Below are 72,089 nucleotides of genomic sequence, written 5' to 3'. Positions count from 1 at the left end.
TAGACTAATGCAGAATTGAATTGACCTACATTTCATCTTAGTGCTTACCCATGACTTTCTTCATAGACTTAAGTTGTCCAGTCACATTCACAGCTAATAAATAGGAGCAGAAGTTTCCATTTTTAATTTCGAACAAACTAAAATTAATAAAAACATCCAAAGCTTGGGGTACAGTTGTTTCATGATTATGACTTCCATGTATGTTGCTGAAAAAGTGGTGTTTCACATTTGATATCTGTATGTGATTGATGCTGCTATATCTGTTTCTGGATATAAGAGGTCTGACATTTGCCCTTGGCCATCTGAGGATCACTCCTTCTTGGAGTTTACTGTCCCTCCCCATACATTGACATAGACCATTGTTTGATTTAGGGATCTCCTAAACTTCATGGTGGAATGATGACTGGCAGGCTGTGTGTGATAGAGTTTTGGGTTTTCTCTGCAGAATATACACCTTTTGGTAGAGAAAGGTCCTCACTCCCATTTTTCCAACAACACCTGCTTCTGGAGTGGGACAAGTAAATAAGCACCATCTAGCTACAACTTAAGCACAAACTACTAAGGCTATTAAAACAGGGAGAGGGTGTATGGCTTTTTTTTTTTTAGTAGGGATGTACAGAAACACAGTTCCGACTGACTTGGTGTCAGAGGATGTGGCCTAATATGCAAATGAGTTCCTGCTGGGCCTTTTCTACCCCCAAAGCCCTACGTGTACATGTACAAACACACACACACACACTCCCTCTAAAACAGACACAGAAATAACATGAAAAGTAGTGTACATTACAATAGTTAAAAATAGCAAACATTTTATTGGGATGTCTTGCCAGATGTCTGGGAAAACAAAACTGTTTACATCTGGTGCCAAAATGTTTTAAGCTAGAAATGCCATAAGCAGTGTGCCATGACAGAAAAGCTACTATCTCTGATAAGCCCCTAGCGAAATTCTGAAGGTGAACACTTAAGGAGCAACTTGTTATCTCAGACACAGTTAGGTTCATATAGGTTGAAGATAATAATATATGGTACTTTCCCCCAAAATTGCATTCTGTATTTCTTTCAAGGATCTCAGATCCATTCCATTTTACTCTCACCACAATCCTGCAAAGTAAGTTGGGTTGAAAGACAATGACTTGTCCAATGCTGCTGCCTGAACTCATAGATGTAGAATTTGATGTCAGTCTTGACAGTCCAAATCCAACATTCAAGACTCTCAAGCTGTTTATTTACTTCATTAATTTTCTCACCGAGACTCAAGCACCTTTCAAGTACAGATCTGCACAACAGTAAATTTTCTCTCCTACAGGGAGAGTGGCCATACAAACAATAGTCCCTATATGAATTAGGAATCTGTGCTGCAAAAATGAATTCAGCAATATTTGGCAAAATTGCTTACAAAAATCTTTATTCTAATCAAGCTTGCACACACATAACCCCATGGAGGTCATAGGAGCAGTTCTGTTGAAAGAAGACTATCTATTGCTTTGCACTGTTGAATAGATTTTCCATCTCTTTCTGACAAGAAGTTCATATCCTTGAATCAGAAAGAGAACTACTTCAGGCTCATAAATCAGCATTACAAAAGTGTATTGAAAGATCTGAAACACTTTTACTGCAAATATTAGTGATAATATGGGCCTCAGGTTTGCACTGGAATATGGATGAGCACAAACCATTTAGGAACAAATATTCTTGCTGATAACTGACAGCCAGACAAAAGCAGGCCCTGATAAAGATGAATAACCTGTACTCAGGGAAATTTTTTGCATCATTAAACCTGGTGAGCATATTAGTTAGCAGGGGGTGGAGCTGAATCCCTAAAGAGATAAATCTAAATTATGTGCACTGCAGTGATCATAACAGTAATGCACCATCTTGGCTAACTAGCTGACATCAACGGAGAAGGGAATTTCTGATTTAAATGAACCAAACTAAAGAGCATACAGATTAATTGGAACACATTTGTGAACTTTTTAGCCTTGGTCTGTCTTTTATTTCACTTGGTGCCAAATTCAAGGAGCTTAGAATTTCCTGTCAGTCCTTCTGCCCTCCTTTCCCCGCTCTTTAATATGCAGGTTGATTAATGACTCTTCAATTTGCTTTCTATTAATCACCTTCCACCACAGCTGAATCAGTCCTTGCTGAAAAAGTTGTGTGGGTGAGAGTAACATGAAATTCTCCAGAGATAATGGAATTTTTTAAGAACAAATTTAATGTCCTAATTGCTCCTTGCTTATTCCATATAGGTATTAACCTTTGGGGACAGAAGCAGCTGTATTCTGTTAGTGGTACCAAACAATGGTTAAACTAAAATATTAATATTGCTTGAATATAGCCATGCAGTATTATTATTGACAGTAACAAGAACAGCAGTGTTTCTGCTTGTAAATGATGATGGGGTTCTTTGTCTAGTTGGAGCAATATGTTCTCAACCTTTACCCTTGTGAAGACAGAAGGCAAAAGAAGAAGGGGATGGCAAAAGTTGAGATGGCTGGACAGCATTACTGATGTAACTAACATGAATTTGAACAGACTTCGGAGGTTAGTGGAAGACAGTAGGGCCTGGCGTGACTTGGTCCATGGGGACGCAAAGAGACGGACTTGAACAACTGAACAACAACAAATTGGTTAGTATAGCAAAGTTGCATGGTCAGGAAAGTGTGGAATCTTGTGTAGTAAACTCTGTTTGAGTCAGCATATTTGAACAGACTACAATTTTTTCTTTTATTCAGGCTTGTTTGCGTTCACATGATTTTATAGTAGAAGTCACATTCATAAGCACCTTGCAGTAGAGGAAATGGAAGCCTATTTTATTTATTTATTGGATTTATATCCTACCCTCCCCACCAAAACAGGCTCAGGGAGGCTCACAATACATAGCTTACAATAAAAAAAAATTACATTAAAAGCTTTAAACAGTTTAAAAATAATTTGGTACTAGTTTCGATACAGATTTAAGATGGCGCTCAATGATCTTAAGCATCCATTGGATCTAGCGTCTTGGTGGTGGTGGTCAGCATTTCAGTTAAATGCTAACTGAAACAGTATCATCTTACAAGCCTTGTGGAGCTGGGAAAGGTCCTGCAAGGCTCTGACCTCCTCAGGCAGTTGGTCCCATCCATTTTAAATAATACTATTCCCTGATAAATGTGGCCACCAGCTAATCCAGCTGCACATGTATGCAACTATATGCTCATGGGTGTAGTTCCTTGCTCGCTTGCACAAGAGAGATCTGTAGAAGCCTCTTGCTTCTTATAAGGCAAGGAGAAGAGAGAGGAAAAAAAGAGAGAAGGAGGAGTCAGGGCGATTTCCCACACAGCTTACCGAGGAGCGAAGTCCCTCCTCACCGCGCAGCGTCTGCTCGGATTTCCCACCAACTGCTCCGCGGATTCAGGAAGTGCCGCACCTTTTGCATCTCAAATGGAAATTGCTAAAACCCTAGTTTACGTTAGCAACGCAAAAGGTGCGGCACTTCCTGAATCCGTGGAGCAGTTGGTGGGAAATCCGAGCAGACGCTGCGCAGTGAGGAGGGACTTCGCTCCTCGGTAAGCTGTGTGGGAAATCTCTCAGACTCCAGCAGAAGCATTCTCTTCGGGTCTTTTTCTACATCTCCTTTGAATATAACCAGAACTTTATTTGTAGACAAAGCCCAGCAGGCACTCATTTGTATATTAGGCCAGACCCTCTGATATCACCATCATTTCACACAGGGCTTTTTTTGTTGAAAAAGCCTAGCAGGAACATATTTGCATATTAGGCCAGACCCCCAATGTCAAGCCAGCTGGAACTGCATTCCTGTGTGTTCCTGCTCAAAAAAAGTCCTGAATACAACTGTTGAAGCAGCTGCTGCATTCTTTATCCTCTTCTATAGATGTTGTCTGTGGAACTTTTAAAAATGAAAACTCAGGACAAGTTTGCATTGAGCCTTGAGGTTCATCTGGTACCAGCCTTTTAGGTGCCAGGCCAAAGTATAACTTTTAACTCAGGCTTTAAATGAAAGGTTCTTTATCTTTAAATCTGTTTTAATGTTATTCTTCTAGAACAGTTTTATGACTATCATTTTCAACTGTTGTTTTATAGTTTTATTATTTTGGCTTGTTTTTATGGTCCCTTTTTACTGGGTAATTCTGATACTATTTTTGTGATTTTGGGAGGGAGGGTATTGCTTTTATTTTGCAAGCCACCTTAGGCAGATCTCAGGAGAGGCAGAATATAAATTTTCTACATAAATATTGGTCACATTTTTATCCCACCCTTTCCCCATGTAGCACACATAACTTTACCCCACTCCATTTTGACTGAATGCTCCGGCTCTCTCCTTTCCAGTCCTTATCCTTGACAGCAGCAAGGACGCTTTAGTGGGAGAGGAGATTAAGATGACTCCAGTTTTCTCCCAAGCCTCCTCTTGGCCTGTTACAGATACCCCTTCTTCTTTTCTGTTGTCATATAGACCAAGTACTCGGTTGAATCCAGTGGAGGATTTCGATGGACAAAAGAATTTTCACCAATTCCTTCTCCTGCATCAGACATCCAGATGTTGATTCTAGGGGTCCTCTGACCCCCAGAAATACTGTTTTGGGATACATTGAGAGGATGGAGGTGAAAAGTCATGCTCCATGGAAAGTTCTGGTGGATCCAAGTCATTGGGTTTGGAGTGGGGTGTCCAGGAACTCACTGGAGTAACTAGAGCAGGCATCTGTTTTTCAGCATAATCTATTTCACAGGGTTGCTTTTGATGATAAATCAGAGAATTGTAAAGTACTTCAGATGCTGTGAAGCACTATAGACATGGTAACTCAATAAAGCACCCCCTCTGTTCTGAGCATTATTATTGAACATGCCTTTGGTGGAAAGAGTTCCTGAGTAATTCAATATTCCCATAAACATCAGCATGAAGAAAGAGACCCTCCATGCAGTCTCCACTTCCTCAACCAAGAACACAGCCATTTGGTTACACAGACATCCTGTTTACAAAGGGAGATAAACTGTTTTCACAGAAAGGGAAATCCTCTCCTTTCAAGCATTTTGTAGGGATGAATGACTAAATAGAATGAAGAGCTACATTTGGTCCCGTTGACTTTAAATCGTTTTCTTTGTGCAGAAAGGAGACTATCAAATGTGACTTGGGGATCGTTTCTTGTAAAATAAACATTCAGCTCAGTAGGGAAAGCATGCTTTGTTTTTTTCACTTTGATTTATTTGCTTGCCCTCTCAGTAGCTGGTATACTTGATAAAGGAAGAACAAAACCTGCACAGTATGGGTGGCCAGTTTGAAGCACTAATGGCAACAGTTTGTGCATGTGTGCATGTGTGTGTTTGCAACATGACACCCTTGTAGAGGAACAGGAGGGGCTGTGGTATAAGCACTTCTGTTTGCTTTTCCTATTCTCTCTTTCCCGAGACACCAGCATCCTACCTCAGTATGTTATGTAGTTTTATCATTTGGATTTGTAACATACTTATTTAACCGACACTGCTGTGCATTTTTAGAAGTGTCTGGATTCATATCAAAAAAGAAAGAAACTGTATACATTCTATAGCATATTCTGAGTGGTCATCATTCTCTTTTAAATTTAAGTTAATGGAAAGATATTTTCAAGAATTTGACTGCCTGCAAAATTTGGCTTCTATGCCTTTTGGATCAGTACTAAACCATTACAGTATCTGACAGGTGCTTTAGCATGCAAAAGAAACTCTCTTGTGGACATTGACTGCCTGTTTAGGTATTTCACTGGATGCAGAAGATCAGTGTAGGCAAAGATTTCACACATAGATCCTGCTCCATTGATATGAATGAGGTAGCTTTGCCCACAATTTAAATCTATTAGAAAAAGGAGACCAGCACAAACTTATGGGGTGGTGGTCTCATCCTTTCCATTTGCCCTCCTCCCAGCATTATCTCACCTTTTCTGCTTGGTCCACTTTCCCCTCCCTTGCAGATGCTGCAGCTCATCCCATTTTCCTGTTTCCTTCTTTCCCGCCCACACACTTTTCTCAATCCCCCCATCTGCCATTTTCTCTCCAGTCCTTCCTAGGGATGGGCATGAACTAGAAAAATGTGGTTCAGTTCATGGTTTGTGATGTGCTCAGTTCACAAATCATAGACAGTCATGAATTTTTAGCTGCCTTACAAACCAGTTTAGTTTGTGAGGTGGTAGAATCAGTGTGCTAGAGACAGCAAACTCACAGAGGATCTCAAGCTGACTCTTCTCCACTGTCCTCCAAGTTTGGTAAGAATTGGATTTATGGGATCTGAGTTACTCCTCTCTCAAGAAGGTACCCCCAGGAAAGGGCCTGTCATTTCCCCAGAAAGCACTCTGCTGAAGGCACCTTCTTTGAGGGCTGGGATATAACTCAGACCCTGTAAACCCAATCCTCATAAAACTTGCAGGGCAATTCGAGTAGTATCCGGGGGTGGGGGGGGGAGGTCTGCTGTCAGTTTAATATCTCTAGCTTACACAGATTCATTCTATACACTCTTGAATCTCCTGAACCCGGGCCTGTCAAAATGACCAAGATTCAGGAGCACATAGAATGGATTGCCCCCCGAGTCAGACACAAATCATTGGAATAAATATGGGCCACTTTATTTAAATTTTAATAATAAACAGCAAGGGCCAACATGAACTGTGACAAGGTCAGGGCCAGGGGTCTCAACAGACACCTCCCCTGCCATTCAACGGGCGAGCAACTCACCCCCTGCGCAGAGCTGCACACCGCAGCTCCCACCAGGCCAGCGTATCAAGCAGGCAAACCCAGAAGGTAGGTTCATCCACCAGACGCACACATCAGTGGAAGGAACCCTCCCGGTAGGCCCCCTAGGACAGTCTGCAATCTCCCACCTTAGGTCATCCCATCCCAAGGTTGATCCTGCCAGACCCCTAGGCCACAAGAGGGGATGCTTTTTGTTGTTCCCTGGCCACATATGAACATCAAAACCCAGGAAAACCTGCCACAACTGGGGCCAAGCCTCTGCTTAGGCCTCAGCACCCACTGGGAGGCCCAAGGTCACCCACAGCCCTTGCCATAGATCTCTCAAGAAGATAGTTACCCTTCTCCAAGAGATTCACCTTATCACCTCTGTAAAGGTAGGGACACTTAAGAGAGATATTGGGGTGGGGCAGATAGTGGCCAAAACCCCCTTCCAAGACCTTCCAAATTTCCTTATTGGCCTTGTAACGGACCCTATCAATGCCTGTGAGGTCCCCACCAAACAAGGCGAGGAATCATGGCTGACCAAATTGTCAAGGTCTCGGGCCATCTCTCTTTAATTGCCAGAAAATCATCCATGGCCTGCCAAACCAAAGCTTTTCCCTTAACCATCCCAAGATCATTACCTCCCAGGTGGATAACTAAGACCTGGGGAAGAGGGCCCATATTCCCATGAAATGATAATGGCATCAGGCCAGGCCAATGAAGACCCCGGCACCCATGCCACCCAATAGTAACATATTGGCTGAGTCCCAGCTGAGAGCCGACCAAAGTTCTCCAAGCCTGATGTGCAGCCCAAAACACATAACTGTGTCCACAGATGAGAAAGTCACAGGGGACCTCCCGTGAATGCTCTTCTACATGCTGTCCAAGTTGTTGCTTTGAAATTTGGTAAACATTTTGACTGAGCAGAGACAGTTTCTGGGAATGTATCTGCTCACAAATTGACATGAACCTTCACAAACAATGTCAGAATTCATGAAAAGTTCATGCCAGTCACCCTTTCACAAACATAATCTCACAAAGCATGAACTGGCCAAACTTAATCATGACCTTTATTTTGTGCTGTCCCTAATCCTTCCTTCCTAGTCTCAGCTTTCCCCCTTTCCCTGCTTCCTTCCCTTCTCCATCCAGCTCTTCTTTACCCTTCTTTTGCTACATTTTTCTTTTGTTCTTTTCTGTAGTCTAATTTTGTTTCTCTTTCATCTTCCCTTTTGTCTTTCCTGCCTGACCATTAATTCCTTCTCCCTAAACCTACCTTAAGTTTTTTTGGGAAAGTGCAGCGGCCATTTTAGATTAACTAAGCAATTGTAGACTATTGTCTGTAATTGCCCAGGAGATATCATGAAATCACAGCATTTAAAAGCATTGTTTCATTTTAGCTCATCCCATTTTTCTGCAAACTTGGGTATTTACTTATTTATTTATATTTATATGTCATCTTTCCCGCAAATGGGCTCAGTGAGTCACATCAATATATTAAAATAATAAAAACAATTGCAATAAACATCAGATAATAAAACAGTTAAAAAAATTAAATTAATAATATTCCAATAATGGGTTGTCATGTGCTGGTTGTAACTTGTAGTATTAATGCCTGGTCTGGGTATGGTTGGACCATAACCGAGCAATGTAATGTTTGGTAGTATCCTAGCATCCAGGGCTGCAACAGGGAGGTCAACTAATAGATGCCCACCACCTCAATCATAGGCAGGCCTGTAGCCACAAGGGGCCTGTGGGGGCACTGCCCCCTGACTTCCAGGTGGGGTCCCCTGACTTTCAGGGGGCCCTCCAGGCCACTTACAGAGCCTCCAGCTTTTGCCCCTTTCCTAGAAAGCTTTTGAAAAGTGGCAAGCCCCACAGTGGATGGGAAAGGGTGCCCCCAACTTTTTAAAAGCCCCCCACCTTTAAAAATCCGGGCTATGGTCCTGATCATAGGCCTGGTGGAACAGCTTCATTTTGCAAGCCCTGAGGAACTGTAACACATCCTGCAGGACCTGATGTCAGCCTGAAGCATGTTCCACCAGGCTGGGGCCAGGGCAGAGAAAGCCCTGATCCTGGTTGAGGCTAAGTGAACATCCAAGCAGTAGGAGATGGTTTGCAGAGAACAAGGCTCTCTGGGGCACATACATTCTGAAAGGTTTAGAGAAATTTCTCCTTTCTGTACCTGGCCCCATCATGCAGGTTTTTGTTCAGCATTGTGGATCCATCTTCAAAATTAGATATACATAGCAGAGTTCTAATAACAGAATTCCTACATCTAAACTCTGGAGTTTTCCTCAAAATACTTGCTTAATTAAAAGAAAGAAAAAGGTTTTTGAAAACAGGTACCAAACAAAGTACAGTAGTGTATAAATTTATTGAAATACTTTTATATTAGCATCTGTCTCTGGTCAGACAACATTTGCGGTAAAATGTATTTACCCTTTTAAACTTCTTGTCCATGAAGTTGAACCATATTATTTGACATTTTTGCTCCTTCCATTAGTGCCTTGTGGAGAAGCTTTATGGTAATAGATGAAGTTCACAGTGTGATAAAATTCTGGTCATACAATTGCATGGAAACTGACACCTTTCCATCATCTTTGTTCTACATCTTAAATAACCTTCTGTAGATCTTAATAAATCACATTGACCTTTAAGGTCCATTGATAGCTAGAAATAAGCACATGCAGATTAACCATCTTGTTGCTTTTGCTGCTGCAGTATGCAAACAATTATACGCCAGGTCATTACAGGGCAGGATTGATATTGCTTGCCAACCAATTTATTAATGAGACCTCTGAACCCTGATTTATGTGTAGCTTCACAGGAAAGCCCCATAAGAAAACCTTATTTACTATCAGTAGCAAATTAGTCTGGCTATATCCCACCATCCCCCACCATATCCATTGGCTTTCTGTGGATCTTTCATTAAACAGTGGTGAAAAGAAATCTGATATTAGTTTCCATTTTAAATCAATTCAGATACTGATTTACATTAAATGATGTGTTAAACAAATATACATATTAAGCAAAGAAAACCTGAATGTGCATCTAGCCATTATGGACAATTTTTAGGACTCTGAAGGTTCGAGTGGTAGAATGAACTATAAGCCAAAATGCCCTCAAAACGAGGTTGGGGAATTGTCAGGTGGGCACCTGGCTCACTCAGGATCTTTTTACCTGCGTATACAGGATTCCACGTCCAGAAAAGTAATGCTTAAAATATTAGGGACTCTAATTAAGTAAAACAATGATAATTTATTAAGAAAAATATAGGCTTCCATACAAGATAAAATACTCATAAATTATTCATACAGTCCTAGGAAATATAGATAGATAGGGGAACACATGGGTAGACAAACAGGGCAATATTTACCTATCATAGTCTTTGAGGAAGGCTCCAATGGCGACGAGCGAGGAAGTGAGAGAATGGACCCGAAACTGATCAGGAATCGGGGATGGATCTATGCAGCAGAAGTTGAGATACTGCTAGAAGCACACCTGTGGGTAGCTAGTCCACAGATTATAAGGACTTTCTTGAGCCCTTAGGGGATAGGAGGTACGGGGGAGGAGGAAGGTGGTAAGCTGGTGCGTGACCTCATGAAAAGGGGAGGTTTCGCAGTGACCATAAGGGCTGGACTACTGCGACAACCAATAGAAAGTTCATTGGTGGCACCTAACGGGGTGCTTGCTCTTGACCAATGGACTTGCTTGGATCCTGGATACCTGAGTGAACTTTCAGGTTGAAATGAACCAAGGAGAGGCTCCAAAATGACAGTCGGGGAGAAGAACAGAGAGATTACTTGGGTGGAGAGATGCTTAGGACTATTAGATTTATCTAAAAGGGTGACAATAGAGAGTCAAATCATGGCCTAGGTAACACCCAGTTTGTACAAAGGAACTTGGCTCTGGCTGAAGATGGTCTTCCTCTTCTTCTGTCTTCTTTTTAGCACTAGTCTTTGTCTTGAGTTCCGTCAAACAAAGAAAGTGGCGGTTGGACGATTAACCATTCCTGGGGTGGGTAGGTTGCTTGCAGGCATAGGTGACATCTGGTTTGTACGTGAGCCATCCGCTTCGCTGGAATGGAGTCAAGCCTGTACGAAGATGGCTGTGTGTGGTGTTAGCCCTCCACAGTGGATTCCATGGTCAGAACTTCAAAACCGTTCACCTGGATAGCTCCTGGCGGTGCAGTTTCCTCCGCTTCATGGCTGGGATGGATGTCATACAGAACGACGTGAAACCATCCATTCTCCTGGCAGGCACTCTTGTACTGGTTTAGAGTGCCTTTGTAGCATTGTGGCTGCTTGTACTGCATAAGTCCCTCTTGCCCCTGGATAGGTTTACTCACATTCTCTGGCCAGATGTGTGCGAGTCACTTCTCCAGGTGCTCTGGCAACCAAGCTGGTGATCACAATGTTCTGTAAGGGGGTTTTTCCTCACAGAACCGGAAGTCAAAAGCAGAGTGAAGGAGCATTCCAAAGGCTGAAGCCAGAAGTCAAAAGATGAAACTTTTCAAGACTGGATTCCAGGAGGCAAGGTCACATGAGAAACAAGAACCAGTTAGAAGTATGAACAGAGAAGAAGAGTGCCTGGACCAGCAGTAAAGACTGCTGTCCTTACAAGGGCTCCCAGATTTCTTGCAGCTTTATAACTGATTCTTGCTCTAGGCAGGGCCAGCTTGCCCACTAGGCAAACTAGGTGGTTGCCTAGGGCACCAGGAAGGGGGGTGCTGAATTGGGCTCCCCCGCTCCTGGTGCCCAAGACAACTGCCTAGTTTGCCTCTCTCTCTCTCCCCGCCGCCACTGCCAGCCCTCTTCCTTCCTGTCCGCCACATCCTCCATGCCTCCCTTTCAGTCTGCCATGCTCCACCCCCACCACTCACCATGATGAGGCTGACCCTACTGGCTTTGAGGCAGCCAGCAGGGCCGCATTTTGAGAAGAGAAAGCTGGGGAAGGCTTTGCTTCCAGCTTTCTTTTTTCAGTCTCTTCCAGCTTTCTCTTTTCAAAACACAGCTCTGCCGGTAAAGCCAGCCTCGTCGTGGCGAGTGTTGGAGGGGGGACAGGCAGAGCACAGCAAACTGGAAGGGAGGAGCAGCGGATGTGGAGAACCGGAAGGGAGGCATGGCGGACAGGAAGAAAGGTGGCAGTGGGGAGAGAGAGGCAAATTAAGCAACCTCTTTGTGGCAAACAGGGGGGCGCGATGGAGCATGGCAGAAGGGAGGATGCTGCTGGTGGGGGGCTAGTGGGGGGGTGGGACCATGTTGGGGAGCCTGCCTGGGGCACCATGCACCCTAGAGCTGGTGCTGGCTCTCGGCAGCCCATAGTTCAGTCCATGATGAGGATTCCCTAGAGGCTCAGATCTTCCTATAAGTCCTGGAACTGGCATACCTCGAGTTTGTTTGGAGGTTCTAGCAGGGGAGAGCAGCTATCGTATACCCTTGACCAAAGAACGGTATGCGCCTTCTATCGGGGATGGTTATCCTCTTCCACCAAGCACACGGCTTTGGAAGGGATGTACTTGGAGTAGTGAGAGAGGTAGGGGGCACCCGCCTAGCTAGCCAGATCAGCTGAATCAACCCTAGCAATCTGTGTGGTGACAGATGTTGCAGCCAGAAATCCCTCACATCCAAAACTGGCATACCTTGCCTCCACGGCTCACCACATGGAGCAACAGAGCATCAAAATGCAAGGCTGACAGATCAAATCCATACACCGCCCATAGACTCTGCTGACTCTAAAATATGCTCCTTCCTGTTCTCAAGGATTTCTTGTCTTGTATATTCAATACTATTTCAACTTGTAGGCAATGCTATAAACCTTGGGAAATGTGTCCTATCACAGTGTGCATAGGAATGGTCACAATATAAGTGTTGTAGGACAGGTTGATTTCAGATATTCCACTGTATGATGTTCCCAAAAGGATAATCTGGAAGAAGACGTCATGGCACATATTCCTAATTTTGTGGTTATTATTATATATATGTCATAGTAAGGTCAGATACAGATGGGGGAGGGGAGAGAGATAGCTCTAACTCACCAGCAATTTTTTCCAATCTCCTCTGATTCTTGGCTATCAAAAAGGAGAGGCAGAATGTGCATGCAAACATGCACAATGACCACATGCACTCTGGTTGCTTCCAGTAATTTATGCCCCTGCAACCAGAAAGCCAAGCTACATGTTTTGAATTTTGAGTTGGATCTGTGTTCCCCAGGCCCAACTTTCTTTGTCTGCAATCATACTGCAGCTGCAGGAATTTTTAAAATGCATATCAGCATGATTCATTTTGGGATCACAGTGCAGGGGGGAAAGCATGCTACTTCTCTCCCCCCTGCACTGAATTCCCAAGCCAAAATGGCCCATGGGAGGAGTAATCCCCTCCCACACCTTTAGAGTGGCATGTGCACAAAATACTATGTGGGTGCAAAACTGTTCAACAGCTGTTTCAAGTAGACATGTTAACAAATTGGATGTTTAGCTCACAGGTGATCAACGTCAGGGGAAAAGGTGCATTGAACTATTGAATGTCTTCACTGTGAAATGTGTGGCATCTTTAGTGGAAGCAGTTAAAGTGAGCACAGTCAGGCTGGCTGATATTCAGAGACCACATCCTGACCTGGGTTTATATTTTATACGAACCACAAAGGATAGCTTGGTCCATGTAGAGTTTGAGCTTTCATGGCATCTGAATTTGTAAACACAAGAGAGCAGTTGCAGGCTAAAAGACAAATGAGATAATGGTTACTCCCCGCTCCCCTCAAATTGTGCTTTCCTCACATCTTTCTGGTCAAGATGGTTCTGCTGGATTTCCAAGTCCTATGGTTTCTGCCAACATGTAGATCAACCATCAGGGATACTTAATGTTTTTAGTGGGACCAGGGCTTTTTTTGGCCAGGAATGCACAGGAATGCAGTTCTGGCATCAGGGGATGTGGCCAAATAGGCAAATAAGTTCCTGCTTGGCTTTTTCTACAAAAAAAGCCTTGTGTGAAACAATGGTGACATCAGGGGTGTGTGGCCTGATATGTGAATGAGTCCCTGCTGGGCTTTTTCTAAAAAAAAAAAGCCCTGATTGTGACAATGGAACAGCTGGTATTCAAGTTTGGACCATTGATTCCCCACTGTCAACTAGCCAAAGTGTTGCCACTGGAACACTGTTCTACTTGCCACTCCACAAGCTTTAATGCTGAAGCATTTGCAGTGAAACAAAAATAACAGAAAAGGTGTTTCTTCCTTATGACTTATTGATACCAAGTACAGAGGAAGAAAAAACAACTTTAACTAGAAACCAGACAGCATAAATCATGGTAAAATTTAATCTAACATGCTTTAAAACCAATTATATTTTTAATGTACTCCATCCTCAGCAGGCCTCAAGAGGAATATGCATATTGCTGGTGCTTTCGTTAGGATTCAATAAGTGACTTTAAATCTTTCAGCAGCAAAATATTTCTAATCATTTGTAAATTTAATTAGCAAGAACCAACTTTTATTAGCATATTTTGAATTGTACACTAGAAAGGGTATGTCAGCCATTTGCCAGATATATTCTACACTCTTTTTAGTTTTCAACGAAGCTTGGCTATGATTTTCCGTGTGGTTATGAAGCACTGTACAAACAGGTTGATGTATGAATTTTAAAGGTGTATTTGTCCTATTTGTCTGTTCTTCTGTATTTCTTTGTTAAACGGGATGAATAATTCTTTATGAATGTAACCAATAAAATTTCAAACCCTACATTAAACCTGTATTTCAAATCCTAAAATAAATCCTACACTAAACATGTCTCATGTCTATTAAACATGAGACTCAAGAGCTTTATCCGGTCCTTTGGATCATGTGAAGTATTGGTTTCACACACACACAAATAACATAAGTTCTCAATTGGGGTTATCATCCCAGTGCTAGCAAACTCTGGGAGATCCAGTGGGGGTGCAGGAGAGCAAACTCCTTAACATCAGAGTTGTGCTAACTCTGTGACACCATTTCTGGTATGAATCTGGAAGTGATGACACAGTGTCAGAGTGACACTCCAGAATTTACTCAAAATCTATGCTCTTATCATAGATTTTTACCATAGCGTTTTGAGTGAATCCTACAATATTACCCTTGCATAGTGATGTCACTTCCAGCTTTGCAGAAGAAAATAGGGTTGCCAGGACTCCCATTATGGTGATCATCTCCACTGCTGCTGATCATCCCCACTGCTGGCCTCTGCACAGATTGTACCTGGAAGTGACAATGGGTAACTCTAGGAATCACTAACATTGTTACATCCTGGTTGTACCATTATGCTCTCACTTCCAAGTTCTATTAAGCTTTTGTCAGGCTGATATTGATAGGAGCATAAATAGAACTTGAGAGTGAGGGCATGATGGCAACTAAGGGCCATGTGCGGTAACTAAGGGGCTGAGAGAGGCAAGGATTACTGGAAAGGGAACACACATTATAAAAGTATATATGCCAGTTCTAGAAGACTGAGGCAAGATGGGGGAGCTAGAGTACTTGGTGTTCAGTGAAAATTTAGATACAGTAGGTATCTCAGAAACAGGGTGGAGTGGGGGAAATCTATGTGATACAGTCTGTGAAGCAAAGCACCTCCCCCCCCTGCCCCGCCCCAAGAGTTAACATAAATGATGATGGGCCTGATCTGACCTGCACATCTTGCTAATTGCCTCTCTGGCCTGCAGGAAAATGGGAGATGATTAATTGGTTTCTCATGAGAACCTGTGATAGGTGATGGGAGGGGGGAGACAAAGAGAGGTGATGTAATCTTCCAGAGCTTTCTCTTGGAGACACATTCTGATTGGATATCATCATTGCCTGACAAGTTGGACCAGAAACTATAGTTTAGTTTCAGCACTAAAGAGCTACATGGGATTTTAATAGACTGTACGCTGACCTGCAATTGCTAGAAATGTAGACAGTGATGATTTGTGGCCTTCCTATCAAAATTAAGGTTTATGCTACTTGACTCAATGCTGAACAGTGTTAGGCAGCTGAAGCTATGTAAGGAAAAGCCCTCTACTTTTCATACATATGGACATCATGATTACCAGTATGGTTGCCAAGGTGCCTGGAGTTTTGACTCGCACACATCTGCTTTAAGAAGTGGACTTTGCCCACAGTTTCTAAGGCTTATGTGGATACTATAAGCCTCAGCTTTGCAGCAGCATTCTACATCTCTGGATGGGTGTTAGCCAGAACTATAGATGAGCTTTCAGCTGCTTCTTGTGTGCCCAGTCTTGGCTGCTGCAGTGGAAGAAGCCATGCCACCATGTTTCCAGCCTGTTTCCATGAACCAAAGGCTAACACCACCAGAATCCATCTTGTTTTCCTGATTCCATATCCAACAGCTGCTTCAATTTCTGCATAAGGCAATCAAGCTTATCCAGGCATGGATCCTGCCAGACCACTCAAGCCTTTGTCTAACGAAACCCAAGACAAAGACTGGTGCCAGGAAGAAGACTAAGGAAGAGGAAGACCATCTTTAGCCAAAAGCCAAGTTCCATTGTAAACCGGGTGTTACCTAGGCCAACATTTGATTCTCTATTGTCACCTTTTTAGATAAATCCATTTAATCTTAAGTGTTCCCCACCCAGCAATCACTTCTATTCTTCTTCCCAACTGTCACTTTGGAGCCTCCCCCTGGTCCGTTTCAATCTGAAAGTTCTCTCAGGTATCCAGGATCCAGGCAAATCCATTAGTCAAGAGCAAGCACCCAATTAGGTGTCACCAATGAACTTTCTTCTGGCTACTGCAGAAGTCCAGCCTTATGGTCACTGCAGAGCCTCCCCTTTCTCCTCCCCTATACCTCCCAGCCCCTGAGGGTCTAAGGTAGTCTATTTAACCTCTGACCCAACTCCACTCGTGTGTGCATCTAGTAGTACCCCAGTTCCACTGTCTAGATCCATCCCCAATTCTGGCCACAGTTTTGAGTCCATTTCCCCTGTCCTCTTACGTCGCCATTGGAGCCTTCTTGAAGACTACGATAGGTAAATATCACCCTGTTTGTCTACCCATGTGTTCCTCTATATCGCTCTCTATATTTCCTAGGACTGTATGTATGACTGTATGAGTATTCTATCTTGTATGTATGCCTATATTTTCTAGAATAAATTGTAATTGTTTTACTAAATTAGAGTCCCCATTATTTAAGCATTACTCTCTGGTTGGTTAATCTTGTATACATTGGGAAAACGATCCCTAGTGAGCCAGGTGCCCACCTGACTAATTCCCCAACCTCGTTTTGAGGGCATTTTGGCTTACAGCTAGCTGTTCTGTTCTGTATGATCTTAGAAGAATGCATTGGCAATAATTTATTCTTATTGATAGCTTTTAAAATAAACAATGGTCTGGTTCTTGTGCGCACTTGCCCTGGGAACCCACAGAGTTAGCCTCAGTCTTCCATGATATGGTGGCAACTTAAGGGGTCAATACACGTGTATTTGGGAGCCAACATATTCTCTGGGTTTACAGAGTGTTTGTTATTTTGTGAGTAGGGTGGAAGAGACTGGCCAGGTGGCAGCAATGGAGTTACCAGGCACTTTGGAGAGTGTTGCAGAAATGGAAATTACTCTGGTGCAGGAGTTGAGACTGCACAGTGGAGTTGTAGTGAGACAGTGTGAGGCTGAGCAACATGCTGACACCTCCAATGGACCAGAAGGTTAGGAGGGCTCAGAATATTTATCAGTCACCGAAGAGGGCTGGCAGACTTCAGCCTCCAGACATTCCAGAGGTCAGTGTGTAGTCCTGAATGAACAAGCAGTGGAAGCAAACATGTACCAACTTGGGGCTCCAATGAGGGTCCATGGCTGGGAAACTCAAGCGGGGTCCAACATAGAGGCCTGCAGGAGGCGAGAACTGGGTGCAGCAAGTAGCATGGGAGATGCTGCTGCTGTTGGAGAAGTTCAGCCTGGAGACCTGTGAGACTTGATCAAAGCTTGTATGGATTTACAAACTCAACAGATAAATTTAATGACTTGTGACTCGCAGTGGAGGGTGGTAAGCAATAGGGTACCACAGAACTCAGTACTAGGTCTAGTGCTTTTTAACTTTTTCATTAATGATTTGGAGTTGGGAGTAAGCAATGAAGTGGCTAAGTTTGCAGATGGCACTAAATTGTTCAGGGTGCTGAGAACTAGAGAATATTGTGAGGCACTCCAAAGGGATCTGTCGAGGCTGGGAGAGTGGGCGTCAACATGGCAAATGAGGTTCAACGTGACAAAGTGCAAAATAATGCATGTTGTGGCCAATGATCCTAACTATAAATACAAGTTGATGGAGTGTGAACTGGTGGAGACTGACCAAGAGAGAGATCTTGGGGTGGTGGTAGATAACTCACTGAAAATGTCAAGACAGTGTGCGATGGCAATAAAAAAGGCCAACACCATGCTGGGAATTATTAGGAAGGGAATTGAAAACAAATCAGCCAGTTTCATAATGCCACTGTATAAATCGATGCTGCGGCCTCATTTGGTATACTGTGTACAATTCTGTTCACCACACCTCAAAAAAGATATAGAATTGGAAAAAGTGCAGAAAAGGGCAACTAGAATGATTAATGGGTTGGAACACTTCCCTATGAAGAAAGGTTAAAATGCTTGGGGCTCTTTAGCATGGAGAAACACCAGAGTAATTTCCATTTCTGCAACACTGTCCAAAGTGCCTGGTAACTCCATTGCTGCCACCTGGCCAGTCTCTTCCACCCTACTCACAAAATAACAAACACTCTGTAAACCCAGAGAATATGTTGACTGAGGGGTGACATGATAGAGGTTTACAAGATTATGCATGGGATAGAAAAGGTGGAGAAAGAAGTATTTTTCTCCCTTTCCCACAATACAAAAGCTTGTGGACATTCAATGAAATTGCTGAGCAGCCAGGTTAGAACTCATAAAAGGAAGTACTTCTTCACCCAAAGGGTGATTAACACATGAAATTCACTGCCACAGGAGGTGGTAGCAGCTGCAAGCATAGACAGCTTCAAGAAGGGATTGGATAAACATATGTAGCAGAGGTCCATCAGTGGTTATTAGCTGCAGAGTATTGTTGGAACTCTGTCTGGGGCAGTGATGATCTGTATTCTTGGTGCTTGGGAGGGCACAGTGGGAGGGCTTCTAGTGTCCTGGCCCCAGAGATGGACCTTCTGATGGTGCCTGGGTTTTTTGGCCACTGTGTGACACAGAGTGTTGGACCGGATGGGCTATTGGTCTGATCCAACATGGCTCTCTTATGTTCTTATGTGACCAGCGTCAGACTTGGGAGAAAAAGAAATGTCCTGTAGTGACATTGTAGCATGAGTGTGATGTTGATCTCCCCCCACTTTTGCTTTCGTGTCCTACTGAACAGCAGTGCAAATGGTAAGGCCAAGATTTTTCCCACTATAGCAGCCACCCTATTCTCAACTGACTTTATGGGGTAGCAAAATAAGATTCTACAAGTTATAACTAGCAAGCAACAACTTCTAACACACAACCAGGTATAGAAGTGCAGAGAATCAGAAAGTGTTCCTTAAGGGTAAAAAAAGGTAAAGGTACCCCCCTGTGCAAGCACCAGTCGTTTCCTACTCTGGGGTGATGTTGCTTTCACGTTTTCATGGCAGACGTTTTGTTATGGGGTGGTTTGCCATTGCCTTCCCCAGTCATCTACACTTTTCCCCCAGCAAGCTGGGTACTCATTTTGATCTTGGAAGGATGGAAGGCTGAGTCAACCTCGAGCTGGCTACCTGAACCCAGCTTCCACCGGGATCAAACTCAGGTTGTGAGCAGAGCTTAGGACTGCAGTACTACAGCTTTACCACTCTGCGCCATGGGGCTCTTAAGGGTACCTTAAGGGTACCGTAATGCTATTTACCTAACTGTTCCATAAAAGTCCCACCAAAATTAACTTTCTGAAGAGGTGTGTGTGATTTGGGGGATGCATTAGTAATGACAATAGTCATTTTAACAGCCATTTTGAATTATTACATTTTCTTGATTCTGTTCTGGTATTGTTACCTGAATTTGCACATCACTGTGTTCTACTCTCCCTTGCTTTTGATTCAATTCCTCTCTCTCTATATATATATATACGATTCAAAAACTGGCACATGCAGTTTACTACTGCTTCCATAGCCTTCTGAGTATCATTGTATTTTCCCTTTCAATAAATATCATGCACGTTAATAAACATGTAACCACATGAATAGTCACATGCGCATATAAGCAGATAAGTACATAAGTGCAGCAAAATTACCTTTCATATGTGGTTTGATCAGTATATGTGCACTGATTAAATCAAAGTGCATTTTTTTCCTAGTATGATCTTGTTGAATCACATCAAGCATTGCTTTTTACACTGATTATATCCATATTTTGTTGCAGTGGTACACATCAGTAATTTGTAAGGGAAAAGAAAATGAGAAGCTGGCAAGCTGTTCATGTGCTGGTTCTGGAAGGCAGACCAAGCAAAATGAAGAGGAAAACACTCCATGGAACAATAACCAAATGGAATGAGGAATCTTCAGTGTCTGGAGAGTACAGGGCTGTGGAATGCAGTGCAATGGGTTGGATATTTGGATGACAGGGGTATTTAGCCTGTTAGGACTGATGGGGCATTAGTTTTGGTGAGAAGGGCTTGGAGGAAAAGCAACAGCTTATAGCAGGAGTGCTTAGAAAGTGGAGATCTGGGGGATAAAGAAGATGCTGAAGTCTGTAACAGGGAACTGGGAATTAGAGATGCTGGTGAGGCTAATGAAGGAAAATGCCTTTTAGCAAGGCTTTTTTGTAGCAGGAACTCCTTAGCATATTAGGTCACACACCCCTGATGTAGCCAATCCTCCTGGAGCTTACAGTAGGCCCTGTACTAAGAGCCCTATAAGCTCTTGGAGGATTGGCTACGTCAGAGGTGTGTGGCCTAATATGCAAAGGAGTTCCTGCTACAAAAAAGCCCCACCCTTTAGCATCTAGAGGTCCCTCTCCACTGAAATGGAGTCCTTTGTAGATATAGGCACTGGAGCACTGATCACTACCACACAGGTGAGTCAAACTGGAATGAGCTGGAGAGCCAACTGCCACTTCCAAGGATGCACAGATGGTCATAGCCAAAATGTTTTGCCAGAACCAATTTTTCCATATAACTCTCATTGCCGCCTACAGGTTTTTGTTCCATTGATTGTGAATGGGAAATCCCACTTGAGAAGGAGGATGTTTACGTAAACACCTAAACACTGATGTACCTGAAAATGTAGATCAGTCTCACTGATGTAATTTATCATTGTTCTTAAATTCTTATTGCATATTGTTAGATCAAAAGGGGTGGAGTGTTAAACTGGATAGGTACAAATAATTTGTTAGGTGATTTGAGATGAGTCTAAAGATATATAAATTTAAAAGATAATATGATTTGACAAACCTCGAAGAATGAAAAGCACCACCAAATGTAGGTTGCATAAAAGTTCACAATTCTGTATGTTCAATATTCATCAACATTCCTTTCTAGATTAATATTCTAAAATGAAGAGAAAGACTGAGGTCCAGAAAGTGCTAATGTTCACCTCCGATGAACCAGTAATAGCTAAAACACTTGAGTATAAGATGAGTCTGGTGTGCTGGGAATGAATAATAGTTTTCTGGTTTTAGCTGCATTGGCAGCTAATATAGATAAACTCGTGGGTGTAGATTTCAAATTATGTTTACTATTTTTGAATTAATCTTGTATTATTCTTAATGAGAACGTGCAAAGATTTCCCAAACTGAATGTTTTATAATAATAATAATAATAACAACAACAATCCCTTTTTAAACACAGAAGTGAAGATTATTATTGCTTTAATGGGTCTAGTAATTGGTGTGGTGTTATGTACCCATGAGGGCTGAACGAGTGATTCTCAAAGTTAGCATTGCCATTGGTTCCAAAGGGAAAAGAGAAGAACCTTTCATTTTGGTATAGTTTCTCATCAACTGCCTATTCACAGAACTGGAAAGAGTCACTCTTGCTTTAATTTTTTTTAATTGGATCTAGTAAAAGGAACAAATATGAATGAGAAATTATAATGAAACAGCTGCTATGTTTAGTAGCTGGGTGAAGTTCTTTTGGTTTTACAAGCATTTTTGTATCAGTAGAAACATCATAAGGGAGCCAGCACTCACAAGCCTTTTGTATAACAGGGATATTGGGGAGGGGGTGGGGAGGGCGTGGGAGAATTGCTTAGGCACAGTGATCTACTGTTTTGGCAGATCTGAATACCTCTTTTGTTTGTTTGTTTACAAACAACCTCCTGGGCAATTGATAGGCTTGCATGCCTCATGGAGCATCAAGAAGAGTACAACCTGCAGAAAAAGAAGATACTGCTGAACACATGATTGGCAGTAGCTCTCCAGGAATTCAAGTGAAGGCTTCTTGTCATCCATTACCTGATCATTTTAACTGATGATAACTGGGAATGAACCTGGGACCTTCTGCACTATATCATTTTTAAACCATTCCATGATTATACAACTTGAAATAATTAGACAAATTTGTGCAGGAATGGACCTGTCAACTACAATTACCTACGGCAACTAAACTCCTGGTCCCAAAGACCAAGGAGCAACAACAGGGGAATGACAAGGAGAATAATCACAAGACAAAGGGTGGAATCACACTGGGAATTTGGCTCGGCAGTATCTCAGCTTTGAAAAAGCCTGTGCTCTCTGATGCATGCCGCGGCAATTATACAGCCCCCACCCTGCTGATGGGAGAGGCACGGGCTGCACACATGCAAGAGGAGCATTCAGACTGCTCCCGCACATGCAGGGTGGGTGCATCTCATGCCCTGGCCCTTCAGATAGCTGGGACACATGCCTTGCATGTGTTTTAGAGATTTGTTCTTGGAAAGTTCCTGGTAAATATTTAATTCTGTTCCAGCCCATCCTAAAATGAGGTAAGAACAGGCAGTGTGAGCCAGAACCCCCTATTTTATGTATATGTGAACATTGTGGTTGCCAGGACACCTGGACTTTTAACTCGCATACATCTACCCTGAAGCATGGGCCTATGCTGCCCATAGCAGGCCTATATGATAATATGGATCCCAGTTGCCAGGGCTGCTCGTTCCCAGATGAGTTTCAGCCCGGCGAAGAAGACTCCCAGCCACCATCATGCACAAATCCCAGTTGTGCAAGGAAAGAGATCGTGTCACTGCCATGAGCTGTCCAAATGTATGGTCTTCAGTTCTTCTGAAGGAAGCCATTACACAAGTTGTCTACAGCAGCGGTCATCTTCCTGTATCTTCAGAAGCAATAAGGACGAGGCAGGAGTCCCAAGTAGCCACCGTTCCCCTGGGACATTTATATAAGGCAATCACGCTTATCTTAGGCATGGATCATGCCAGACAATCCAAGCCTATTGTCAGTGGAACATCTCACAAAAGACTGTGCCAGCCTAAAGAGGAAGAAGAAGAAGACCAAGCTCAACCCAGAACCCAGCACTATTGTGTAAATGGGATGTCACCTTAGATATCAATTTGGCCCTCTATTGTCACTCTGGATAAGTTTGTGTAGTATAGTTAATCCCTTCAGACCTCCCTCCCCCTAAAGACACAAGGCAGGCCTTAAAAGATCTGACCCAATGATCCCCAGGTGTACCCCTTCCTTGCTGTCTAGATACACCCCCAAAGCCTGATCAGTTTAGGGTCCTCAGAGATTCGCCGGATGACTCTCAACCCCCCCATCCCTTTTTCATTGCTATTGGAGCCTTCCTTGAAGACTACGATAGGTAATTGTATCGCCCTGTTTGTCTACCCCTGTCTTACCGCTATCAATTTCCTACTATTTTGCTTAGGACTGTATGTGTGCTGAATGATTTTATCTCTTTGTATGCTTGCCTTATTTTCATAATAAATACTATTGATTTTAGACAGCATCTCCTCGTTATTGGGTAAAACTCCTGGGAGACATCTCCTGTATATATAGGTCATGGATCTCGCTGAAGTCTTTATTGCCCACCAAACTAATTTCCTACACCTCTCTTGAGGGCAATTTGACTTACAGCAGGACTGGGGGGGGGGGGGCAGATGTGTGTGTATGATCACACACATTAAATCTAGAGGGGAGGCTTGGCTAGGTCAGGCCAAATCTCTTGTGTGATCTCATCCAGTAAGACAAAGTATAAAGTGCTTGAAGTTAAAACTACCAGTTCAGCCATGACTGTTATGCGGAATCTGCATGATCTGTGATGTTCTCAAGTCATTTTTTTTTTAAAAAATATGGTTATTCTGCAACCTATTATTAAACAAAATGTTCGCATACTCATTTGGTAATTTTCTTGAGATGCAGTAGGTTGTTTATTGGATGGTGACAGTGGCCCATGCCATGGCTTGGGTCCTGTGGTATAGCTATCTTAGTCGAAAGCATTTACGTTAGCTGAATAAGGCTTCCTTAGCGTCCTCTTTCTGCTGCATCTCCTAATGACCTGAAATGTTCTGCTGCATAATTCAGGCATGTCTCACAATTGTCCCAAGAGCCTTTGCAACATTGCAGTGATTCTTTCTTGCCCCTTGACACAATGACACTATTGAAGTTAAGAAGCTTCCTCCAGTGTAATTGTAATTGGAGGTAGAAGACTGACAACTGGAGTAAAAATGGATATGACTGAGAAAGGGAAGTAGTAGAAGAGTTTGTTTTTATACCCAACTTTTCTCTACCCTAAGGAGTCTCAAAGTGGCTTACAACTGGCCTTCCCTTCCTCTCCCCACGTTAGGCACTTCTGAGGTAGGTATGGCTGAGAGAGTTCTAAGAGTACTGTGACTGACCCAAGGTCACCCGACAGGCTTCATGTGGAGAAGTGAAGAACTCAGTTCTTCAGATCAGAGTCCACCACTCTAAACCACTACACCATGGTGGCTTTCAGTGATCTGCAATGTGGAGGAGACATAGGGTGAGTTCACACTACACTAAATGCATTTTGCAACTGGATTTTTACTGTGTAGGAATAACAAAAATCCAGTTGCAAAACGCATTATTTAGAGTAGTGTGAATGCATACATAGTGGCCACAATGGGCAGAATAAAAACTATATTAGAAGAAGAAGAATTGCAGATTTATACCCCACCCTTCTCTCTGATTCAGAGCAGTTTACAATCTCCTATATCTTCTCCCCCCACAACAGACACCCTGTGAGGTGGGTGGGGCTGAGAGGGCTCTCACAGCAGCTGTCCTTTCAAGGACAAGCTCTGCCAGAGCTATGGCTAACCCAAGGCCATTCCAGCAGGTGCAACTGGAGGAGTGGGGAATCAAACCTGATTCTCCCAGATAAGAGTCCACGCACTTAACCACTACACCAAACTGGCTCTCAGAGGGAACTAAGGACCTATAAAATATTTATCCAACCTGGTTTAAATATTTGAAGAAATTATATGAAAAATGCGTCAGTGAATGGATGATTCCATGCCTCCCTTTGACTCCACCTCCTTCTTTATCAGGGTAATACATTCCTCTGCTTGAAAGGGATATATGCCTTCTTTTGCAGCAACTCTATTTTTAATGAATTCTACTTCTGTTCATCAGCTTTGAGAAGTACAAAGAATCTGGTTTGTGCTTTTGCACTTCCAGTGTCACTCAGGACTTCTTTAATTTCATCATCAAGAATGGCAGGGTGATTAATGCTGTCTGGTCTACTAGTTTAGAGTTTTGTACTTCCCTGAGATTAACTCCCAAGCAGATGGTCTTTTTTTTTTGCAAAACAAGATGAGAGGCTCCTGAACGGCTTGCCCAATAGACTGATGTCACCTTCAAATTTATTACCGGGTTGCTCCCAACTTTATTATACCTTTATAATTAAAGCAAGTAATGGTAGACACATCAAAAGTACAAAAGAGAGCATTCTGTCTTTGGTAATTGACAAGTCTTCGGCTGTTCTTACTGCAAAATAGTTCATACAATAATCATTTCTTTTAACAGCTGTTTCCCCTTATTTTGCTCATGTAATCCTGAAAACCACAAGATCATACAATTTGAAGAGTAATGAAAATTTTGTAGTCGGCATGGATTGTATTTGAAGATAATTCCCCACTATTCTTTGGACTATTCAATTCTGGGTTGTTTTTTATGTTTTGTTTTTTTAAAGTGGCCTGTAATGTGATATTTAATAGACATATTAAAATTATTTGAAAAAAGATAGTCATCACCATAACTTATGTAATACTTTTGCATATATTCCTGGAAAGAGTATAGTAAACTGTATGACTTTGACCTATTCTGCATTTTACAACTTGGTATGCTAGTCATTTTCAATTTCCTTTTTTTTATAGCTTCTGTAGTCTAGGAGGGAGATGAAGAATGGTCTATTCATGTAACAGAACAATGAAAAGGTGAAAACATATAGTTAGATGAACAAGAAGCACAGACTCTAAGAAAGGTGGTTGCACTGAATTCTTCTGAAAAATGACTTAAAAAAATGGCAGTAAAGCCCATTACACTCAATGTTTCACTATGTTGTACATCAGATCTCCCCCCCCCCAAAAAAAAACCCCACCACATTAAAACCTCTAGGCACAGTTTAGCAATGGCAACCACTTTTAAAGTTCCATTCATTTTAATGAGAGACTTAAGTAGATACCTACAAGTGAAATCAACAGGACTTTAAATGTTTAATGACTAGATTGTGGGATATATATTCTCAACTGTTGTACTAAGCTTAGGTTTTCTCTTTCTGGGTGAATGCCAGTTTGGTGTAGTAGTTAAAAGCAGTGGACTCTAAGCTGGAGAACTGGGTTTTATTCCCCCACTCCTCCACATGAAGCCAGCTGGGTGACCTTGGGACAGTTGCTGTTATCTCAGAACTCACTTAGCTCCACCTACCTCACATGGTGTCTGTTATGGGAGCAGAAGGGAAGGAGATTGTAAGCCATTCTGAGACTCCTTCGAGTAGTGAAGGGCAGGATATAAAACCAACTCCTTATCCTCCTCCTCCTCCTTCTCGTAATAATTACAGGGTGGAAGCAGTCTCACTACTGAGAATGGGCTTTGGGTCATTGAAGATGCATTGATTTGGTTTGATATGAGAGCTGTAGTCTTTCAATTGCCTCAAAAATCCTGTATTTTTGAAAACTCTGTCATTAAGAAAGAACAGCATGATCCATTCAACATTAAGAATTTTTAATTTACATTGGTTTCAATGAGAGATTTAAGTGCAACCATAATGCTAGCTACTGGTGGCAGAAACTGAAAATAGAAAATAATAATGCTGTTAACAGGGAATAATTTGTTTTTCCCAATTGGGGCAAAAACAGTTTTTAATGTCCTTCTACCAGTTTCAGCTTTTGTCTGCTTATGGCAGCCACTTTTATTTTGTTGCCTGTCACAGTATATTCCTGCTTATTTTAAAATAGCCAGCATTTAAAATGGATCATGTAAACCACATTTCAGTTGGCAAGGTTGCAATTTTGCTTCAACTGTGTCCAGCGGTTCAAGTGCATCTTTTAATTCAATTCCCAGTGATTTGCTGGGGACAAAGTGAATGGGGCTCATATTAATATTTTGATTGATATATGATATCACTTGGCTGTTGAATTAATGTACTCATGTTTTCATGCACATCCCATGTGTTAAATGACCTTCCATGTCTATGGGTTTTGCCCTCAAATATTTCATGCTATTAGTTTTCAGTGATTTTGCCTTCCCTGAAATTACCCATAGAAAAACTGCCTTTCTTCCCCCACCCTACTAAACCTCCCCCCACTCCCCAATCCACCTGTGATATCTCTCCCACATGGTAAATACTGCTCCAAGGGCCAAGGACAGAAGATGACTTCACATGAACTGCTTTCCCACAGCAAGCATTTTTTTTCGATAATAAACATAAAACCTGATCTTGTTACAGTCTCAGTGCTTTGAACTTGTGTCTGGTCTCTGGATACCTCCTTTTGGATTGTTCTTCTGCCATGCAGATTTTGCTTAATCCACCATAGTGACAAAGTGACTTGTCAAGGATCCCATTACAAAGGGTTGGTTGTTAAAGATGTAGTGACAAGATGGAACCTGAAGAGTGAATGAGACAGATCTCTTTGCATAGGCATAGATGCTAAAGTTCTCAGATGGAGAAAACAATTTTTTTATCTCTGAAAAAAACTGTGTGTGAGAAAATAAATATATCTCTTTTTTCAGAAGAAATGTGCTGAAGGATCTTCAGCACACCAAATACCAGGGGACTACAATGAATAGTGGCATTCTTGTATTTGTTGCTGGTGATGTTTGTTTCATCATCTCTTGGCGTTCTCTCAGTGGTAAGTATTAAGAGCAAGTTTTGTAAGAAGATATGACATATTTTCTTCCCCATGTTGCTTTGATATAAAAGCTATCATCATTCTACTCTCTCTTTCTACAGAAGATATAGGAAACATGAAAATGTCATCATTTGTCCCATTACAAGAAAATGGTGACTAGAAATCATGGCAATAATATTACCCATGAAGTAGCACACTTTTTCAAACAGCCTTTCATGACTGCTCTTTCCATTGCTCCTCACAATGTGGGAACCTCTTATTATGGTCCAAAAAGCTCTGGCCTGGTCCTTGTCATATATTCCAATGGGGGAAGGGCATGAACCAAACCATGAAGCAAAATTCATAATTAATTTTACCCTATTCCTGGTTCACAAAAAGAAGTTTGGGACGAGTCTATCATCATGAATTTCCACAAACTTTTAAGGCAGTTCATCGTGGTTTGTGGACAGAGCAAAAAACAGGGGTTTTGGTGACAAAAGCCACAAAAACGGTTTTAAGGGACTGCACAAGAAAGTCCAAAACAGCCAAGAGGCAGGGATATCAGCTTCTTGCCACTCAGCTGTTTTTCAGGCTTTCTGTAACCCCACTTAAAGGGATTGTGGTCCCTTTCAATGGGGTATATGGGGCCACATCCCACAAATTGGTTCTATTCACAAATGAACTTCCTGGTTCATTTGGGTTTGTAGTTTAGTTCATAGTTTGGCTACAAATCACAAACTAACACAAAACTCATTTTTCTGGTTTGTGGGCATCCCTAGTTCCAACTCTATTAAACTGTGAATTTCCTCTCTTCCTGCACTCATCATGTAGTGAAGTTCTGAACATTGTGATGTTGTGTCACTTGTATCACCAACAGCACTATTAGGGGACAGATGGAGGAGGAGATGGAGGCAGGAAAAATATGGGCTATAATGTCTGATTCAGTTTTAGCTGCAAATGTGCACTGACTGCTTTGCACAATAGTGCTTGTTTACTGGATCTCTTCTAGGGTAGCCGTACATATAGGCTTCCCAATCCCCAGGTCCCAGCAGGGGATCCCCCATTTTGACAGGCTTCTCCCCGCCCCCAGCCAGCTGGCCGGCAGGGAAACCCCCGCCCCCACAGTCATCCTGTAGTTTTAGAGCTCCTGCAGGTTTAGAACCCTGCAAACAGTTTTTAAAATGTGTGCCTTTAAGGCTGAGCAGGAAGCAGGAACAGGAAGGGCTTCATGGGAAAGGATCGGTAACAGTTTCCTCAGAGAACGGCCCCTCCCTTTCTTTTGCTTTCGTTTTCAGAGCAAGTAAAGTTCTGTAGGAACAAGACTGGGTAAGTATCTGTGTGTGTGAGAGAGAGAGGGGGAGGGGGATTCCCTGGTTTGGAGGCCCTCCCCTTGCTTTAGAAAATGTGAGGGGGGAGGGAAATGTCTACTGGGCGCTCTATTATTCCCTATGGAGAATGAGTCCCATAGGGAATAATGGGGAAGTGATCCATGGGTACTCTGGGGGGGGCTATTTTTTGAGGTAGAGGCACCAGATTTTTAGTGTAGCATCTAGTGCCACTCCCCAAAATACCCCCCAAGTTTCACAACGATTGGACCAGGGGGTCCAATTCTATGAGCCCCAAAATATGGTGCCCCTATCCTTCATTATTTCCTATGGAAGAAAGGGATTTGAAAAGGTGTGCTGCCCCTTTAAATGTGATGGCCAGAACTCCCTTGGAGTTCAATTATGCTTGTCACACCCTTGTTCCTGGCTCCACCTCCAATGTCTCCTGGCTCCACCCCCAAAGTCTCCTGGCTCCGCCCCCAAAGTCCCCAGATATTTCTTCAATTGGACTTGGCAACCCTACGTACATACAAAGGGGGTGGCAGAAGGAAAGCAACAATTTTTAGTAGACCATGTACATTATCATTTGCTCAGAGATTCTTAAATCATCATTTATGGATTTTGAAACTTATTTCATATTAAAGATGGAGCTGAAGATACCTAAGGGAGGGTCCAAGCTGGTCCTGGAGTACAGTCAGAATGACCATAACTTTGTTTTCTCTGCAGATGTGCTTAGGTATTTGAATTGGTGGCAGTTTACTCCTTGCTCCTTTTTGATGGTATTCATTGCCTTGTCATATTACATATTAATCTCAATCAACATTAGGGATGATTTCTAATTCTTCCTCCCTGTTTTGACCTGAAAATCTCTATTTCAGTTCTTCTTCTTTGTGCTACCTGAACTCATGATTCTGAATTTTTTACTACCTTCTAATTCTACCATCAACAAGTGAGCATTATATATAAATTACATTGTATTCCAATTGACCAACATGGATACACACTGCAATTTAATCTCCAAAACCAAATGCAGAAAATCAAACCAGTGAAGAAAATATAAACAAATATAGAAGGAATGAAATAACATTTCATGAACATTTGCTCAAAATGCTAGAAACATTTGTACATGTGAACATTCCAAAAGATGACAGTCTCACAACTAATTTTGCTTTTCAAAATGTCTTATTGTTCAATTGTTTTTTAGATGACCATTTCTAGAGAGTAAAAAAAAATGGCTAATGGTGAATGAAAACAACAAAAAATCCACTGAGAATAAGGAAATAGCGGAAACTTCATAGAACAGTGAGAGAGCACAAGAGTACGCTCATCTTTGCCACACTTGTCTCTTCTGTGTATTACTAATATTGCAGAAATTGCCTGCCTGGAATCTCTTTCTAATAATAAACAATACACTTCAAATACATTCAGGCCACATGAGGTGGATAATAAAGAACCAATCTCAATAAAGGTCTCCACTGAGGGTAAGGATGATAAATCTTTTCCAATATGTATTGTATAAAAAGACTTCCATTTGGTCATGCATCTCCTTCCATGTGTGTCTCTCCCCATGTTGTATCCAGGTTTGCCTAAGGCTACCTTGTGAACTCACAGCTAATTTGTAGCTTGATCTAGGGACTTCCAGTTTGGTACTGATGTGTTAGTATATGGAAAACCCTATTTCTGTTTTGCTGGAGAGCCATGTCAGTGTTTAAACAAGAATATACTACAATAACCTAGTTCTCCCAGACTTTCAGTGTCAGAAGTCTGGGAATGCAGATGTTAACATTTGTATAGTTTATTTTACTTTATTTATATCCTGCCTTTCTCCCCAGTAGGGACCTAAGCCACTTACATCATTCTTGTCTCCTCCATTTTATCCTCACAACAATCCTATAAGGTGCTTAGGTTGAGAGTATGTGACTGTCTCAAGGTTACCCAACAAGCTTCCATAGCAGAGTAGGGATTAAAACCTGGATTTCCCAGACCCTAGTTTGACTTTTTAAGAGCCCCGTGGTGCAAAGTGGTAAAGCTGCAGTACTGCAGTCATAGACCTCTGCTCACGACCTGAGTTCGATCCCAGTGGAAGCTGGTTCAGGTAGCCGGCTCCAGGTTGACTCAGCCTTCCATCCTTCTGAGGTCAGCTTGCTGGGGGGAAAGTATAGATGACTGGGGAAGGCAATGGCAAACCACCCCGTAAAAAGTCTGCCGTGAAAACGTTGTGAAAGCAACGTCACCCTAGAGTTGAAAAAGACTGGTGCTTGCACAGGGGACTACCTTTTTAGTCTGACTTTTTAACCATTGCAACCAAGCTGCCTAGTAATAAATAATTTCTACTAAATGCATTATGCCACATATTCTTTTTTTGTAGAATCATATAATTTTAAAACATTTCTATTATCCAGATGTGTTCATTGTATCACGGCAATTAACTGGTTTATCTCTCATAAAATATGAATTTTTATTAACTGGTGTATTGGGTGGCAATTGCCATTTCTATTAGAGGCATGCAGTAGGTTGATTAGAATTATAATAATAAAACTAAAGATGGTACACATTCATTCCTAGTCACTAAGCCTGCTGAAGTAAAATGAAGTATATGAAAGAAAACATAACTTTTTTTTGCAATTGTTATTGTAGTACATTTATGCCAACAGTCATTTCCCTATCATTCTGATCACTGACTGCCATTACTTTTGCCATGCAGTGCTAGAGATTTTTGAATATCATGTGACAACAGGCTTTGTGTGCTATCTCTGTGGTTCAAATTGAATCCAATGTCAACATAATTATGTTCCTTCGTTTACAGAAAGAAGGTTCAAATGTTATTCCCTTTATATGCCCTATTTTAGACATCTTGCTGTTTGGATTTTGTTTGGAGTTTATTTTCAGTTTGCCCTTTCAATCATTAAGAAAAGTTCACTGCATGAAAATCATACATTTATTAAAATTACCCATTTATGCTAATAAGAAATGTATTCTGCAGATTTAAAATATGACATTTTTCTTGGAGAAATTATCTTATTTTGAGAAAGGACAAATCCAAAGACAATTGATGTAATAATATTAAAATCTTGATTCCAGTAAAGTTTAATTCCAGAATGTAGAGGGTACTAAAATAAACTATAAATCACTTTTAAACAAATTGACTGAAATACAGACCTTATCAAGCAAAAGTCCTAAATAACACTGTCCATACTTAACTACTGCCAGTGGCACAGCGACATCATAAGAGCTGATGAGGGATACCTTGGCTGCCAGGACCACTGGTGATGAAGGAACCATGCACTGGTCTGTTGTGTCCCCCAGAGTGATCATGTAAGTTGGAGAAGGAAGTGTTGTGCCAGCTAGAGTAGTCAGGGGTCATCACAGAGATTGCATAGCAAGAAATAGATTCCTCATCCAGAAACTGGAGAAAGGGATGGGCAACCAACTGGTAACAGGCCACAGGAGTCCAGCACGGTCTGCAGGAGACAAGAGAGCCAGGAAAGGAGCAGCCAGACACAGTGCAAAGACCACCCAGCACCTCACAGGCTTTTGGACACAAGTTGGCTCCTCAGAAAGGGAGAGAAAGGCAAAGGTGATGGCAGCCTTCTTAGGTTCACATGGACTGATGACACAACCCTTTAGAGGAATCCAGGAGAGAAGAATAGAGAGACTGGAAACCCCAGTAGGCAGCCCAGTGATCAGGAAGCCTGTAACTCAAATGGGTCCCACCCCAGGGATAGAGGGAGTGGGTAAGTCTGAAAGTGTCCCACCTATACGGATCCCTTTAAAAAGTTATTCCTGGGAAAGCCAAAAAGGAATTTTGGACAGGAGCTCACAGGATCAGAGCTCCAGAACATCTAAATTTTATTGTGCTCTTTCTTTCTTCTCTCCCCGCCCCCCACATACTTGCTTCTGGGCTCCATTGTTTAACCCCCTTGTGAGAATTTTCTGAACCCTAGGATCTGACAAACTTTCTAATATCCCCCCCCACAAAAAATGGGAAAATAACCAAAATATATAAAGCAGACAGAGGGAAATCTTCACCATGCCACTATTTATTATGACAGTTATAATTCAAGAAACATTTTAAGGTAGAAGCTGAGCTGATATAATTTAAAACACCTTCCTGTGATGTCAGAAGTGTGTGGCATATGCAAATGAGTTGTACCAATAAGCTCCAGCACTTCTTTGCCCCCCTAGTCGGAATGAAGAAGCAGACACAAGTGTTGGGTTTTAAACCGGGCCACTTTATTAAAACATTAATTAACTGTAACTGGCAGGGGGGGTGAAAACCTAAGCCAGACAAGCCCTGGGGCCAACCCCGGACCCCGCCTTGTCCAAAGGGCGAGCCACCCTGCCCCCAGCACAAGCCCGCCATATTCGGGTTGTAGCTGAGCGGCCAGGCCTCGAGCCATCCACCATCTGGGCCGGCATCAATCCCCGTGGAAAGATCCGCCCAGGTGAGGCTCCCTGTGATCTGCATTCCCCGCACTGAGCCGTGTAGCCCATCTACGGTTCATACAGACCACCGCACCACCAGTGCTAGGCCATAGTTGCTCCCCTGGAAAACCCTGTGGCCAAACCTCCTCCAGCCACCGCCAATGCCAAGCCTCTGCTTAGGCATTAGCGCCCCAATGGTTGGCCCAGAGCCAACCGCACCCCCTGCCGTATCTCGTCTAAAAAGGCCCGGTTGCCCAAATCAGAAAGATGAACTCCATCTGGCCGATACAGGTCAGCCTGCTCGACCCTTATGGCCGGATGCGGGAGAAAGATTCCCAATCCCCCTTCCATAGCTTTCTGGATGGCCCGATTGGCCTTGCGCCTGGCGTGTTCAACACCGCCCGGCGAAATGGCATGCCTCCATACTCTGCATGGCAAAATTGCCGACCAAACCAAAATAACCCTAGGCCACCTCCGCCGAATTTCCCGGAGGTCAGCCAACGCCTGCTGGGAGAGAGCTTTCCCACGCAGCAGCCCCAAGTCGTTCTCTCCCAAATGAACAACAAGAATGTGTGGAGGTGGTGCCTTCCATTCCCTGAACAGCAGGGGCATGATCCCGGGCCAGCGCAGCCCCCGACGACCCAGCCAATCCACAGTAGCCCATGCACTGAGGCCAAGCTGGGTGCCCACTGAAGACCGTCTGGCAAAATGGGCAGCCCAGAAAACCATGCTGTGCCCGCAGATGAGAACGCGACGTCTCTCACCACGAGCACCAGCACCTGAAAAGACAAACAACTGTCAACATATAATAACAACAATACACCCCACCAGGCCCACCACCTACCCACTAGGTGACCAAAGGGCGAACATACGTTTTATAGGCCGCCGACCGCCATCGGCCTATGTGCCGGATGGCGGAGGGCGTGTAACCCATAGAAGCGGCTGTGGAGGCCGCCCCAATCCGGAAGGAATGCGTCCCAAATTTGACGCCCTGTAGACCCAACCTGGCCAGGGCCCTGCTTGTGACCTTCCAAAACTGATATTTGGTGAGAGGAGAGCCGTCATCATGCCGTAGAAAAGGGCCCCCAACATCCCCCCTAACCTGGATGTAGTGACGAACAGCCCTAACCGGACATAATTCCTGTATGGAACACATACCAATCGTGATGACGGATCCCCTCTGTCTCTGGTCGGTCTTGGACCGGCGAATTGTCAGAACAAGCTGACTATTGGTGATTTTGACATCCCCGGACTGGAGTGCCCTCCCAGAAGTATCAGCCTTGGACTGTACTACCAGCTCACTTACACGCAAGGCCCCCCAAAAGGCCAACAGCGAGGCAGCATGAAACAATGCTGCTTCAAAAGGTGAGGAACAAACACGGGGCCAACCCCCAAACAACCCACGAAGGACAGACGGGGATATAGGTTGTCTGACATCAACTCGCTGGGCCCGCTCCCGGGCCCAGCCCTCGAGCATCTTCCTAACCCTAAAATCACCCGTGAACTCAGGAAAACCACGGGCCTTGCTGACAAAGGCCAATGCCGCAAGTTGACCCTGAATGGATTTCAGCCCCAGGCCTCTCTCCTTTTGGTGCACGCAGAATTGCATAAAGTGCTCCACTGGAATCGGCCAACAGTCCGGCAGTGCAGCCGCACTCCTGAAATCCCGAAATTGAGTAGACGCTCTGTCGTACGTCTTCCTGGTGCTAGGAGCTAGTGCCAACTGAATGGCCCTACCGGCTTCCTTTTCCCAAGACGCCAAAGTTTCACGGGCATTTTCGCCGGCCAAGGATCTGCTTCTGGGGCCAGTTCCCAAAAACGCTCCATCTGTTGGCAAGACAGAGCATCCGCCACCCCGTTGCATACACCCGGTACGTGCCTTGCCAGGAATAAAATATTCAACCGGAGGCAACGCAGGGTAAAAAACCTAACCAAATTCATAACCAACACAGATTTAGAAGTCAAAGAATTGATAACATGGACAACAGCCAAGTTATCACACCAAAAAAGTACGGAATGGTTGGCTAGCTGCTCCCCCCAAAGCCAAACGGCCACCAGGATAGGAAAAAATTCCAGAAACGTCAGGTCTCTACAGAGCCCGCTGTCCAACCATTCCACGGGCCATTGCTCCGCGCACCAATGTCCCCTGAAAAATACACCAAACCCGTTGGCACCGGAGGCATCTGAAGAAATCTGAAGCTCTGCTTCAATCTTCAGGTCCTCCCTCCAGAAAGAAACACCATTGAAAGATTCCAAAAACTCCTCCCAGACCTCCAAGTCCGCTCGCATTCCAGCAGTAACGCGGGCCCTGTGGTGGGGGAGGCGCAACCGACCCATAGCGTCACATAGGCGCCTCAAAAAGGCCCTACCTGGGGCCACCACTTTGCACGCAAAGTTAAGGTGGCCCACAACCTGCTGCAATTCCAGCAGCGAAACCTTCCGCTGTCCCTTCAAAATGGCCAACCGGACCTTCAGGTCGGCGACCTTGCTCTCCGGCAAATGTGACGTTTGCTGCAGAGTATCGAGCTCAATGCCCCAAAAGGTGAGGACCGTGCTGGGTCCCTTGGTCTTCTCGTGCGCCAATGGCACCCCGAGTTCGAGGGCTAACTCCTGAAAGGAGTTCAACAACCTAGCGCATTGCTCAGACCCCGCTGGACTGACAAAAAGGTGGTCGTCCAGGTAATGCGCCGTATCACTGACCCCGGTCTTGTGCCTGAGCGCCCATTCCAAAAAGGAACTGAAGCGCTCAAACGCCGCACAAGAAATCGAGCAACCCATCGGCAATGCCCGATCCATGTAAAATTTCCCTTCAAAGGAAAAACCCAATAGCTCAAAGTCCCCGGGGTGAACAGGCAAGAGGCAAAAAGCTGACTTGATGTCGCATTTCGCCATCTCGGCTCCTATCCCGCAACCCTGAACCACTTTGACCGCCTGGTCAAAGGAAGTATAACGCACCGAGCATAGTTCCTCGGGGATGGCATCGTTCACCGATGCTCCCCTAGGGTAAGACAGGTGGTGAATAATGCGATATTCACCTGCTGCCTTCTTGGGAACCACCCCCAAAGGGGATACCCTCAACGTGGGGACCGGCGGTGCATCAAAAGGTCCGAGGACCCTACCTTCCAGACATTCTTTGGCTATTTTTGCACGGACCACGTGCTCAAGCCCGACAACCGAACGTAAATTAGGCGCCAAGAAGGGGCCCCTGGGCGGGAATTCGAAACCCCAAGTTGAACCCTTCCTGCAAGTACCAGGCATCAGCCTTGCACGGGTATATGCGCAACCACTTACTGAGTGCCGTCAGGCGGATGGGGCTGGGCCCCTTTTCCAGGGGGGTGCTGACCGCCCCCACTGCCCCCGGGGCGCTTACTGCCTGGTCTAGACTTAGATCTGCTGCAGGCCAAAAGTGCGTGGGCCCCGCTGCAGAGCGGGCACTCATGTCGGAACTTACAGGGCTTCCTGGGACACACACCCTTGGATGCGAACTCCCAGCATAGCAGCCGGGTTTGAACCGACTGGCCCATGGTAACGCGGGCCCCTGTAGAAGACTGTTGTTGTTGTTGCACCCTCTGCACTAGATGGCCACTGTCGGACCTATCCCCGGCATTAGGTTTTGCTGGGGACATCAGCTGCAGCCACAGCTGCTGGTTTATTTGGTCCCATGGCATTCCAGGGTTAACTGCGGCCCTCATACGGAAAGCTTCGTCATATTGCAGCCATGCTGCACCGTCAAAGTCCGTATACGCCCAATAAACAATGTCTATATACTGAAAGAGAGCCGCCGCCCGAGCCGGCTGCGCTCTTGCAATAACTCCAGCATATATCAAAAATCCAGGCAACCAATTTGCCCAGGACCTATCAACTTTCCTCCGCTTCAGTTTCTCCTTCTCCTTGTCATTGAGCTCGTCTTTACTTTTCTTTTCGAGCTCTCTGAACAGGAGACTGAAGACGTCCATGTATTCACCACGGAGAATTTTCTCACGTGTAGCAGCTGTCAGATGATCCCCCAGAGGCAAAGAGGTATCACCATACGGGAGGACGTGGAAAGGGATGTTAGCATAAGGGTTAGGGGGATAAAACCACCCACTACCCTGAGCCACCAGCCAAGCCCCCTGAAGCTGAGCAAACTGCTAGCCGCCCCACGGCAAAATACCAGGGGTGGACAGAGGTGTAGAAACAGCAGGCGGCGCAATAGCGCCCGCCTGCTGGCCAACTGGAGCAAAGACCGTACTGGGCAGCGGGCTTGTTGTATGAAAACCCCAAGCCCACGGCTGAACAGGACCCAACTGCTCGCTAACTCCTGGCTGCCCGACACCCCAAACTGCCCCGCCCGGTGCCGTCGGGGGAGGAAGTTGAATGGGGCCCCACGGCCACCCTTGACTTGGCTGAAGAAGGGGCTTACCACCGTCACCCGGGAAGACACCAGCGCCACCAGGGGTCTGCTGCCCACTGCTACCAGATGCGCCGCCGCCTGATGCCGCACCCGACGGGCCTTCCTCAGGGTCCTCCTCCTGGTCCGGTTCCAGCGGTGATTCAGGCTCAGCTGGCCCACCCTGCAAGGCAGAAAGACGTGCGAGCACTTCCGATTCAAAGGTCAGCCGCGCCGACCGGCCGGAGGCCCGGCGGCGTCCCTCCCAAATTGGAGCGCCCCTAGCGACTCTCTCCTGCTCTAGGGCATCCAGCTGACCCATAATGGCCAGCCGCACACGCTCACTTTGCCCAGGCTCTTCAACTGGAGCCTGTTGCTGGCCCCGCCCACGGGGTGGGCAGGCGGGCTGTTTGCCCTTTGATTTGCCCTGCCCTTTTTTGGGTGCCATCCCAATTGCCTCTATGAGCACAGGACAAAAAGCGGGAGAAATGACTGCCCATAGACACTCAAAGGCTCCCTTCGTGCACTCCCACCCCCACTTGATATGATAGTAGGGGAGTTGAAGTCAAAGGAGGCGTCCCCCAGACTCTCACCAAACCGGCAAGAAGCCAAGTCCAACCCCAAGAACAGCTGCCCTGGCCACAGACTCCCTGCGCCCAAGGGAAAGGAGGGTGGGGTGGGAGGGGTGTTTAGAGGAACAGCCTCAGCACACGTCACCCCAGCAACCAACGTAGGCGGGCCCAGGCCAACGGGCCAGAAAAGAAAAAGAGGGGGAGGGGCTTGCAAGCAATTATCCGCCCCCTACCAGGTACTGCCAAGCCGAATTCTTCCCAGCCAAAGCTCAGTGTTTAATGGGCCCCAGATGGCCCAAAGCCCCACTCCGTCAGAGCACCAACAAGGAAGGCTACGGCCTTATAACTGGCCCGGCGCTTGCGAACTGCCCCAATAACAGGGGACCGCTGCGCGCTTCCCTCCTCGGCAGGGAAAGAAAAGTGGCCGCCCTCACTGCCTATCGGAACACTGCCCAGAATCGGCCCCCGAAACCCGAGGGGCTAGGGAATGCCGAGCGCCGCGCCAGCCTCCGCTCAGGCTGCTAACCGCCCCGCCGCGCTACAAACAACCCGGCCACGCAAGCGCAGCTTCACCAGCCGCACGCGCTCCTTGCAGCCCAAAGGGCTGAGGGATGACGGGGACGCTGCGCTAGCTTCCCCCACTCAGGCCACCCAAGCCGCAAAACCCCGACTCAGCCTTGCAAGCGCAGATCAGCCGGCCGCCCGCGACATCGCCCGATGGAGGGAAGGAGCCAGGCCACGCCGCTCTACAGCTCCTGAACCAGGTCCCTCGCCGACTCGACACCCGTCGACCGCACGTGGCTCTCCACACAGAGAGCCGAAAAAGAACTGCGTGGCGGAGGGCGGGAGCCGGGGCTTATAAAGCCCCGACTCCCCGCCCCAGCAAACACCCGTATGTCGGGTGATACTGCTCCTCCCTCCTTCCGGGAGGGGCAAAGACGGCCCCCAGCCTAAACGCCGGGAAGCCGGCTTGGCTGGGGAGGGGCCGGACCTTTTCTACAAAATGAACCCTTGTCAGACCTCTCCTGAGAACTCAAGGGAGAGGCAACTCACAGGTGCAGGAGAGGACAAGGGTGTTCTGAGGCTCTTCAGGGTTGAGCCTTGCTGAAAGGGGATGCTGGAGGCTGCAACAGTCCCAGACTTCAGCCAGACCTCACTGGAGCCTGACAAACACACACACAGGATCCAAGCACATGAGCAGTTTGACCTAACATAGCCACCCCTCCCCTCTGGATTAAATGGGCACACATATGGCTCCCATGCCCCATTCATCCTTACCTCACACTAAAATGACTTCCACGTGGATTAAATAACCAGTGACAAATTTGGGTGGCTTCCCTGGTGAAATGTTTCCATGGCAGATTTTCAGCTGTCTGATTGCCCTGGTGCACCATGGAAATGCATGAGCAGCGTGATGGTTACACTCAGTTTCTGTGAGTCCTTTTCCCCCAGTCCTACTCCAATGTGAACTTCTGTGCCCCCATGGAACTGGCCAGGAGCATGTGTGTGCTTGTAGCAGTGGCTCCATGGGGAAGTGCAACCTAGGCAGGGTGCCCCACCTCACACTCAGCAAAAGCAATGGGAAGCAGCAGCGTGCCTTTGCCTCAGAGACTGTGCTGTAAAGCTGCTGTAGCTCCACCCCTGTGTCTGAAACAATGACGGAGCGACAGGCAGCCTCATGGCGTGCTTTGCAGCACAGGCGTGATGCTGCTTCCCATCCCTTTTGCCGGTATTTCTCTCACCACGGAAGCGAGGGCGGGTGGGAGGGCAACATCACTGCCCACCTGAGGTTCTCACTGCCGCCCACCTGAGTCACTTACTGCACCCCAGGCAACCACCTAGCCTGCTTAGTGAAAGGGCTGGCCCTGTGTGCTTGTCTGCACTGAGCACTGTACAGCTTGTCTGAATTGAGCACTGTACAGGGGAATGGGGGGAGGGGGAACCACCCAACCCAGCCAGGGGTCTGTGGTTATGGTACATTAGCAATGTGGACAATGAACCATGGTCCTACTGCACTATGGTGCTGGCTTAGGGAAAACTGTCTGATCAGCATAAACCACCCCAACTCACACAGCATATTTAAAACTGAGATCCTGTTGCAAACAACCTGTCTATCTGATTGTACCCACAGTACCCAATATATCCTCATTAAGTTTGAGTCCAGTAGCATCTTTAAGACCAACAGAGTTTTATTCAAGGTATAAGCTTTCATGTGCATTCACACTTCTTCAGGCAAAATGAAACAAGATGTACTTAAACTTTACATATGGGGGCAGTTGCCAGGAAGAGCTAGTTAGAGTCAAGATACATAAGTAACTGGGTGACAATAGCTGAGATTGGATTAAAGCAGTTGATAAAATCTGTGAATAGCAGGAAATTAGCATATCAGTGCAAGAGTTAGCAAACAGAAGTGAGAACTGAGTTTGAGTCTAGTTGACATAATCCAGAAATCATAGTTTTTTCAAGGAAGTTAACCTAATCTATATTTATATTGCATAGGTAGAAAAATTCTCTTGATAGACCCTTTTCAGCTACATACCTTTGTTTACTGACACGTGATGATACCTCCACACCTGTTTACCCCACCCCTTGTACAGGGATACAGTATTTGGGTTACAACTCACACAGTTACCATACTTAACTATACATTATTCAACGGTGATTCCTCTGACGGTGGTTTATATGAAGTCCCCTCTTGGTAAAATGTGCTGGTAGAATCTGAAACAAACAAACAACCCCCCCCCCCCCTCAAACAAGCTATCTCCATAGCGTAAGTCACTGCTTTTGGTGATTTCAAAAACAGTGTATGGGATTATCCTTAGAAAGGATGGTATCTCTTTCTTGTGGATATGTTGAATTGACAGCTGCATGGAATTAATATACGTGTTTTACTGTGTCCTATTTTCCCCCAAAGTAATCTTCTCTCCCTTTGATGAATAGGGAGCATTCAAAATATTAATCTTGTCTTTTGTAAGAACATTTACAATTTTGTAATGGTTTTGCATTCTTTATTTTTTGGAAATTAAAAGATCTACTTGCACACTTGCAAGTTATAGTAATGCACCACCATGAACGTGTTAAAAGTTCAATGATAGAGGCATATTTTCATCAGCTTTTGATAGTGGAATTTATGTGTCTCCCAAGTTTGTTAAAAGCTGATATCTAGAAACTATTACTAATGCTGCCCCCCTACTGTGACAGCTTTTATAGCATAATGACTTATCCTTATATTCCAATTTGACTTAACCCAATAGATGATAAATTGACCATTTTGGGTCTTTCCCCTCCTTTTAAAAAATCCATGAGGATAAGTAAAGCTATTTTAACATTCAATGGCTGTATAAAGGATGCATAAAGAATATTGATTTTCAAGAAACATTGGCTAAAGCCCACATCAACATGCACATTATTTATCAATATTAATTGTTTCAAGATATCGCCATGCATTTACACTGGCTTGATTTAACGTGCTACGATCTATATCGATGACAGGAAGATACAAAAACATTCCATCTAATTGTGAAGTTTGTCCTTGCTCTGGTAACCTGATTCATGCGTTATTTCAGTGTAGATTTTATATACAGGCATCCTTTGATCTATTGGAACTTGGGATGGTTGATAAAATGTTCTCTGACCAATGACCTACTGTATCTTATCTATAGTTAAGTTTCTGTTCTCTCAAGTGAAAAAAAAAGATGGGATTAGATAATATCCTGTGTATAAATTACTCAGATTCTGACCCTTATGCTGTTAGATATACAAGGATGAATGATGTATGCAGAGATTTTGTGTAGGTAATTAAGATACTGGAAAAAGACATTGCATTTATACCCTGCCCTTCACTCTGAATCTCAGAGCAGCTTACAATCTCCTTCACCTTCCTTACCCACAAAAGACACCCTATGAGGTAGGTGGGGCTGAGAGAACTCTCACAGAAGCTGCCTTTCAAGGACAGCTCTGTGAAAGCTATGGCTGACCCAAGGCCATTCCAGCAGGTGCAAGTGGAGGAGTGGAGAATCAAAACTGGTTCTCCCAGAAAAGAGTCAGTGCACTTAACCACTACACCAAACTGGCTCTCCAGTTAACTTAATTTTAAGTGGCTCTCCAGTTAGCTTAATATTAAGTGGCTCTCCAGTTAACTTAATAACAGAGATTTTCCTGTTTCTGTATTATTTGTGGACCATAATAAAGACTGACTGACCTTTGATAAAAATCAGGATTTCAAAAGATTTGGGGCAATAGAAGAGTGACTGTCCTAATTACAAACAAGAATTCTGGAGATCTAATTTGTTTTTTTATTACTGGATGCAGAGTAGCTATTACCACACCATGTTTGTTCATTCTGGCCTGTATGAAAGTGACTTTGAATACACATATTTCTGTCATATATTTAAGCAAGAAGCAAGTATTTATATGTAAAGATATACCAATTTGTTTCAGCTTTGGTTTTCATGTTGCTTGTAGTAATATACTCTAAGGACTTTTATGTCTAAATCCTGAATTATTATTCTGGTCAGAATAACTTGACTGTTTTCTATTTATATTGTGGGAGGGGGGAGCCTTGTTTATATTGTCCCTCTGTGATTATTTTACTCCTGTACTTGTGGAATTTTGCACTAAAAGAAACGTAAGCTCTGGAAGTACAAAAAGTCATTTGGGAGTTTAACAGATAGATGAATAAATAAATAAAATAATTTTGCCTAGTGGAAAGGTGGCAGGAAATTGCTTGTGAAGAATGAGTACATTGGAGCATTCTGAAAACGGGGAAAAATCATAGCACCAAGCTTGTACTTAAAGATGCTCAAAGGCTGGAATAGAAATTTCTTGTGAAATATATGAGGTATTTAGAGCCATTCAGTGGCTAGTAAAAACTCTCCTAATGAAACAATGTATTAATTGGTTGGGGCTGCTTAAAGCAAACTCATATAAAATATTGAAATGTTTGGAGATACTCAGTGGCTCGATAACCTACTTTTAATAAAGGATATTCAGTGTTTAGAGCTGATCAGTGGAAGGAAACTAGCAAGCCTTGCTTGGCAGAAGAAATGTTGCAGGCTAATAAAACCCAGAGCCACTCCATTGGTCACAGCAAGGCTTATAAGGCTATGTTAAAATTAGAGGGGGGGGGACGGAATAAAGTAATAACTGTTCGCACAGAGGGGGCTCCTCTATGATTAATGGCCAATGGGAAGGAGCTAGTGATTTGAGTTGCACCTCAGTCCCCAGCCAGTCCTTAATCCCCAGGAATTGTCCCCTAGCATGAAGACAAAGGTTTTCAGACATATCATCAGTTTTTTCCACAGAAACATCTACCTCAGTCTTGATTTTATAGACTTTTCTTCAGACAATAGTACCTGTAACGTGTATGATGATGGGTGAAATTTTCCAAACTATCCTTGCATTCCAACAAAACAATGTTGCTATTTGAAGAATACCCACTCTGTGATGAAGCTACATCACCTCTTACTGAGGACTGAAGTAGCAGTCTGGGGTTATTGTGAGCAAGTTGGAGGAAACATGGGCTTCAGAACACTTAGACTGTAGTGAGGAACCAAGTTGTGAATAAGGAGGATATGAGGGTTGCAGTGATCATGAGGCATAAAATGGAAAGACAGGGCCATTTTTATCCCCAAACTGGGGTAGAGACTCAACTCCAGCTCAACAGCTGGGGCAGCAACCACCATTGCCCTGCTGCTTGCAGTATGGTTATTCTTGTGTAGATTTGCTAGGAATTGCCTATTAAGCAACATTATGCCATTTAATTGCCCTGGAGTTGAGAACATTGTGGCATACCATGGCATATTCTACACAAAATCACTTACCTCTCTGTGCCTTTTTTATGTTCCTCAATTTGATGTGCCCTCCATTTAAGTGCAGGTACAATATTCGGAATGCATGCAGCAAACTCATATGACAATAACCCATTAACATCATAAGTGATTTTACCTTTATTTTTCACTTTGTGAAACGTACAAAAGAAGAGTCATTCCATTTTAGTATTTCTGTGCATTACATTGATTTCTATAACTACCTCTTTTAAGGATTATTTAAGGAGATTTCACTAGAAGGCAATGGCAAACCACCCCGTGAAAAGTCTGCCATGAAAACGTTGTGAAAGCAATGTCATCCCAGAGTCAGAAACGACTGGTGAGTGCCCAGGGAACCTTTCCTTTCCTTCCCACTAGATAGTGTTGATTTTGTGCTGTTAAATCCTGAAGAATGGTGCCATGGATTCGACTTACTAAGCCCCAAGTTTGTTTTATTCCATGCTCGGCTATGAAGAAGAAGAAGATACTGAATTTATATCCTGCCCTCCACTCTGAATCTCAGAGTCTCAGAGCGGCTCACAATCTCCTTTATCTTCCTCCCCCATAACAGATGCCCTGTGAGGTGGGTGGGGCTGAGAGGACTCTCACAGCAGCTGCCCTTTCAAGGACAACCTCTACCAGAACCATGGCTAACCCACGGCCATTCCAGCAGGTGCAAGTGGAGGAGTGGGGAATCAAACCCGGTTCTCCCAGATAAGAGTCTGCTCACTTAACCACTACACCAAACTGGCTCTCCAGTTTGAACAGAAAGAACATCTGGAAAACAACCTGACTGTATGACCATTCAGGGGTTCTTGTAAGCACTGAACCAGATAGCCAAACAGTAAGGCCAGGGGGCACAATATTGCCCCCACAGAATACAGGATCCATGAAGGGCAGAAGGAGAATGATGGCTGGGGAAGGCAATGGCAAACCACCTCATAACAAAAAGTCTGCAAGAAAACGTCATGATGTGATGTCACCACATGGGTTGGTAATGACTTGGTGCTTGCACAGGGGACTACCTTTACAGATAGATAGATAGATGATGATAGATAGATAGATAGATAGATAGATAGATAGATAGATAGATAGATAGATAGATAGATAGATAGATAGATAGATATGCACGTGAAATCATCAACTATGTATGTAAAATGATTAAAGCTTATTTCAAGCCCATGTTGATGTTCTTTGAAGTCTGATCTTCATACCATTTGTTTTTAATCTTTTAATATTTGCTACTGTGTAAAATAAAATATATTTTGATATTTATCTTTAAGTTAGTTTGACCCTTTGAACAGGGGTGACATGATAAAGGTTTACAAGATAATGCATGGGATGGAGAAAGTAGAGAAAGAAGTCCTTTTCTCCCTTTCTCACAATACAAGAACTCGTGGGCATTTGATGAAATTGCTGTGCAGTCAGGTTAAAACAGATAAAAGGAAGTACTTCTTCACCCAAAGGGTGATTAACATGTGGAATTCACTGCCACAGGAGGTGATGGCAGCTACAAGCATAGACAGCTTCAAGAGGGGGTTAGATAAAAATATGGAGCAGAGGTCCATCAGTGACTATTAGCCACAGTGTGTATATATACGTGTGTGTGTGTATATATATATTTTTGGCCACTGTGTGACACAGAGTGTTGGACTGAATGGGCCATTGGCCTGATCCAGCATGGCTTCTCTTATGTTCTTATACTGGCATATTTTAGGGCTGAGTTTGTTTCCCCCCTTTTCTGTCCTCTGCTGGGCAGATGGAGCCACAAGCTGTAATAATTGAGTAGCTGCTGCATGGGCACAAATTTACTTGGCACAGAGTTATGCTTAAGACAAACTTTGTCATCAGGGAACATCAAGTCAATCTAATCAAGAGCTTTCCTCATGAGTTATTGAGGATGTTTAAGTGAGAGAAATTCATCTGGTGATTGTGTTCATGTCAAAGAGTGCTTTTCTAAATACATGGATGTGCATACTGACATATAAAGTTGTATTAGAATACACCACTGGAAGAATAATTAGGAAATATAGTGCTAACCTTCAGCAATGAAACTTGTGATAGTGTGACTTCTAATGGAAATAGGTGAGCATGTTACTATTCTAATGTTACACTTTTGCACAGATTAAGTAACATAAGGACCACAGAAAGAAGCCCCTTTGTCTTCAATATGCTTTGAACATTGTTTCTCCTCTTCTGTTGCTGTCATTCCCATACAATTATGAGATACAATATAGACCAAACAAAGAACTTTCAAAAAACCCTCAGATCCCTGCAGGAAGGAAACTGGTGTCTAGAGCATCTCATAACCTCTATCATTGACCTTTGGACTACTGAAGAGGTAAAACTGGTTAAATTTCTCTAAAATTGCATACAAGACCACAGTGCTACAAGCCGTTAAATTAAGTGCTGATGAACCCATTATGTTTTTAACAACCTTTATCTCTGTTTGTCTGCTCAGCACACAGATAACATAGCAAGTGAAAATTAATTCCGGATTTTATCCCTATAACTAACCATGAAAGAAGTCCGTTTTCTCCAGTCACAAACATTTAATATTGGGATGTGATTTTAGTTTTAATTAGAGATATTCTGGTAACCAGTTAGAAATTAAAAACCCTGAAACTAACTCCAGAAATGGAATTTTATAGTATGAAATAAGGCTGGGGAAGTATGCTGAAATACCTGCATAGCATTTCCATTCACAAGCTTCTCCTTATTAACCTCATATTTTGCACTGACTCTTAACCACCTAGGTAGCTGTTTTCCCTGCTGTGTTAGAGGAAAAATATTAGTCAACCTAGGATGCACCAGCTTCAAGTCTTTCACACTAAACTTAGGGAAATCTTTTTTTATGAACAAGACAGGTAAGATGCTTCAATCAGGTACTTTGGATAATGGATTGACATTTGATTGCCCAGCATAATCAATGAGCTCTGAGTAGGACGTGCTCATCAACACAAATGTGGTACAGTGACTATAGTTCATCTATTAGAAAGTCAGTGACAGTTCTTTACTATGAATCAATCTCAAGGCTGCTATCTAATCAAGGTTTTCAATGTGCAGAGCAGACTTTGCAACTCGTAATCTACACAACCAAGGCATCCTGAGTGAATCTGATCAACTTTCTGTTTTACTATGTACCTGATGCTACAATAGAGATGCTTGAACACCTGCTGTTTGGGCTCATGTTCTGCTTGCCAATTGGGAGCAAGAAATCAGTTTGGAACCAAAGAATTCTGCTGCTTGCAAGCAGCTTAGGCCTATCTGGTGGGTTCCTTTCCTCATGGTCAAATTGTAGAGGATAGTGCAATAAGCAGCATTTCATGCATTTGCATTCTCACCTGGCCCAGCAGCAGTCCTAGTTGCCCCCTCCAGAACAACTGCTCCGCAGCCTATTTTTTAACCAGTCTGTTAGCTACTGATCATAAGTAAAAACTGTATTTTACCATTTGCAGCACAATCCTAAGGGTGGGTGAAAGCACTCAGGGAGCCAACTGACCTTTGTGTTGGTGAATATCTGAGATACTCCAGCATAAGGACCAGTTACAATGGTGCAGGCCCCCAGCACCAGTCTGATGCTCTTGGACACTAATGAAGGTGGCCGTCTGTTGGCACAACCAAGGTACAAGCCCTTGCGCCAGCATGGTTGTAGATGGTTTTTGGTGCATGCCCAGAAGTATTTGGCTCTGTGAGCCCTTTCAGCCTGGAATGCCTCCTGCCAAAGGCAGAAAGTTACACCAACACAAAACATGCATGGCCCATAGGTGCCAAATGCAATGAAAAATCAGATCATCTCCCTGCTGCTGCAGCCTTGGCAATCAGGCTCAGCTCAGGATGCTTACTACAGGCTCAGCCAATCACTTCCCTCCCTGGGGCAGCCAAGTCACCTCCCCAGCACCCAATTGTGCCCTGCCTACAAAAACTGTGTCTAGAAGATCTTACAACTTACCAGTTAGGGCATGCAGCATGGGACTCCATCTCAGAGCTTGAGGACTTAGAGCAAGCAGCAAAGGCACTTTGGTAGTGGAAAAAACACAGATGGGACACTTAGCACTACAGGGCAAGCACATAGTGCAAATGACCAAGGAGGTGAGCAAAGTCTATACTCTGTGACTGACCTCTCCCATTTCAGAACCCTAACAGGTACCCCATCATTGAAGGTTCAACCCAAAGGGGCAGCCATACACTGACAGGAAAGCAAGGGCAAATATCCCAGATGTGCTCCTCCATTCCCCTTGCTTGAGGCTGGGTGCTGCAACAGTGCCTCCTACACTTAAGCCCAGCATTAAGTTCATTCAGGGGCTGTACAGGCCATGACCATGCTGTACCATGGCCCCTGAGATGCCATGGGAAAAGTTCCCAGGAAAGTTTCCTGGGAGATCTTGCATGGGGGGATGCTCTGTCATTTGCCTGTTTCCCACCCTCAGTAGAGGACAGGGCATGTCTGTGGGGTGGGGTGGGGGGTTCTGGCATCTGCTCTACTGTACATGGTGAACTAGTTTGCTATGCTGCCCCTTTTACTCATTTCCTTGCAGAATCAGAGTCTTGAGCAGCAGCTGCAGATGCTGCTGTTGATGAATGGCCAGCAATCCATGAGCACTTCAGTACAGGACACTCCCCCTCTACTCAGTCTGTTGCCTCCCCCCCAGTCGGAATGAAGAGGCTGACACAATATGTTGGATAAACTGGGCCGCTTTATTAAGTATAACTTAATCAACTAGAACGGCAAGGGTATAGGCCTAACAGGACAAGCCCTGGGGTCAAACGCAGGACCCCGCCTTGTCCTTAGAGGGCGAACCACCCTGCCCCCAGCATGCGCCAAATATTCTGGCTGGTGCTGAGCGGCCAGGCCCAAATTCCACCTCAATCCCTCTGGAAAGATCTGCCCCGGTGAGGCTTTGCCGTGATCTGTACTCCCAGCATTGAGCCGTATAGCCCATCTGCAGTTCATACAGGCCACCTGCACCTATGGTACAGGGCCATAGGTGCTCCCCTGAACAAACACTGTGGCCCATACCTCATCCTGCCACCGCCAATGCCAAGCCTCTGCTTAGGCATTAGCGCCCACCGGACGGCCCAGAGCCGACCGCAACCCCTGCCTAAGCTCTTCCCAAAAGGCTCGGTTACCAAGCTCAGATAAATGTACCCCATCTGACCTATACAAGTCGGCATTCTCTACTCAAATAGCTGTATGGGGCAAAAATATCCCTAATCCCCCCTCCATGACCTTCTACAAGGCCCGATTGGCCTTGCGCCTGGCACGTTCAATCCCAGCAGGGGATAAAGCATACTGCCAGACTCTACGTGGCAGAATTGCTGACCACACCAGAAGAACTCCTGGCCAGCTCCGCTGTATGGCAAGAGGGGTATATCCCATAACTGCCGCAGTGGATGCGGCACCAATTCGGAATGAATGTGTGGCGAATTTAACCCCCCCAACCCCAACTTCGCCAATGCCTTACCGGTCACTGCCCAAAATTCATATTTTGTTGGGGGGGGGCGCCCTCACTATGGCAAAACAAGGGGCCATCGCCCTCTCCCCTGAGCAGTATATACCGCTCTAATGCAGTGATGGGCACAGTTCCGACAATCCGCACCGACCAATTGTAATGACTGAACCTTTCTGATGCTGATCCGTCTTGGACCTCTGGACTGTCAGCCGAACCTGCATCCCTTCAAATTTGACGTCCCGGGCATGAAGTGCCCAGTCAGAGGTATCTTTTTTTGACTGCACTACCAACTCACTAATCCGCAGTGCACTGAAAAAGGCAACCAAAGAGGCAGCATGAAAAAGTGCGGCCTCAAAGGAAGATGAACATACGTCCGGCCAAACCCTGAAAAGCCCCTTCAACACTGAAGGAGATATGGGCTGCTGAGCATCCGCCCGCAGCCCCCATTCTCTTGCCCAATCTTCCAGCATCTTCCTAACTCTAAAGTCACCGGTGCCCTCCATAAGGCCTTGTGATTTACTTATAAATGAAAGGGCAGCCAATTGTCCCCTAATATACTTAAGCCCCAACCCTCTGCCCTTCTGATGAACGCAGAATTGCAATATGTGCGCCACCGGGACCGGCCAGCTGTCTGGAAGCCCGGCCTCACACCTAAAGACCTGGAATTGCCTAACCGCCCGATCATAAGCTTTCCGGGTGCTAGGTGCCAGAGCTAATCGAATTGCCCTATTGGCTTCAGCTTCCCAAGCTGCCAAAGATCCAGTGGCATTCGCGCTGGGATCAGATAAGAGAGTACTGGCCAAATCCATTGTGTCTGTTTTAGTCTTTTGTTAAGCTAAGCCTTCACTTCATCCAAGAGGGAAGGAATCTTGGTTTGTTTTTTTGTTAAAACCTTTCCCACCTTCCACATCTGGGGGTGGGGGATACAGTTGAGATATTTTGTGCTGATAATATCTTTCTCTCTCATGTTTTCTTAATTTATTTTTAGTGAGTTTTATTTCATATATATATATACACACACACATATATTGCATGCTTACTATAAGTAGATTTAAGAATTGTTGAATAGTTTTATATGTTTGTCAAGGTGTGTTAACCAGAATTTGATTTCTAGGATTTTGTCATTGTTTTGTTAAGTTTGCTCATCTTTTCTTTCAATATAGATGTGCAGGAAATCTGGACCTGCAAGTCTAATGCATGCTCAATAGTTCTAAGAGTTGTTGATAGGTCTGTTAAGAATTTTTTTATGTATGTGTAACCATTATGTTGCTTTTCAGAATTCTTGTTTTGTTAAGTTTTGTTGAAATCTATGCTCACATGTGAGACCCCATACCAGAAAGTTTTAGCTGAACTAGCACAGAGAAAAACTGGATTCAGTGGGACTTGATCACCTCACGTGTCCAGAGTTTTAATTTTTCTGATCTAGCTCATTTATCACTTTGGGTCTGACGCCTCTCTCATACATTTATATACATATTACAGCCAGTTTTGTCCTCTGGGTAGGCAGTGAGGCAGCTATGGATGACTATGGGGTGGACAGCTTGAACCCCTTCCCCACTATCAATCCCTATCATAGTGCCATTATCTCCACACAATGCCTCGGCCGATCACAGTGGTGCAGTTGCTATAGATCAGGGGTGGCCAAACTGTGACTCGGGAGCCACATGTGGCTCTTTCACACCTAGTGTGTGGCTCTTAAAGCTCTTAAAGCTCCCACTGCCCCATTGGCCAGCTTGGAGAAATCTTTGAATCTCTTTAAATAACTTCTACAAGCCAAGCCAGTCAGCAACTTGGAGAATGCATTTAAAGTTGCTTTCTTTCCACATCTTCCCTCCCCTATCTATTTGCCTTCCTTCCTTCCTTCCTCCCCTTCCCTCCCCTCCCCTCCCTCCAACATCTGCTGTTCATGTCTTGTGGCTCTCAAACATCTGACATCTATTCTATGTGGCTCTTATGTTAAGCAAGTTTGGCCACCCCTGCTAGAGATGCTACCCAGGTTACAATCAGAAAACACTGAGAATCCACCAACTTTGTCTGCTGGCTACTGTGTAACTTATGCTCATAGGGAATAGATTAGTGCTGCCATAGTTATGTAATGGCCAGCCACTGTGGCGCAGGCATGGCCCAGGATTTCTCTACCTATGACTAAACCTGTCCTTCTGATATTATTTTGCTCGTGCACATTTTTGCATGATGGCATGGCAGTTGCATCACTTAACTAACTGATAATTTTCCATGCTGTCAGGGAAAAATTCTGTTTCACATACTGTGGAGTTGCAGATGCAGCCACAAGGCAAAAGGGCTGAAACTTTACCACCCACAGCTACCACACAGCCACAGAGCTGATTTGCAGCTATGTGAATATCAAAAACATAAGATCAAAAACTTAGCTCAAAAGTGATTGTGGCTGTTGTGTGAGGTATATCTTGTTGAACATGTTCACTGTGATGCCTGTGTCACCTCTAGCTTCAAAATGGGGCTAGATTCTTGCATCCAAAGTGGTCAAATACATAGCAGGCATGAAAGTCCATATTATAAACTTGTGGGTTGTATTTGGCTTTGTGTATCACAAGCTGTGGTGTCTTCACAGTTATTGCTAATGTAGAGGAGGAAGAATCTGAGGCAGCATCTAGAATGCTCTGAGCAATGGCAAAAATCACCACTAGCATTTTTCTGCAAATACTTTGCAGTATATGCTAACTTCTCTTGCTGACTTATTGTACAAGCACTAACATAAGCTGTTGCACAATAACAACATCTCTATATTATTCATTTTTAAAAAGTTTATACTGCCTTATCTAAAATCCAAGAAAGCTTAGATAATAAATCAAAATATGACATCAGAACAACCACAGAACAGTTTAAATCCAGTAAAACTAACAAATACAATCTAGTCACATCAGTGCAGAGTTCCTGCTATGAGCAACTATCTGGGTTCCTGAGTTTAAAATTCATCCTCTTCCCCGTAGATTAAAAGCATGTTTTTAAAATGCCATCTTACAACTCCTTTGCAATTGTTTATATTGCCTCTACAGGGAATGAATTCTGGAGACCAAGAATGGATGTGCTCCAGCATTTTCTTTGCTCAAAATGCTCCAGAGGTCCCAGGTTCAATCCACAGCACAGAGCAGGACAGAAGGACAGAGCAGTAGCTATCAAGTCATTTTACCTGAGAGCCTGTCAAGCTACTCCATGTCAAAAGAGACAATACTGACCTAAGGAGACAAATGATCTGACTCTATATAAGGCAACTTCATGCTCCAAAGAGCACATTGATGATTAAAGGCTTTTTTCTTTCTTTCTTCAGTCTCCAGAACCTCTCTCACACACAGGACTAACTGGCTCAAGTTTGTTGCATGGGAACCTGAGGCCAGAGGCCTCCTCACTATAGTAAAGATAAAGGTAGTCTCCCATGCAAGTACCAGTTGTTTCTGACTCTGAGGTGATGTTGCATCACAGCCTTTTCATGACAGACTTTTTTATGGGGTGCTTTGTCACTGCCTTCCCCAGTCATCTACACTTCCCCCCCAGCAAGCTGGGTACTCATTTTACTGACTTTGGAAGGATGGAGGACTGAGTCAACCTTGAGCTGGATACCTGAACCCAAATTCCACCAGGATCAAACTCAGGTTGTGAGCAGAGAGTTCAGACTACAGTTCTGCAGCTTACCACTCTGTGCCGCGGAGCTCTTTCTCTTCACTATACAGCCTGCCAAAATAATTCAATTGCAAGCCCAGGGAGATGTCATCAAGCAGCTTGAGCCAGAAGAAGAAGAGGAGGAGGAGTGCATTTCTCTGCACATCATCTTCCCAAACCCATTAACTGGGCATCTTAAAGCCCCTCCAGCTTTGTAGCATGTTCTGCTCTCAAGCCTGCTTTCCCAACTTTACTGTTGACTTAGTTCTCAGACTTTTGCCCTTCCTGCTGATCACTCAGCCCTTCATTTGGATCCCTAGCTTCATACCTGGTTTTGGGTTCTTTCTTCAGCCCTGGAATTCCTTGCCTCTGGACCAGCTTTTCTTTCTGCTTCTTCTTCTGCTACCTCAAACCTCAACGTGACAAACTCTTCTCTTCAGGACAGGGCTCTTTCACCCTTTATTTTGCCATATATTTTCCATTCACACCCAGCTAGGCTAGAACCAAGGGCAGCATTGGTAGGATTGCATTACTGTATTGCAATGCTTATGCTTTTTCTCTTCATTGTATTTCCTCTTTATAGTCTTGTATTAGGAGAATAAAGATTGCTTCATTTGAGATTCTCACTATTCCATTTTCTCTCCCTAATTCAAGTAGAGGCCATTTTTCATGCTACAAGCTTGACACATGTACTTATTTGGATAGAACAAAATGGCATTAATTCAATAAGTTTCTAACAATGTTTATGGATGGGTGGTGTTACCCTAAGTGGTTGTGAGGGTCTCCTGATTTTGTTGGGGGAATTAGCAAGGAGACTCCTGGGCTATGCAGGAAGAGTGTAAGTGGGATCTCCACTGATGTCTACTGGGATTTTTCCCTCAGAAGAACTCTCAAATGAACCAGGCTGTGATTAATGAAATTGTTTTTATTAAAGAGAATTAAAGAAATAAAACCAAACTCATTAATTGGAGAGCACTCTATAATCACACATACAAATTCAGAAAATAAAAGGTGGTAGCTTTATAAAGACAAAGAAGGGAACTTATTCTATGGGACTATATTCACCTATTCAAAGAACAGAGATACGAGAAGAAGGATGAGCAAAATAAACCAGCAGTTCACCAAAGGAAGGAGGGGTACCCAATCTCATGTTGGGGGTGCAAGATAGTGGATGTCCAAACACATGCACATACAGACTCACAGTCACACACTCTGTTAAACAGAGAGTGAATGGAGAAGCCCTTTGAGCTATGACATGATTACTCCTAGAACAATGCTGTGAAGGTAATAGTGAAACAACATATCTGAGCCAACTTCCCCAGCAATTGCAAATGTAATGCAACATTCATGTGAAATGTCTTTTGTGTTTAGTGACCCCTAATAGCCAGAACAAGACAACACAGAGGATTATGGGATTAAAATGTTTTTTTGCTAGGTGCTTATTTAGGATAGCCAGGTAAGAAAAGGCCAGATAAGGTAAGGATGCTAAGAAAGAAGGTTGCATGTCATCACCTTTCTTTAGGTATCAGACTAGTCCTTCTGAGGAAGGAGGAGTTTATGCATAACAGTGGTCTCAGAAGAAAGTCTGTCAGGCCTTGATATTCCCAAACATATTCAAATACTTTTCACAACCCCTTATACACAGATTTACATGTGTAATGTACTCAGTGACGAGGCGTGTAGAAGGCAACATACTTTATTCAAAGGTACATCACAGCAGTGCACACGCGGGCCGGGACCCGCTTTATATACATTTATCCCGGAACAGCCCCCCAGCTGGCCAGCCCAATCCTGGCCAGTTAAACTTCCTGCCACTGATCTTGATAGGCGGAGTCTTTTCCCACGCTGCGCAGGGTGACCAAGGGATTCCCCCTGGTCGCCCTTTACTGCGGGGCCGCGTGGTGCTTTGTTCAAGCACAAGACACTACAACATGCCAAGCACTAAATCCTCCTATGAAAGGGACATAGCAGAGGAATCCTCTGGCATAAACCAAAAGTGGTGTTGGGCTAAAGAGGTGTCCTGGACCCTAGATTCTACCACAAAACAGTCCTACCTGATGATGGATGATTTGCATAGATTGGAAAATGGGTCTTCTGTAAAAAGGAATATGAATAATCTCTTCTGTGTGTGTGGCACTTGCCACACTTAGCAGGGATTCTTTGGGTCAAGTTCTTTCTCTGGATTTTTTGTGTATTTTTTTCCTTGGGACAAACCCACAGAACTATGGTTTGGCTGTTACTGCTAGACTACAGTAAAGATGAGTTTGTAAAACCAATTTGTCTGTCCTGTAGGATATATGGGAGCATTTAAAATAATAAGATATCAGTACTGCAGAGAACAGACTGGTTAAAGTAGCTTTTATGTTGTTCTTGTTTATAATGCCCAGTTTGTCCAAAATAGTGAGTAGCAACTGTTTTGCCAGTTATCTGTAAAGACAGAACCCTTATATAGCAGCAGGTAACAAATTACTGTATAGGACAGTGTAATGAAATGTATTTAACTTTCACCTAGAACATAAAAACTCAGCCCATCTAAGCAGTGTGTTATTGGCAGATAAAATTTGACAGAAACATTGGGAGGGGTACTTACCACAAGGACACACAAAATAATAGAAAGCTGCATACAGGTCCCCTGCCCTTAGCATCATGTAACACTTTTGGGCAAAGAAATGACATAGGAGCATGCCAGTCCATTAACTAAGGCGCAGAGAACTAAACTTGCTGTTTAGAAATATGGCTGAAGACCGTAAGATGTTAGTTGCTGGATCAGACCAGTGGTCCATCTAGTCCAACATTCTTTTCACATAGTGACCAAGCAGTTGCCCAGAGGGCCAGCAAGATGATCATAAGGGCCAAGGGCCAAGGCCTACCCTGATGCTGCTTCCTAGCAGAGGCAATAAGTGAATAAACTGGAAGATATCAACTCCTTGTTGGGATCTAGCAGTTTAAAACCAGGGCCTGCTGAATAAGTCCCATATTTTTCATGGTGAAAACAAAAGCCTGAGGGATTGTTTTACTACAAACCTATCTTTCATTGATCTGTCTAATTCCCTTTTAAAGACATCTACGTTACTGGCCATCACTACATCCTCTGGCAGCAAATTCCACGTTATTCATTTGTTGCATAAAAAGTATTTCTTTTTGACTGTCATATTGTTCTTCTGTAAAGGGGGCACGCACATTCTGGTATTATGGGAGATGAAGACAACATGATCTACTTTATCCATTCCATGGGTAATTTTACTGCTTTCATTTCCTCTTTTAGAGTGCTTTCACACACACACTTTCAATCCACTTTCAATGTACTTTGCAACTAGATTTGACTATATGAAATGGGAAAAACTACTTGCAAACAATCCCTAAATTGCATTGAAACTGAATTGATATCTTATATTTAGAAGAAGAAGAAGAAGATGGTGATATTGGATTTATATCCTGCTCCATGCTCTGAATCTCAGAGTGGTCACAATCTCCTTTGCCTCCCCCTCCCCCACAACAGACACCCTGTGAGGTAGGTAGGGCTGAGAGAGCTCTTGCAGCAGCTGCTCTTTCCAGGACAACTCCTACGAGAGCTATGGCTGACCCGGGGCCATTCCAGCATCTGCAAGTGGAGGGGTGGGGAATCAAACCTGGTTCTTCCAGATAAGAGTCCACATACTTAACCACTACACCAAACTGGGTCTTTAACAGTGAAGTTGGCCAAATCTGAGGACGCTTAAATCTGGTGTCTGGAGCTATTAATAGGTAAGAAAGATCTTTATACTAGCTTGAAAAGGGGCCATAGTATGCAGAAAAATGAAAAATTGGGGAGTTTAAAAAAACTGAAAATGATAAAACGAGTACCTGTAGCTTTTAAAAATGGATTCCCTCAGTAGCTGCTGCTAGGAAACCTCAGTTTTCCCAGCTGGCTTTTTGTGAGTTGAAAGGGGAGATGACAAGACCCTTTCAGGCCTATTTTGGCCTTTGAGGGAGGATTCATTGGGCCAGGACTGACAAGGTTTGCCAGCACCAGGCTGGGAAATTCCTGGAGATTTTGTAGTAGACAGGGTTTGGGAAGAGGAGAGGCCCCTGCTGGATATTATACCCTCAAAACAAGGGATTCCCCCCCCCCCAGGGGACAGATAAGCTTTGTCAGATCCTACCTGGTCACTGGTAGGTGGCTTTGGGGGCATTCTCTAACATGACATCACACAGAAGTGAGCTTATCACATTGATGTTGCAGCCCCTTGAAAAATGCTAGTAGCGCCTGCTTGTAAAACACCATTTAAAGGAAAGGTTCCCTTCAAATGGTTTTTGCAAGCGGGTGTTGCTGTGATTGGTGTGCCTTAACTCCAATTGGTGAATTAGCTGCTTGGAGTTCAGGCTTGCTGTGTGTGTGTGTGTGGCACCTGCATGCAAACACAATTTAAAGGGAAACTTCCCTTAACTGGTGTTTTGCAAGTGGGCACTGCCCACGCCTGAACTCCAAGTGGTGAATTTGCCACTTGGAGTTCAGGCGTGTGGCTGGCAGCCTCCAAGATTTAAAGGGCTATCCCGCAGATTGGTGGGCCACATGCTCTCAATAATCAACTGGATGGTTCTTTAAATCTCACAGGAGGTGAAGGAGAAGGGTGACCACTGGTTGTCCAGCTGGCTGGCAGCAGGCAGGACCCTGTGAAATCAGGGGATCCCCTGCTCCCACCTGGGGACTGGCATCATCTGGAGTTCAGTTTTAATTTTGGATGATCTCTAGGTTCCATCTGGCGGTTGGCAACTTAAGATTTGGCAGTAACCACTGTGTGACTTGATATCATCTAATTTATATGACTGAATTAGGCTTGACAGCTTGCTACTGTTCATCAGCAACCACCCTATGGAATGTAGTGAGGTATAGTGTTTAGATCTTCCAATTAGGTTTGAATCCCCATCTTTCTGGGAAGCTAAATATTGACCAGTCACCAATACTCCCTCTAAGATGTGGAGTCTTGTGAGCAAAAATTCAACTGGAATTTAAAGTTGTGAGCTACTGCATAAATTTGGTCTGGGGACATTTTTCCTGAGCTAAGACAAAAATGTGTGAGCCAGAGGCCAAAAACTGGGAGCTAGCTCACACTAACTCAGCTTAGAGGGAATAATGCCAGTCATGTACTTTCAACCTTCCTCATGTGCAGATAGAAAAGAGGAGAGGAGAATAATGTGAGCAGTTTTGATTCCCACTGTGGAGAAAGGTGGGGTATAAATGAAGTAAATGAATAATAAATATAGCTGAAGATTAAAAGGTTGGTGACTGGCTGAGGACTGAGTGAGGCAGTGAAAGGAGAGAAGATATGGGAGGTGCCAGTGGGAGGGAAAGAGAAATAGGGGGAATACAGGGAAAGTGAGGTGCCACACCACAATTGCTTTAAAGTTCTTTTCCACACAAGTGGGCTACACTTTTCCCAGGTAGAAGCTGCCAGGAGTGGGAAAGAGGGAAAGGTTAAGACAGAGAGGCAGATAAAGGTGGGTAGGAGATAGGGCTGCCAACTCTGCAATCTCTTTTTCTGAGGTACAGTGACCAAAATGGGTCACAGCATACCAAGTGTGTTGACATTATAGGTCCATGCAACAGTATTAAACCAGTTGCTGGTATATCTTCAGTTCTTTTCCCACTAACTCCTAGTATAGAATTTTCTTTTTTCCCTGTTGTTGCTGCACAGTGAGTTTACATTTCCTTGAACTACAGTTCCTTCTCAGTCTCTGCTAGTTCAGACTCCATATTTAGTGTGGATCCCTCCCCCCCCCCCCCCCGCCTCCAGTGTTCATTACTTTACACTTAGCTAAATTAACTTCATGTATTTTATTTATTTATTTATTATTTTAGACTTATATCCCACCCTTCCCGCCAAAGCAGGCTCAGGGTGGCCTACCTATCAATAAAACATTACATAAAACCAATTAAAACAGATATAAACAATAATAAAAACATTAAGATAATACAGGTGCTATAACAAACAGTCTTTAAATGATGGCATATTCAATGATGGCGGATAACAACATGTCCATTCTGTATATATTTTGCATCTTCCGCTGTTACATCCTGATTTTCCATAAAAAAAAAAAAAGGAGCAGGTCTGTGCTTCAAGGTGGATCAGTTCACTTCATTCAGTGTCAGTCTCTGATTTTAGCTATCAAAGGCTTGGTGGAAGAGCAGTCTTGTGGGCCCGGCAAATTTGAGAGAGATCCCTCAGATCCCTAACCTCCACAAGAAGCTCATTCCAGCAGCATGGAGCTGCAACAGAAAAGGCCCTGGCTCCTTAGGGCCAGGGATAGAAAGCAGGTTTTGAAACCCTGACCATAGTACTTTCTGGGGAATGTGTGGGGAAAGGTGGCCCCAAAGGTATGCAGGTCCCTGGCCATATAGGGCTTTAAAGATAAGAACCAGCACCTTGAAGTGAATTCAGTATACAATAGGTAACCGGTACAGTGCTTTCAGTGCAGGCTGAATGTGCTCCTGCAAGGGAAACCCCAGTAACAGTCTGTCTGCAGCATTCTGCACCAGTTGAAGATTCCAGGTTTGAGACAAGGGCAGCCCCATGTAGAGGGCATTACAGTAATCCAGTCTCTAGGTGACCATAGCATGGATCACTGTTGCCAAATCATTGTGTTCAGGGAAGGGAACCAACTACCTTATCAGCTGAAGACGGTAAAAGGCCAATTTGGCAGTGGCTGCTACCTGGGCCTCCATTGTTAAAGAGGGATCCAGGAGCACCTTTGATGCCAACGTAAGCGGCCCTCCATTGAAAGCCGGCAGTGAATTCTCTACTCCCAGGCCACCATGACTTAGATACAGGATCTCTGTCTTCATTGGATTCAATTTCAGTTGACTCAGCCTGAGCCATCCCACCATGACTTGGGAAGCCTGGGCCAGATTTTCCAGGGCACAGTCAGACTGGCCACCCACCAACAGATAGTGCTGGGTGTCATCTGCATACTGATGGCATCCCAGCCCATACCTCTGGGTAATCTGGGCAAAGGGTTCATGTAGATGTAACAACATCAGGGAGAGAACCGGCCCTTGTGACACTCTACATAGAAGCGAGTATCACTGGGACAACTGCTCCCCTATTGCCATCCTTTATTCCCGGCCCTGGAGAAAAGAGGAGAGCCGCTATAAGGCTGACTCCTGGATCCCAGTGTCAGCAAGGTGGATTCCAGTGTCAGCAAATAACTGATGGTTGACTGTGTCGAATGCAGCCAACAAGTCCAACAACAACAGTAATTCATGAGGGTGATCAGAACTGTCTCTGTCCCCTGGCCCGGGTGAAAGGCAGATTGAAAAGGGACATGGAAGTGTCCTTCAGAAAATTCTGCAGCTGCAGACTTTAGCATTTTATTGCCAACTTACAGTTTTGGACTTTTTCACTATCTTGAGCAATTTGGCATTATCAGCAACTTGAGCACTGTGCTATTCTGTCCCAATTTCAGATCATCTATGAACAAATGAATATGAATCTATGAATAAACAGCACTAATCCCAATACCTGTCCTTATGGAACTGCACTACTTACTTCTGTCCATTATGAGAATTTTCCATTTATTCCTACATTCTACTTCCTGTTGTTTAGCCAATTTATAATTCATAAGAGGATTTGCCCTTTTATCCCCTGGCCGCTAAATTTATTCATGAAATTTTTGTGAAGGACTTTCGTTGAAAACTTTTTGGAAGCACAAGAACTCCAAAATGTTGATGATTCTTCCTGAGCAGGGCTTGTTCCTGTGTGCTATCTTTAACACCGAGGGCTTTTTTTTGAGCGGGAATGCACAGGAACACAGTTCTGGCTGGCTTGACATCAAGAGGTGTGGCCTGATATACAAATGAGTTCCTGCTGGGCTTTTTCTTTTAAAAAGCTCTGTGTGAAACAATGGTGACATCAGGGGATGTGATCTAATATGCAAATGAGTTCCTGCTCGGCTTTTTCTACAAAAAAAGTCCTGTTAACACCAGTTTCGACCAGTTTATGTGGAACAGACATTTGGCTAACTGGTCTATAATTCTCTGGATCTCCCCTGGATCCCTTTTTAAGGATCAATTTTACCTCTGCTAATTTCCACTCTTCTGACAAGGTGGCTGATTTTAGTGACAGGTTGCATATACCAATGAGAATATCAACAATTTCACATTTGAGCTCTGAACCCTTGGCCACCTGTCTCCATAACACCTGGAGACATATTAGCTTTTAATTTGTCCATTAGTTCCAGAAATTCACCTTTCATCACTTCTGTTTGATGCTGTTCTTCAGATACCCTTTCCAAAAACAGTGGTTTAGGTATAGGTATCTGTCACATGGAGTTTGCTGCACACTAAGTTGACATTTTTATTTGGCTATTCACTACAGTCCCAAGATCTCTTGCCTTCTCAATCACTGCCAGTTCAGGTTCCCTCACCATTGTCAAAATATTAAGTTTTAACCTTGTTGATAACAATGTGTGATGCTAACGGGCCCACAGCTGTGAAGTGAGTTTCATGGAATGTTCGGAGTGGGTTTGGAGTAGATTTTTCTACTACTGCTGTTGCAACTATTTCTACTAGTTATTCTTTATCAGGTGTCATAAGTGTTCTTGGTTCTACTAGTCTTTATTTATCAAGTGCCAAAAGTGTTCTTGGTTCTGTATAGTGATAGGCAAAACATTCTTCCTTTTGAATCACAATTTTGAGCAAAATTTGTGAACAGTCCTCTTGAACACGTAATAATGTTTGTTTTTTAAAACCAAACACCTAAAATTGTTCTAAAGAGTAGTGCAAATATTTTCACATGGGAAAGCAAAAAACTATTGGGGCACTGTGACCCCTATCTAGTTCTGGAAACCCTTGTGTTTCCTTTATAGTTTTGATGGCTCTTCACATATCTCTGATGGGATATCCATTAATAAATCTCCCATTGCCTTGTCTAGTTGTGTTCTCAGACAAGACCTTATATCATTAACTTCAGCTAATACAAACCTCTGTGCTATTTGTACAAGTGAAGCCAGTCCTGAGCTTTGGGCTGATCAATTAAAAGATCACTAGGCAGACAAAATATACAGACTCTTCTGCTAGCTTTACAATGACTACCATATTTTGACACCAAATAATATAGTATTAAATAATAATAGCGACAAAACCACTATAAAACTGCACTTGCAATGAATTGTTAATGATGTGCGCATCACAAACGACTACAGACTTAAAATTTCTTCCTGGATGCAAATTCTGAAGCAAGTACTCTCATTGTGATGTTCCAGCATTCTGGCTCTGAAACCGTTCTGATCAGAAGCACTTCCAAGCAGATGTGTCAATTGAAATACAGTGAAACAAAAATCTGGAAGTTCCCAAATCAGTCTGATGACCTTTTCCTAGAGTGGTCAGAAACTGAAGACCTGCGGAATGCTGCCTCTCAGCTCTTCCACCAATCAGTACCTTTTCCATATGCTTGTCTGCCACTTATTCGGTTTCTCCTTTGTTGTTTCCTGCCTCATGTATGTAGCCATTGTTTCAGTTGGGGAAAATGGCGTTTAAAAATATAGTTCTGCCATCTTCCATTCTTAGTTTGAAAAAGAGAGGAATTGCATACTACAAACACTGCATGTATTTGTGTGTGTGTGGGCATGTTATAGATGCAGTGAATGAGCAGGGGCAGACAATAAAGCCTGCCACTTTTATGGGAGAACATAAATACAACCTGTCATTCTGATAGGTCCTTGAACAGCCCTGCTATACTATATCTAACCAATACTCCAAAAGCAATTAAGCAAAGAAGGCTAGCAGATGCAGACATACAGCTCCATTCAACACCAGAACATAAAATTGTTGCCATTAAGTCTCAAGACTCTCAAATAGCTTAACACCCATTCCTTAAGCATTCCTTGTGATTACCCTGCTGTCCTGTTTAATCTATAGAACTACAAAGTCTGCTATCTCTCACTCTCTGGTTATCTTTCACTGTACAGTACATGAAGCTTCTAGTTAATAACTAGATAACAAACAGCATACATGGATAATGTGGCACCTCACGGTTTGTTATCTCTCTCCTAACTAAATATTCCTCCATTCTGTTTGCATCGATCAATGTGTAACATAGTGAAAATGTGTTACTCTGTGGATGGATCACTGAACATACTCTTTAGGTGAGGCTAACATTTGTTAGGGTGCTGCTTGCAATCACTTTAGCACCTAGGACACATGCAAAAGGAGCTGTGCACATGCTCAGGGAAGGACTTGGCAAGGGCAAAATAATTTATTTTCTTTTGCAAAGGGGATTCTCCCTTGAGGTCTCTTCTTCAGGTTACTTGATTAGGGTGAAAGTAGCTCAGCAAATAGGATGCAACCTGAGAAAGTGTTAGTAAGGGGAGGCTACCCTAGTTCACTATGCTACAAATGTAGTCATGATCCTCCTTTGACACCTTCGTGCACTGGGGTGTGCTAGAATGACAGATGCCTCAGAACAAACATTGATGAGGCCAGTGAAATTCCAGCTGGATGACAACAGTTTGGTGAATTTACCAAGAAAAAAGCATTTTGGAACCCATAATAGATTGCAAGTCATGTCTGGATCCTTTATAGAAAGCAGTGCATAGCAGAGTTGCATCTTTTAAAAATGCTAGCTGGGATCTGCTGGCCACTCAGAAAATGTGAAGCTGTGAGATTGACCCAGAAGCTGTTTTTAGTTGACCTCAGACCTGCACAAGGAAAGTAATCCCACTCTATTCTTTTTCATTTCCTACAGAACACGAAAGCTCATAAGCTATGGAGTTCCCTAGGAGCAATAAGAAAGCAGTCAGATTGAACCTTTACTTCACTTAAACAACAATCTAGCAGTTTACCTGCTTGCAGTTCTGTTGCTAACAAAGGATGAAAATTCCTTCCAAAGACTTTTGTGCTTTCTTTGTGATACCATGATAAAAACAGATACAGGTTGTTTGATCTTCAAAACGCAGAGTCCTGTTCTCCCTCCCTCCCCACCTCTGTCTTTCCCACACTGCTTCCAAAATACAGTGCATTGCTTGAAACCTTTGGCATGCTTAACCATAGCCAGTAAATACCACACCAGATGAAAGAAGAGGCACACCTTTTCTAGAAGTCTTGGTGATCCTTTGGGGAAATAGTTGAAGAATTGTTGAAAACTCCTGAAAATACACTTCATCTGCTCTGGATAAAACCATTATGCTTTAGTTCTACAGTTAAGTTGCAATAAATAATGATGACTCCCCCATACACAATAAAGAAACAAAACACCAAATTAAAGGTTAAACTAGGTATATTAATAGCTGATCTATGTATTGTCAAACATTTGCCTTTACACTAGGGATAGTCCTGCTGGCAGTCAGTATTTCTAGACAACATAATTGAAACTCATTGCTTCCAGCTCTGTTTATTCTAGTCTGCACAGAAAATGGAAAGAAGTACAAAGCTTCCTCTCAAAACAGGTGTCCTGTAAGATCAAGCCAGTTGTCCATCTAATCTAGCATCCTGCTTCACAAAGTATCTTCCAGCTTTCCAAGAAAGGTCAAGAAACAGGGCTTCAAGACCAAGGCATTCCTGACACTGTCCCCTGACACTTGTATTCAGAGTTTTACTGCTCCATGTTGAGATTCCCTCTAGTCTTCTTGGCTTGTAACCATTGATGGACCCGTCTTCTATTAATTTGTCCCTTTTAAAGCTATACATGATAATGACCATTGGCTACTTTCAATGGTAGCAATTTCTACAGTGTCTAAGGTTGTATTGTCAAACATGGGAGAGTGGACTAGTCCTATTTAGTTTAAAAAACAAAAAAACAAACCACTGACAATATAAAAGGCCAGGAAGATCCCTTTCTATGAAACTCCTAAAATTCCTGTTTATCCCCCAAAGGCAAGTTGCTAATCCTGCATTATCAAGGTAAGGTGTGTAGACAGGGCAACTAGTGCAAAAAGCATGATGTTTAAAGGGTGAGCCAGCTTAAAAAGTTGATTCTTTGGGTGTTTTCGCACTCACGTTTTACTGGCGCTACGACCCTCCTCACGCCGGCGGATCTGCAGTGATTTCGCACTAGAAGCGCCGGCGCAGCCCATTGCGCCGGCTACTTCCGTCGCTAAGCCAGCGCAAACGTTTTCCTGCATCTTTGCGATTTCCGTTTGTGCTGGCTTAGCGACGGAAGTAGCCGGCGCTTCTGGGTGCGCCGGTGCTTCTGGTGCGAATCCATGCAGATTCGCCGGCGTCAGGAGGATGGTCGCGCCAGTAAAACGTGAGTGCGAAAACACCCAGAGTCTTCAGTGTTGGCTAGGCCATAAAATGCATCAAGCCCAACTCTGTCCACAAGTGACCTCATGCTCTATTATGAACAGGCTGAATAACAGTAATCTAGAATTTCATTAGCAGAGGTTGGCATCTTATACAAATACCCTTAAATTTTAGGGAAACACTCAGGTTGTCAAGATAGTGTACATCTGTTTGGCAATAGGAATAAGTTGGGGAATCAGACTTTGTGATAAATGAGACCTTTTCATATTTCTGATTCAAATAGAGGTTGCATCTAAACCTTTTTTTTTTTTTTTCTGCAGAAGGAAGGGACAATTTGATACATTCTCTCTTCAACTACAGGAACCACACATCACTCCCAGTGCTATTTCTTGGAGTTCCTTGGTTCCTGGGAAGAGGACTTCAGGGATCACAATAGGCTAAAAAGGAAAGGAGAGGTTGGACATAGTACTGTAGATCTAATCAATCAATTGAATATCCAAACACAAGTAGGTTAAAGTGTCATCTTTCCAAATGATATCAATAATGGTGAAGAATTTGGTCATGAGGAAAGTTGGGGGTAGTCTGTTTATATAGAAATGCAATGATATGAGGAAACATTGAATGAATTTGTGGTTATTTATTTATAGCAGCATTACATATAGCAATATAAAATATATAACCAAGTTGATATGATGGGTATGCAGACAGGTTGGGTAAACCCCCTAAATACTAATATATATATATATTTAATCCAGGGCAAGTCGGGATGCTAATCCACTCAATCACAGATGGGGAGAGTTCAAAGAGCTCACATATCCCTGGAAAGTACAATACTCACATTCCTGTGACAGATGGAAAATAGTTTGGTGGACTGCACCACAATCACATTTGGGTCCTGGTATTTTGCCCCATCTAAACACCAGGTCTGCACAACTTCCAAAGCCTGTTTGTATTCTAGTAGCCATTTTCTATACTTTACATGGCAAGTCAAATCCCGTGAGCATCTTGTTGGTGTTTATTAGGTTATGGATATCAGGTGGAACTGATTGCATCCATGTTTGCAACCAGTCATTCACTAGAATTAAATTTTGTAATTGCGGGATTTGTGCAGATCTTACTGCTGTATGTCAGGATCTTTGTCTGGATAGGCCTGTGTCAGCCATATCTTTGTAGATGTGACTCTCTGTTTTCAGTGATTTGTATATATTCACAAAGAACAGCATCTTGTCTTTGGAGATGTGGGGGAGCGATGTGGCACAATGTGGGTAGCCAATGGGTCAGAGTGAGTCTAATACATCACTGATACCTCACTGGTTCTCACGGTTGTATTGAGTTGGATATCAAATCTGTGCACATGAGAGCTGTTGAGCCATACTAGAGCACCATATACACCAACCCCAAAGCTGAACATCTAAGTAGTTTAGCAGCATTCTATGAAATTATGGTGTATTTGTAGAATCAGAGTTTGTATTGGTTCTGATAATGAAAAGGAATAACCTGGGGTGCATTCACACACGCCTTTAACTCCATCTTACCCACGGTTCCTTTTCGGATTTTATTAGCACGTCCAGACAACCACATCTGTCCCCCGAATGCAACTCGTTAGCATCCCGACTTGCCCTGGTTTGATGCTGGTGTTATTAGACACTGGAGAAAGTCTGGTCTTTTTCTGCAGAAGCGGGACACTGGGTTTTTTCTGTTTGGACAGCTCATGTAGGATAATGCCCCTTGGGAAGTTTGGCATCCACCTTCTGCCCCTCCCACCGTTTTTAAAAAAAAGCCCCAGGAGACATGCGCACAACCAGATCATCGGGAATCTGAGGTGAGGCTTCTGCTTTTCTGATCAACACAGAATCCATATGAGTGGAAGAACAGGAAAAAATCCCACTTTTTTTCAATGTGGAGGATTTTCAGATATCATTGCCACTGCCCGTTTTCAGAAAAGTAGTTCCTGGCAGCCCCCTAGTTTGAATCAGCAACATTAATTCCCAGAACTTCCCCCTCCCCTTTGAAGCAATGTTTGATTCCCCACCTCCCAGCGTTTGGGTGCATGTTTAATGAAAACACCATGGCAGGAATCACCGTATGATTGCTCAGCAACTGAATGAGAGTGAGACGACTTTGAATCTGCTTAGTTGGGACATGCTTCAAGAAAAGAGCGTGATAGCATTCAGCATGGCTGATTGTTCAACAACAGGATGATATTGGGACGAGTTGCATTCTTAGATGCTCATCTGATCAGTCCTGCGTCGAATCAACTGTCCTACGTCGAATCAATAGTCAGCAGTTCAAATTGCCCGCTTTTAATGTAACGTGTGATCGCACCCCTGGAATAGCTGAAAATGTATGTTAAAACTTGTATGTCCTATATGTTAAACTTGAAAATGTATGTCCTGTATGTTAAAACTTGGCAGACTAACTTTGCTCTGTTGACTTGATATCCCTGCTTTTAAAATGTTACTCTATGACATTTTGCACCAACCTGTATGAAGTTACAATACATGTAGTCTCACTACCTGTTTGTGAGGGACAGGGAAGATGACCTTATAAAACTATGAGGGAAGCTGATTTACTATGAAGTTTGACTTGTGATCCAAAAATTGGGGAGAGGGAAAATGTACATAAAATATACAACCTTCCGCCCTTTTCTCTTCACAGCCATTTCTTCACTAAATATGTTGCTATCTCAGTACCATTTTCTTCCTTGAAAGTATTTCTGTACTTCCAAACAATTCCAGGCAATCAGGGCTCATATAATGTTCAGGGCTCAATATGACATTATAGAGTCCTGTGACCAGCAAGATGTAGCAAAGAGATAAAAATACATGTTCAAAATACATGTTCTCTGAAGAAACAAGATTGTACTTACAGTAAACTTGTTCAGAGTTTTAATGTTTAGAGAGGTAGAAAACCACATACTAGATTTCTGTTGCTCTGTGTGGACTTTCTCCAAAATATGAAAGATTTACCCACTAGGTGGAGCCTGAATTCTTCAGTCTGTGAAGTCAAACAATTTCCTCTTTATTTTAGGATCAGCGTTTTGGCTATGTTAGACTAGAAGAAGTCAGCTAGTCAAAACTCTTAAGCAGTTTGAAAGAGCTTGTTTTATACACTATTATATATTTATAAGGAGTCTTACAAGATGTTTATTTCGGTTTTTGGGTAGCAGTGAATCATGTTTGGTGTGCATTAAACCAGACTACAAAAACTGTCACATCTATCAGTGTGCAATACTAATGCAGCTGGTATCAGTATATTTTCCTTAATTAGGCTGGCTTTAAATTACTGCAAGTTTGCAAAAGTACCCTAGTAGTAATGGAGCTAAGTTAGTAAGTCAAACTTCTTTAAGTGTGCAGATAAAATATTGCAGGCCTGATTTATTATTCACACTTTATTTATGAATGATTCACACTGGAAAAAACAAACATGGAGATTCTGTTTTTATTAAAGCAGTGGCAGCCTTCTTAATTAGGCCACTAGTGCGTCCCTCTCCTTGAAAACAAGTTGCATTTGAAAGTTTAAAATCTGGAATTTGAAATGCAGAACTGCTAATCTGAAGATCAAAATCTTAAGAATATTTGGTGTTCCAGTAACTTCTAATACACAACCCAGTATGATGGGGACACAATTATGAACAGGTCTCGGATTCAGCAGGAGCTTACAGGAGCACAGCTCTTGAACCTTTCTGAGGGTTCCCCCTCCTCTTCCCCACCTTGTCCATTGAATAGTAGGTGCATCTGCATAACAATCCCTGGATGAGCTCCACCACCTATTTTTCTGCAAAATGACCCCTGGTTATGAACATTCAAAATCTCTGCTGGGTGGTACTTTATGGGTAAAAGTGTCTAAGTCCCCCCCCCCCCATGACAACTTTTTGTGGTCTACACTTTAGAGATCCCTGTTCAGCTACAGCAGTTCACTGGGTGACCTTGGATTGATCATTCTCTGTCAGCCTAATCTATCTCACAGGTTGGTATTGGAATAAAAGGGAGAGGATGATGTCATACCTCTTGATGAATTAGTTTCCAGCACCAATGCAACAGTTTCAGGGTCTTGGCAGTATGTCTTTTTGTCCTAAATTATGACGGAGACAAAAAGGTTTTTTGTTAAATGATACAAAGCATTTCTCTGTCACTTTAGAGGAGGCGGGCCCCATATAATTTTCTTTCCACCTGCAGGCAGGGATAGCTTTAAGAGGGGATTGGATAAAAATATGGAGCAGAGGTCTATCAGTGGCTATATGTGTATGTATGTATGTATGTATGTATGTATATGTATATGTGTGTGTGTATATATGTATATATATATGCACACACACATATATTGGCCACTGAGTGACACAGAGTGTTGGACTGGATGGGCCATTGTCCTGATCCAACATGGCTTCTCTTATGTTCTTATGTACTTGAATACCCATCAGTTTAGCTCACACACTGATCACTAGACATGGTTGTAGCACATACATAGAAGGTCTTTCCTTATTCTTTCAGTTAAACCACAAAATGGTATCAGGGGAAACTGATACCAAAACCATACTTTGTAATTCTTGCTTCTGGTCAAAGAAACAATTCTCCTTCATTGGGGGAACAAGCCAGATATTTCTCTGAAGGTTTAACTTTCCTTGGTCCTGGAACATCAAAATTCTGTGTTACTTATAGTCCACCTTTCTCAGTGAGAATCAAGGCAGATTACACAGTGCTACTCAATATAACCAATAGTATGGAACATCCAGTAAATGATGCACTATGATTTGGTTTGTAGAAATCTGAAACAGAGCTGAAACAAAGCATAAGAATTAACATGGTGGAATTAACCTATGGTGAGATTGTTAGGAGGTTTGGAGTGGGGTGCAATCAATATGCAGATAACACTCAGCTCTACCTCTTATTTAAGGAACGACTGGTAGCTGGAGTTCTGGTCTTGGCCTCATGCCTCGATGCAATGCTGGAGTGGTTAGATGAGAGTTGGTTGAAGTGAAATCTATTTAAAAGCAAGATTATGTGGTTTGGGAAGCCTGAACCTCTTTTTTACAGTTAACATTTTACAGTTAACTATGGTTTTGTTTTGTTTTTTTAAAAAACTGGTAGTTTATTAATAAACATATGGTCAACTTGCTCAAGTATTTGGGAGTATGGCTCGATTCTTTGCTCTCCATGGACAAACATATGTCCTCTGTGACAAAGACTGCATTTTACACTGGGACCACCAACTGGCTCCCTGTCTGTCTTGGGAGAACCTTGCCATGGTAATTCACTCAACAGTCACCTAAAGACTGGACTACTGTAACATGATCTGCACAGGACTACCTTTGAAGATGCTTCAGAAACTGCAAGTGGTCCAGAATGCAGCTGCCAGATTGCTGACAACAGTGTCCTGGTCAGCACATATAACACCTATCATTTGGCAGCTGCACTAGTTCCCATTTTGTTTCCAGTATCAATTCAAAGAGTTGGTACTTACCTTTAAAACTTTCAATGGCCTGGGACCCTCATACTTTTGCCTCTTCTCCGATCTTCATCTTGGCATTTATTGAAGTTCCCTGGTCCATGAACTGTCTGCTCTGTGTCAGCAAGGGTGAACACCTTCTCAATAGTGACCTCCAACCTGTGGAACCAGCTCCTCAAACAGGTATGTGCTTTGCAGGACCTCCCTAGGTTCTACAGGACATGCAAGGCTGCTCTTTTTTGTGTGGCCTTTGGGTGATCGTGCCAAGCATACCAGGCAGCTGGTATGCTTCAGCTGTGTTTTCACCATCCTCACACATCCTATCCTGCTTGATAATGAATAGATTTTAATGGGGATGGATTTTAATCATTTTATACTTTAAAGATTATTTATCATATCTTTGTATTTTTTAAGTGGCTGTATTTTATATGCTGTAAGCCACCCTGAAGGAGAGAGATATAAATCTGATAGATAAATAAATAAAACAATTCAGAAATTACACAGCAGGATCATACTTATAATAACAGACAGCGCATACTGTACATAGTATAGTCCACAGTCCCTATGCCTTTACCAAAGTATCTTTCTGAATAATTTTGTTACAGTACAGCCCTATTACTTGTGTAAAAAGCCCTCCTAAATAATTCAGTTTAGCATAGTTTATGGAAAACAAAGACTGCAGGAGGCTTCTTGGTGTCATCAGTAACACATCTATATCCCTTCAAATGTATCCTTAAACATGTGTGGACTCTTTAACTTGGGTTCTGGTCATTCTCTCAGAACTCTGAGCAATTTGATGGAAATTAAGGTCAATGTCAGGGAGAAACCTCTTCCTGCTTTTGCAAACTGGCTAGCTTAAAGAACTTGTACACTTGCCATTTAGGTGGAGCAAATATGTCTGGTTTAGGAATCTTTACCTAAATA

Source organism: Heteronotia binoei, unplaced genomic scaffold (assembly GCF_032191835.1).
Source record: "Heteronotia binoei isolate CCM8104 ecotype False Entrance Well unplaced genomic scaffold, APGP_CSIRO_Hbin_v1 ptg000323l, whole genome shotgun sequence".
NCBI lineage: Eukaryota > Metazoa > Chordata > Lepidosauria > Squamata > Gekkonidae > Heteronotia > Heteronotia binoei.
Note: the sequence above shows the minus strand (reverse complement) of the source record.